At 41.8% G+C, this 70205-nt stretch overlaps 5 protein-coding genes across 5 annotated transcripts in view; 3 read left to right on the forward strand and 2 right to left on the reverse strand.

Moving 5' to 3' along the window:
* The first annotated feature begins 1195 nt into the window (after positions 1–1195).
* Positions 1196–14414, forward strand: scaf1 (SR-related CTD-associated factor 1). Its single transcript, XM_067616434.1, has 6 exons — positions 1196–1391; positions 3243–6843; positions 7798–7880; positions 8959–9267; positions 12516–12644; positions 13453–14414. Exons 2-6 carry the CDS (start codon positions 3342–3344, stop codon positions 13609–13611), a joined length of 4182 nt encoding a protein of 1393 aa, XP_067472535.1. The 5' UTR covers positions 1196–1391; positions 3243–3341; the 3' UTR covers positions 13612–14414.
* Positions 14415–14982: 568 nt separating this feature from the next.
* On the forward strand, positions 14983–28709 carry snrnp70 (small nuclear ribonucleoprotein 70 (U1)). The gene is made up of 10 exons (XM_067616435.1): positions 14983–15185; positions 15525–15678; positions 15778–15840; positions 19315–19369; positions 19465–19529; positions 19655–19717; positions 20563–20644; positions 25554–25655; positions 27202–27301; positions 27389–28709. The coding sequence occupies exons 2-10, from the start codon at positions 15532–15534 to the stop codon at positions 28131–28133; spliced, it is 1422 nt and encodes a 473-aa protein (XP_067472536.1). The 5' UTR covers positions 14983–15185; positions 15525–15531; the 3' UTR covers positions 28134–28709.
* Positions 28710–31483: 2774 nt separating this feature from the next.
* lin7b (lin-7 homolog B (C. elegans)) lies at positions 31484–40384 on the forward strand. Its single transcript, XM_067570505.1, has 6 exons — positions 31484–31760; positions 34635–34753; positions 35002–35073; positions 37005–37214; positions 39060–39223; positions 39733–40384. Exons 1-6 carry the CDS (start codon positions 31685–31687, stop codon positions 39752–39754), a joined length of 663 nt encoding a protein of 220 aa, XP_067426606.1. The 5' UTR covers positions 31484–31684; the 3' UTR covers positions 39755–40384.
* A 726-nt stretch (positions 40385–41110) lies between these two features.
* On the reverse strand, positions 41111–47730 carry hao1 (hydroxyacid oxidase (glycolate oxidase) 1). Its single transcript, XM_067570504.1, has 8 exons — positions 47520–47730; positions 46121–46272; positions 43915–44185; positions 43593–43765; positions 43319–43410; positions 42240–42398; positions 41850–41919; positions 41111–41525 (listed from the first exon to the last, which is right to left on the reverse strand). The coding sequence occupies exons 1-8, from the start codon at positions 47654–47656 to the stop codon at positions 41458–41460; spliced, it is 1122 nt and encodes a 373-aa protein (XP_067426605.1). The 5' UTR covers positions 47657–47730; the 3' UTR covers positions 41111–41457.
* A 1143-nt stretch (positions 47731–48873) lies between these two features.
* The window catches only part of smg1 (SMG1 nonsense mediated mRNA decay associated PI3K related kinase), a 57774-nt gene continuing 36442 nt past the window's right edge, over positions 48874–70205 (reverse strand). The window contains exons 34-64 of the mRNA XM_067570502.1: positions 69572–69790; positions 69248–69428; positions 68712–68873; positions 68169–68386; positions 67516–67670; positions 67023–67245; positions 66543–66789; positions 65271–65500; positions 64586–64831; positions 64236–64374; positions 64001–64110; positions 62656–62874; positions 61989–62182; positions 61648–61820; positions 60891–61170; positions 60241–60513; positions 59883–60117; positions 58809–59020; positions 58528–58684; positions 57862–58051; positions 57423–57703; positions 56587–56796; positions 55520–55657; positions 55086–55238; positions 54767–54946; positions 54282–54509; positions 53812–54023; positions 53614–53714; positions 52648–52821; positions 52232–52338; positions 48874–50153 (exon numbers count right to left, since the gene is read on the reverse strand). Of these exons, the coding sequence (XP_067426603.1) occupies positions 50076–50153; positions 52232–52338; positions 52648–52821; positions 53614–53714; positions 53812–54023; positions 54282–54509; positions 54767–54946; positions 55086–55238; positions 55520–55657; positions 56587–56796; positions 57423–57703; positions 57862–58051; positions 58528–58684; positions 58809–59020; positions 59883–60117; positions 60241–60513; positions 60891–61170; positions 61648–61820; positions 61989–62182; positions 62656–62874; positions 64001–64110; positions 64236–64374; positions 64586–64831; positions 65271–65500; positions 66543–66789; positions 67023–67245; positions 67516–67670; positions 68169–68386; positions 68712–68873; positions 69248–69428; positions 69572–69790 (5925 nt within the window). The 3' untranslated portion in view covers positions 48874–50075. The remainder of the gene's footprint in view (positions 50154–52231; positions 52339–52647; positions 52822–53613; positions 53715–53811; positions 54024–54281; positions 54510–54766; positions 54947–55085; positions 55239–55519; positions 55658–56586; positions 56797–57422; positions 57704–57861; positions 58052–58527; positions 58685–58808; positions 59021–59882; positions 60118–60240; positions 60514–60890; positions 61171–61647; positions 61821–61988; positions 62183–62655; positions 62875–64000; positions 64111–64235; positions 64375–64585; positions 64832–65270; positions 65501–66542; positions 66790–67022; positions 67246–67515; positions 67671–68168; positions 68387–68711; positions 68874–69247; positions 69429–69571; positions 69791–70205) is intronic.

Consider the following 70205-nt stretch of genomic DNA (forward strand, 5'->3'; position numbering starts at 1 on the left):
GATCATTTTATTTTTTTAACCTGTCACTTGTGAGTCCCCTGGCTATGGAAATGCAAGACTAATTCACTAGAGTACCCCTTAAATGAACCTATTTGATCAGAGAATTTAAATTAATAGGTTCACATTTGTCATCACTTTTTAGGGTCATATACAAAAAACTGCCCTTTCCAACATTCTGGTTCAACTTTATTGACATACAAAGCTATGTTTATAGCCCAAGAAAATAAAAATATTAACACAAAAGCCAAAGAAAAGTGCTTCTTACATTCATTGACCATAGTTCTAAAATACAAAAGCACATTTGATCATCTTCAAAACATTAAAAAAACTTTTCCTGTACATTGGCGTTCAGTCCATGTTTTCAGCTTTGTCCTGTGGACTGTTGTCTGTTCAATTAAATATATATAAATACAATTAAATGATCAATTATTAAAATTAAATTAATTCAAATATAATCTGTTTCTTTAACTGGATACAATAACTTCTTCCTTCAATGTCAATAGCTTGTTTATATGTAGTAAAACATGCTGGATTTCATCCTTCATCAAAAATATTTATGCATTTAGCTGGCAAGTGTTCACTCCTTATCCTAAGTGCAGGTGTGCATTTCACTAAAAGCATTGTTTAATTTCTCTTCTTCTCAATTAAATCATTTGCACCTTCAAAAACATCCTTTTAACTCTCTAGAATCAACATTTTTGTAAAATCATTGTTCACATTCACATTCATCTTATTACAGAAATGATGTAAACATCTTATGAACAATATTTTCCTGAAGCATATGACACTTTATCTTGAGTGATGACAGAAGAAGGCATGAAAAAAATGTGCTTTTTTCAAAGGATCGTAGTTCATTCGTTCATGTCCAATGAGGATGACACTCAACTACATATTGGGTTCTGAAGTGCTCACTGCATAGTCTACTGTAGGCTATCTCTTCTCAAAAGAAATAAAGGTATGATTTATTGTCAACAAGTCACTTTGCATTATTTCTGTCAATTGACAAATATACAAAAATACATTTCTTGTCTTACTTAAACAGCTGCTTTCGAAGTGTACCATCTTATATCCGCAATATTGGGCTAAAAGGGGTGTAAAAACGGAGAATCTGCCGTTAAATATCATCGTTTTTACAGTCTTTGGTCAGAAGCTGCGAGTCTAAAGTCAATTTCAGCATCATCCAATAAACTACGTTTCCCATCATCCTTTGTCGTCCGGCTAGAGGGGGATGGAAATGGCGGCGATTGATGGAATGGGGCTGTTGTTGCGCTTTTAAAACGGCAAAAAACAGTTTCTGCTGTATTTTAACAGGCGATTTCATGTCTTAAAAAGAGATACCAGTAAATCAAGACGGAGGCTTCGGTCTGAGACTGCACATTACTGGACTGAAGGTAACTCATTAGCACACAGCTCCTCCTGCTGCATTTAGCCAGCGAGCTACAGTGAGCTAAATTAGCTCGCTAGCTAGCAGAATACCTGCTGCCGACACATCCTTACAGAGTGAATGTCTCTTAAAAGTCCTGTGTACTTTATGAGCAATGACAAAACAGGATTACAAGCAATGTAATCAACAAATATGTTCAGATGGGCTGCCAGTGGCGTTAGTCTTAAAGCTAAGTTATACAATGAAGGCTAACAGTGGCTAAGAGTGAGTGCAGTGTTTAACATGTTAACATAACGCTTAATGTTGTTTTTTTCTTTTCCATCAACAAGAGTTAGAAATCATACAGGCAAATAATGACTTTATACAGAAAACAGGAAAAAAAACATGAAGTTCAACAAAAGAAAATGCAAGACGAGCAAAATAACAACAGAGAAAAACAAAGGGTTGTAGATACCTAACGATACATAACGTTACACTAATACTCAATAACGCAGTTAATGTATTCGACCAGACTGGACTCTCTGCAAGCAGTAATGAGCAGCTAGGAGAAAGCATGTCTTGCTCGTGTCAGTTGACATTCGCTACTAAGCTAGTTAAAGACTGACCTGCTGCAGTCTGGTCCTGCTCACTGATGGACTGGGAGGTTGACAGATACTTGTCTGTGTCATGCTGCTGGGCTCATTGACAGACTGATCTATCCCTCACCCCACACACTCTGTCAGCTATGAATCAGCAAAGCCAGAGAACCTTGATGAGAATGCAACAGTGATAACTCAAACTTTTGCCCTTGAGTAATTGTTAATGCTCAGTCATACAATCTCCACCCTTTTCTCTTCATCCAGAAATGGGCTCTGACTCACACATTCTCTGGTTCTGGTAGTTATTGAATTTGTATTGTTTGTCCTCTTTCTTGTAAATGACTCAGTTTACTTGGTAAAGCTAATACTAAGTGCATTTCTGGACCATAGCCTTGCTGATACTGGATTTTTGATTGGTTTTTGTTAGTAAACTATGACCAAGATTTGTCCTGAGTGGAACATTTTACTATTTTCACTTAATATCTAAACGACCTCACTCAGGCTTCCCCCAACTCAGGATCAGTCCACTCAGAGTCAGCATATCAGTCCATCCAGGTTATGTATTTAGCTCATTTAGAGACAAGAATCTGTAAAAGTTGACAGCCTGTCCTGCTGTTACCCTGTGTTACTCTTTGTATGACGTGGCTAAAAAAAAGGAATGATTCGACTGACAAAAAGCGAGTCAGCTCTGATGCATCAACTCACCAACTTAAGGGGGCAGCCTCAGACCTCACACATATCTTTTGCATTGCTCTGCCGACATTTCTTTTTACCCATCGGCTGATCAATACAGTGATATCAAAATGTCATGTCTGTTGATAACATCGGTCATGCTGTTGTATCCGTTTAGACTCTAAGATGTACAAACACAACTTCAGTCATTATCTAAAAAAGCACTTGAAGTCTTCAGTCAAGCTCTATTCTGCCCTTTATTTCCTCCTTCAGACTAACAGGGAGTAGGATGAAGAGGAAGGATGCTAGAGTGAAGTTGGGGGGGGGGATCGCTCTGACAGACAGACAGACAGGGGCCTGGCATGGACATCAATAAGATGCTGTGTTGAATGTGGGAAACTTATCTGATAATGTAGTTAGGTTCTCTATGATAAAGAGCAGTACATCTTTCAAATTAACCAACTTCTATCCCCAAAAATGATTCTCACACTCTCACACAAATTTCCACAAATGATGCCACCGGCTTCTTTTGCCTCAGTGGTCTCAACATTTTCAGATATATTTTTATTATAAGATAAAGATGGCATGTCTCCTGTCCTTTCCACTAGGTTGATTGCTGGATTCCATTCTTTCGGTGTGGCCTCGCCCTTTGCTTCCAACCTCCAGGTTCCACTGTCTGACCTCTGCATGACCAGTCCTCCTGGCCCATGGACTTGACTCCAGCATCAGGCTTCAAAAGGAGACCTGCTGCCTCCTCTTCCCCTGCTGGAGTGAGAGAGATTGCCAGGAGCCCTCCTTCCCGCTCACCTTCCTTGTCTCCGTCATCTCCTTCATCTGATCCATCTTCACCGTTGTCTACATCCTCCTCCGTCTGCGCCAACTCGTCAGTTTATCAGAACCATGTAAAAGGTCAGACTCGGGGGACGGAGGTGGCCAGGGTGTCCTCCACTTCTGCCTCTCCAGCAACGTCATCTCTCTCCACACCTATACCCAACACCACCTCAGATTCCTTCCCTCACACCTCAGTGCATCAAGGTGTTGATTGTGAAGAAGAGGGCAGGAAGAAGGAAATGTATGATCCCTTCCATCCAACTGAGGGAGACAAGGAGGGAAGGGTGGAGGGAGAGGAGGGGGAGGAGGGAGAGGGGGAAAAATATGACCCCTTTGACCCCACTGGTTCCCCAGCATCAGACACCGATGACGGGAGTGGCAAAATGAGGGGAGAGACAAAAAACGCTGAAAGAGAAAATGATGATGAGAAAGAGGAAGAGCCTCCAGATTCCACTGATACCTTCACTGATCTGCCAAGCCCCTCTCTGGCCACCAAACTCCCTCTGAGGAGGAGAGTGGACTGTAGCATCACCAAAGCTGGAGAGCAGAGGGAGAGTGCAGACTCTGACCACTCTGAGATAGAGGAGGGGGAGATAGTCGGGGCTGCTGACAGAGATGGAAGCAACAAGAGAGCAGCTGGTGGAAATCTCCCCTTGAATTCAACCAACGTCTCCTTCTTCGGTTCAAAGCCAGAGCGCATCCTCCGAGTGCTGGATGGGGACGGCTTTGTGTCCGTGTGTGCAGAGGGCAACTGGGATGTGGATAGGGAGCCTGAGGATGAACCTATGGTAGGAGTAGAGGATCTGAGAACGAAGCTGGTCAGCAGGCGGAAGGAAAGATATCTCTCCTTTCCTGCTTCTTCGCCCCTCTCTCCTCAACCACCACCCCCTCCCTCCCATCCTGAAGCTTCTCCACCCTCCTCCCCTCTCGCGCCTCCTGTCGAGCAAGCAAGCAAGAACCGTAAGTCCACCAAGAGTTCCAAGGACCAGGACAGACAGAAAAGCAAGGACAGGAAGGCTGGGGAGAAGGAGGAGAGAAGAAAAAAGAGAAGGAAGGACAAAGAGGGAGGTCGAGAGAGGAGCAAAGAAAGGGAGCAAGGGCACAAGAGTGGTAAGGAGATGAAAAGTCGGAGGAGCAGCAGGAGCAGTAGCCGGAAGAGGAAGAAAAGACGGCACAGCAGCCCAGAGGCCTCAGGATCCCACAACTCTTCAGGGAGAGGGGGCCACACCAGGCGCTCCTTTTCAAGCCTATCCGAGGAACGACACAGAGAGAGGGAAAGAGATAAAGACAGAGCGAGGGACAGAACTGGAGAGAGGGACAATGACAGAGAGAGGGATAGAGACAGAGGAAGAGAGCGAGACAGGGATAGAGAGAGAGACCAAAACCGCACCAGTAGCCGCAGAAGAGATGAAAGAGACTCTAGAGATTCTAGCTCTAGAAGGGAGGAGAGGGAAAGGAAGGGAAGACAACATTCAAGCAGCAGAGAGCGGGACATTTCAAAGGGGTCCAAAAGAAGCAGGGAAAAGAGGGAAGGTGAAAGAGACAGGCAGCGCGAGAGGGAACGGCGCCGGGATGGTCGTCCTGTGGTCCCGCCATCTATTCAAGACCTCAATGGTTCTGACCTCTTTGCCATCAAGCGAACCATCACCGTCACCACAACAACCACCACCACCACTGTACCTGGCTCTCCAAGACTGGCCCCGGCCTCTCCTTGTCGGCCCACACAGGACTCAGACAAGCCCCACAAGAGGAAGAAGAAGAGAAAATGGCGCTCGGCTGGAGAGGAAGAGGATCAGGCAAGTTGTCACAGCCGATCCCAGTCACTGTCACCACCGAGATATCACAGCTATGAGTCAGACCGCTATTCAGACAAACTGGAGATAGATGTGTTGTCCTTGGATGGCGAAGCTTTGGACTCTGACTACCCATCTTTGGAGGATACACCTCCTGCTGCCCTGCCTCCAGAACCACCTGCCCCTAGCCCCAAAACTAAAACAGCCCCCAAGACTGGACGACATCACCCGAAAAAGAAATCTCGCACATTAAAGAAAATAGGCCAATCGGAATCCTCTTCCTCCTCTTCAAATAGAACCAAAAGCAAATGCCTTTCCTCGTTGTCGGTCACTTCAGGCCCCGCCCCTGTCTTATCAGGTCTCCCCTCAGTGAAGCGAGCCAGGAAGATGGGAAAGGACAAAGAGAGACAAAGTAGTAGAAAGGATTTGGGTCGCTCTGGAAAATCCAAGAAAGAGAGCAGCGGCAGTCGGAAAGGCAAGCTTCAATCCAAAGTGTCTGTGCTGGTGCGTGACGGTGTGAGCAGCACCACGGGGGCTTCGGTCGGCTCTGGAAAGCTGGGCATGGATCTCCTGGGGCCAGGAGGTACAGGAGGGGGTGGTGGGGGCTCTGTGGTGGGTGGCTCAATCGCAGTAGTCTTCTGCCGAGACAATGAGAGCAGGTCTCCATTCCTCAAACCTTGCTCAGAACCGCTGTCACTGGGCAGCCGCGGTAAAGATCTGGCCAGTATGGGCAAGCGGAGCAGCCTGGCTGCACCTCCATCCTCCTTAACTAGTCCTACGGGACTGAAATCGAAGAAGACTAAGCCCAGCTCTATCACATCCACCTCCTCTTCTGCCTCCTCCCCATCATCATCTCTGGCAACAAAGCGCCGCCGTCGCCTGGCCAAGAAGACCAGGGAGAAAGGTGGAGCGACAGGCTTGACTGCTGGAGACAGCAGCCAAACAAAAGCCACATCTGATGGCTGGGCTGGAGCCTCCTTAGACATTCAGTCAGCTGTTGGCGATGGGACCAAGTCAATCAGTCCACACTCTGGCCAAGCTGGCCCTGCTCCCTGTTCTTCCTCCTCTTCTTCCTCTTCCTCATCCTCCTTCACCAGTGTGCTCCCACCCTCCTCCTCGCCACCCCACTCACCTCCACCCTCTATGGCTCCTTTGCGGGACACCAGGGAGTCCTCACCGGACTCTCAGACGGTGGACAGCAGCTGTAAGACTCCAGAGCCTTCTTTCCTAGCTGAGGACTGTCCAACTCAGACCAGCCCCACACTCCCACCGTCCAGCCCATCCAGCCTGTCTACCTCCCAGGGAGCTGGCCTCAGCAATGCCTTGTCTACATCCACCGCCAAGCCCCCTCCTCCAGATGATGCACCCAAATCTCTGGCCTCACCTCCTTGCTCATCCTCTTCGGCAGGGTGCGGTCTCACTTCCCTTTCTCTGCCTCTGTCTTCGTCAGACCCATCCTCCTCCTCGGTGTCCTCCTCGTCTGCTAGTAAGCCTCCTCCTCCTCCTCCCCCACCTCCAGCAGCTCCTGCCCTCCCTTGGAGTCTGCAGACCGGGGTGGACTGCACAACTGGAGGAGTCTTAGCATGTGAGTTCCCTCCATAGATGTCAAGTCTGCCATGTTGTTAGGAGAAAGAGCCACACAAAGGAGTTCGCTACAAAGTGAAAAACCTTATTTCACAGAATAACACTAGTTTCTTTATTATAAAGGTCAGCTTTTAGAAACTTCAAACATAAGATTTTTACTTTGCTTGTGACAGGAAATCCATCAGAGTCAACATTTAGTTCACTTTCATCTTTGTAAAAGTTATTTTATTGTTCTGTGGGAACACGCTGCAGACGTTTCAGACTGACATGCACTTTGAACTGTATCCCCACACGACTGTTGCTGCATTTTGTCTTCTATCAAATGAGACATTTTGAGTTAGTAAATTATATGTATAGTCTTATTATTATTATTATTATACTATCAATTGATTCTAGTCCTGGTTTATAGTGTTCATTGCAAAGTAGTACAAGGAAACGTTATGTTCACTTTGTTTAGGCCACGTCCTTCTATCAAGACATTTCAAACTGAAATAAAGTGTGGGCAGTGTGGAGAGTTGTATAGCAGCAGACAGTGGAAATCCAGCTATTACATACATATCATCTCTGGTGGTCACCTATAATTCATAGAACTATAGTTCCATATATAACTCTGGTTTGGAGTTGTAATCTTAACAACACTCTGCCATTGTTTCAGCTTAAAAGGGAAGTCGGTCTACAACAAACTGCACTACAGTTCAGACCTGCATCAGTAGATCTCAGCATGTTCAGTCTGTCCATCTGCATTCAAAGGCAGTGTTCTCAACTGAGAACTGAAGGAGTCAATGTCACCAACAGTGCTTGTTGTCAACTTATGTTAAAATAGACTTCTGGAATATGTTGAATATTCTGTGTATTTGAATACATGTCATGTATGTTATGTTCATCAGTTCATGTATAAACCTATAGATGCATGTTCTTTTCCTGAAATAACGGTGTCTAACGTTCTTCCTCTCAGTGACTGCTTTGCTCTTCAAAATGGAGGAGGCAAATATTGCCAGCAGAGCCAAAGCACAAGAGTTCATCCAAGCAACCAGTCAGGTCAGAAAGTGAGACTGAGTGACTGCCCCTCTGTCTCTGACTGTCATTCTCCTCAGTGGTTTTTTAATATGTTATTAAGGGCATTGTAAACACAGTCCATACTGTTAAAGCACTTACACTGTTCACTGTTGCCTGGGGTTTGTTCCCACAATATACACACTGCCTGAATGTAGGTACCTGATTTATTCTGTTAAGTAAATGCTTTGTTTAGCTGTGCTATCTATCTAATACTATCTTGAAAACCTATTTTCCATCTGGATTTTGTATTATTTTTTTCAATCTAATTTTCACCAGTTTTTTAAAATTCAAAATAAATACACAGATTTCTTAATTAAAAAACAAAACAATAACAATGAGCCTTGCCCCTAGAGTCACAGTTCAAAGTTAAAAACTTCAAAATAAATGAAAGGAACCTATGACCAAAAAAAATCAAATTACGTATCCTGCTAGATTTTGTGTACCATTGCACGACTATTAAATTCACTCCTGCTATCACCAGGGCTTGGCTCACATCAGAATGTGATTCTGGCAGGAATGTGAGTAAGGTAATATCCATGGAAACACCATGTTGATGCTCATAGTAGTCAGTCAGATATATGGAGTACCTCAATTTCAGTCTGGTTATGGAAGATTATTTATGCCTATAAACACTTGTTGTCATTGACACACAATATATAATGCCTAATGGAGCATTTAGGATATCCTGCTCGTAGGGCACTCTGCTTTTTCCTCTGTGCTGTAGATGTCTGTTGTTGTCCAAAACGTATTAAAAACAGGACAACGAGCGACTGTGCATGTGCAGTAGCGTGGTTCTGTTTACAGCTTCGGTAGCTTGTTGTGGTACATATCACAACTTCTTGACTTTGTACTACATTGTGCATTGTAAAGAACTTTATTACAGCACAGAGGATTAGATATGTAAGGCTTTTGATACACACACAATACTTGTAAGTAGATCAGTTTGTCTCAGCTGCTTTGATCAGGTTTAGCTCCAATCATGAGATTTGTTGACAATAAGAGTATCCACACGTTCATTTTCACACTAATCTTTTCACTTTGTTGTATGTCTCTCATGCAGATCCTCTCTCAGGCTAATCAGAGCCAGTCCCAGCAGCATGCTCCTCCTTCCTCAGCATCCTCCTCCTCCTCACAGATCCCTCCCCCTCCGTCTCTCCCTCCGCCTCCCGGACTGAGCCCAGCCCAGTTTATCCTACACAGCTCCCTCCCGTTAGTTGGTTGCACCAAAACTCCACCCTCTCACCTGCACCCCTCCATAGGTGGTGGATGCGCACAGACCCCACCCCCCATCATGCCTGTGGGGCTGTCGGGAGTGACGGGGAGCTCTGGGGACACTGGATGGGACAATGAGAGCAAAGACCCTGATAAGGTAAAGTTGAAGTTCATGAACAGATCAGGGCAGTGTTGACAGAAGCGGTAATTTTTTTCACAAAGCGTTAAGAGACTGAATAACTTCCACATCCACACAGAATTCCTTCATCTGTTGGATGGGGCGACTTCCAACCATGATTATTCCAAACATCTCTGCTTTCACTGTCAGTGTAAATGTGTTAACAGTTCCACGCTGACACTGCAGTAATGGTGACGGCGAGAGCCTCCAGATCCGTCTATTAACCTAGGGTGCTTTTCATTATGTTAACGTGTCTCCTTGCTTCCTCTTCCTCACATCTCAGCTCCTCCCAGCGAGGATGTGAGAGACGTGTGAGTAAGAGATGAAGGACTTCATCAATGGGATGTCCTCGCTCACCCAGCGTCATTTTGAGGAGACAGCAACCACTCATGATACACAGCACTTTAAATGTCAAATATAAGTCTGAAATTATGAAGTAACAGTTTAAAGTTTCAACTTCAAATTCATGTATAATTAATGAAGACTTTACACTGTTACTTAATCATTTCTACATATTGATAACTGCTCCAGTGTTTTATCATTTGATTATAGATCTATAGCAGCGTCTGGCTGTCACACAATAACACAAATAGACCATTTAAAGCTGTTAATTACTGAAAGAACAGATCTGATGAAAAGGAGCAATAAAAAGAGCTGTAGCCTGCAGAATATGTTTAATAAATAAAATATAGCTTATTTAGTTAAAGTCTGACGTCCTTTTCAAGCTCAGGATGATTTTATAGGAAACACAGCTGTGCAGCGACATCTTCTCCTGAAGGAGCTGAGACGTAGTTGAAACAGAAAAGAAGAAGAGGAAAAGAAGCCTTTTGGCTTATGAAGAAAATAATAAAGTTAACAAGAGTTTTGTGTTTCATGAATAAATATGAAAAGCGGCTGTTGGTGCCGTCCTTCTTGTTGAACAGGTAGTTTTTCTGCTATATTACAACAACAGCCCGACTGTCTACTGCCCCGTCAGATCAGCTGACCAATCAATAAACACGTTGGATGGAAGGAGTGCTGCTGTCCAGTAAAAAACTTAAGTGTAGGATACACCTGTGGTTCCTCGCTCTAAGCTCCTCCAGGGGCCTCCTCTCTCCTCACTACTACCTTGAAGGTGTTGGAAGATCCTCCATGATGGCAGAAGGGGAAGGATATCCGGGTCACAGGAGGAGAGAGGAAGAGAGGAAACATAAATTAGCTTAATGAAAAGCACTCCTAGTGTCAGTACCCGATCTGTACCTGCTGCTTGATCCCTTCTGTACATGCACGGGCATTTGCAGGTGGGTCCGCCATCTTTGACAGCTAGGTAAAGCAACACTACTTGGACAAAATTGATACTCCATGTTTAATACATTTTTTTAATTTAATAGGACATGCCAGCTTTTTTCCCAAAACTTTATTTATTTACAACAAATAGGTATAACAGTTGTCATACAAAAACAATAAAAAGGACAGGACCTGCTGGCTACCTGGTGAGTGGGTCCGCCATCTTGGACAGCTTATTTTATAATTGCATACCAGTAGGAAGGGGAGTCCTCTAATTTGATCAAAAACAAATTTGGGAATGAAGTTTCACATGGAGGAGTCATTTTTGAAAACATGCTTTAACCAGTTAATCTTAAATATACATTATTCAAGGTAGAGAAGTCCAAAAAGTCAAGACCACCATTTTTGTAGTCTCAGGTACCAGACAATCCTCTGAGAACTGTGCTTACCGAAGTCTATGGATTTCTAAATGCACAGTAGCTGCTTGAATGGCCACTAACAACCCTACGCCCCTTACATTTTGTCAAGGACATGCTTTACCGGAAATGATGCCCCCCCCCCCCATATTGTCCTCTGTAGTGAACTGCATGTCACTGCCCCAATATGAAAGGCCTCCCTAAAGACTTTGGATTGGTTCTGCAATAACTCTCTAATTGTTTCCACCAAGTTGTTACTATGAAACCTGGGAGATTGCCCTCAGTCTCTATGAATGAAGTGTATAGAGATTGACCAAGAATTGATAACTAATCATTCCCAGGTGACTTATTATTTTTTAGATGATTTATGTCATCTGTAACTTCTTTTCCTCCTGGTTAACTGAATTTACATTGTCCAAATAATTAGAAATTGCTGAAATAGCATCCCCATTGAACTTAGTTTTGTATAAAGTAGAATAATATTTATAACAAAACTTGGAGGTATTCTTCCTATTATCAGTAACATTTCCCTCGATATTGAACTGCAGGACAGAATTGTACTTGGCTTGTGATTTTTTTTCTAGTTTAAAGAAACAAACAGAGAGAGGCAGATAAGATAAAGTAGAGTGAATTTAAATTTTTCCATGGCTTGTCCAAGTGGTGTTGCCGTACCTAGCTGTCTAAGATGGTGGACCCGCTTGTGCATGTGCAGAATGGATCGGGCAGCTTGTACAGAGAGAAGGGTTTAGCTGTAGTGTTGCAGATTTACCCTACCCCCTACATGACACTCCCCTCCACACGGCCCCCCTGACCCCTAATCCCAACCATCCCCCTCCTCATGCCTATACCTAACCAAGCGGGTGCATCATGTAGTAAAGTGGGTGTGTCATGTAGGTACTGCATGTTGGTGCTGCAGCTGCAGCTGGATATACATGGGTAGTCTAGTCTTGAGTCAAAATGACCTGTCAACCCAACTATAAAGAATGCTAGCGAAAACGACCAAACCTCTCTCATGTCAAGTGACCGTTATCAATTTAAAATAGTTTTGAAGTTTCAAACGGAAACTTTGGTGGTACTTTATGTATTCATACTTCATACATAATCATACTTTTATTTCTGTCTTGATTTACTATTTTTTATCTTGTATACTGTAAATTCACAACTGCAAGAATCAAAATAATATCTGAATAATGATATAATGTCTGGCATGTTACATCAATCATACTAATTGTAAGAAACAGCACAGAGGATAACAGGACTCTGTGTTTGTATGATGGAATTAGTGTTGTGGAAATGTGCAGAGACAACAGGTAAACATGGAGGAAGTGTTGAGTTTGCATTAACTAGGGAGCAGGGTTATAAATGAAGGCCTGGCTGTTTCTGCAATGTAGGTAAATACATTAACAGAATGTATTTTCAGTGTTTTACTTTGTTATCCTGTGTAGCTCTTTCACTGTGTTTGTAAAAGCACTGTACAGGTACAAGTTTGTATTATTATTATTATTGTATTGTTAATTTAACATGTCTCTTCCTTGAATTGCCCAGTACCTGAAAAAGCTGCACACCCAGGAGCGAGCAGTGGAGGAAGTGAAGCTCGCCATCAAACCTTACTATCAGCGCAAAGACATCAACAAGGACGAATACAAAGACATCCTCAGGAAAGCTGTGCATAAGGTTAGCCTCAGCACACATATCCAGTAGGCCTGTGCAATATAACCATCCTTTCATATCATGCTCTATTCTTTATTCTCGTTGTGTCGCAAATATCTTTCATCATTTGGAGTCTGTCCATCTTTTGCGTGGATTACATGAATAAATTACTCTTCTGGCTTTTTACTCACAAAGCCTTAATTGCACTCAGAGTAATGTAACGAGTGTTGTCATCAACTCAAAAGGCAGTAAAGACTATGTTTATTTGTGTTATTTACCTAATTTATGTGCACTTGTTTCATTTGAGCTCAGTGTGAGAGTTTCTACTGTCATGCTACTCTCCTCTGCTCTCTGTGCTTTGCTGCGGGTGGGGCTGAGCTCCACACGTGTGCACTGTACACACAGCGCAGAGGAGAGACAGTGAACCAGCTGAAATACTGGAGTTGACGACAACAACACTTATATCATGATATGTATCATTATCAGGATATAAAATGACCTATATTGGGATATGAGATTTTGGTCATATTGCATATATCCAGTGACACACATAGCATAAGACTGATTATTTAAATCAGTGTGTGTCCCTCACTGCACATCTTACTTAATGTAGTTGACAATAGGGCTCGGTATTATTATTATTATGAAAAACTACCACAAACACACTCTACGTTTAGTGAGTAATACTAACACAAATGAATCTGGCTGATATACATTTATAATAAATAGATAGACTGTATAATATAATGAATACATGAAACCACATGAACAGAATATAAACTAATGTCCTTGAATTGAACCAGGATATTTAATCACACTGTCTTTGTCTCAGATCTGCCACAGCCGTACCGGGGAAATCAACCCGGTCAAAGTCAGCAACCTTGTAAAGCTGTACGTCCAGCGCTACAAATACTTCCGGAAACATGGACGCAAAATGGACGAGGAAGAGAGGGATGACAGGGAGCCGGGAGCGCTGCATTCCTCTGCCTGATGGGAGGGCTTTTTAAAAAAATGTTCCCTTACACCGCCATCTGTTCATGATCTGGAACATTCACTGATTGTTTTTGTTTAATGTTTTTATTATTTTCATAGCCCACCATGTCTATGCTTTATGTGATCTTATAGAAGTCTCTCACCTTACCTCTGCAATCTCAATGTAAATATGTCTCACATAGAAAATGTGTCATGTATACAAGGTTCAGGAGGTGGATGCCATCATCATCACCTGTGTGATCTAATATAGTCCAATACAACAACCCTGCAATAAATATTACCTTTGTAAAGCTTCTAATTTATAGTTTTTGTTGACTGTGCCCATTAGAGGCTTCACAATGGTGGTACAAATTGCTGTGCTATTTTTTTCAATAGCATTGGATTAGGTGTTCATGCTATTTTGTCTACCCCATGTATATCAAATCCAAGCTGAGGGGAGATGTGATACCCGGTTGTACACACCAAAATATGTTGTACAAACTGTAAGGACACTACATCACATCACATATCCCCTCTCTCCCTGTGTCTCTGTTTTTTTGTTTTGTTTTTTTTTTGTTTGTTTGTTGTTTGTTTTTTGTTTGTTTTTTTGCAGACAGTATGCAAGCTGAAGCTGTCAGTGCGTTGGACAGCTGATTGATGATGGTTTAAATACATTTGACACTTGGCTTCTAAGGTCTTGGAATCTGCTGTCTGTGTTTTGTGTGCATGTGTTAGTGAGGTTGAGAAAGTTGCTAAATCTCTTTATAAAATGACTTAACCAACAAAATATAAATGTTGCTTGGAAACCAGTACACAATAGAATGAGCCTATTTATTCGGTCTATTTTCTCTATTTGCATTACATGTCCTCCAGTACTACTAGGTTAATAACCAACATAGATTATGCCACATAGTGTCAGTGACAGCCAAAACATCTGAGTGGTTGGATAGTTATTTCCTTAGTTTATTTATAAATGCATAAAAAGCCTGAAATGCCTAAAAGAATTACTGGGGTTGAGTTCTATTTGAGCTAAATTACATGTTATACATTAAATATATATGATGCAGGAAAAAAATCATATTATCCACACTGTATTTGAACATTGGTTGAAATCAGCACTGTGGTGATGCTTTGTGCTGGTGGGGTTTACGTTATTTTTTCCCCACCCGCGTTCCGCGAAGACCCGCCCTACTCTGCCTCTGATTGGCTAGTACTCGTTGCCTTCGTTGGTAAGGTTGGTTAGATTTAGGCGTGAGGCGTGAGACATGGCTCTGGGGTTCAGAGTCAGAGCCAATCAGAGGCAGAGAAGGGGCGGGTCTTCGCAGAATGCGGGTGGGAAAGAAACGCGTGAGGTTTGCGTTTACGTCGGGTGTCGCCGATTTACGGTAACCCGCCATTTTATTTTTTGAGAACATAAGCTTGCACACATTGAACTTCTTGTCGACACACGGTCTGGTTGGCAGAAGTGGTCCGTGTTTTTAGTTGTTGTTGGTCTACTTTAGTTAGAGTAAGTTGGTCCAGGAGACCGGCATATACCGCCCGCGTCTCCCCGTAGTCCATGGTCTAACCTCTGTCCGGACAGGAGGAGTGAAGGTGAGAAAGATAACGAGGCTCTGTGTTAGCACAGTTAGCATGTTGGCTAAGTGGAGCTAAGGGCTCCACTAAAGTCTCAAAGCTAATTGCTGGAGTGAAAACGATTACTGCACAACTTCTATCCATAGTGTAACTGTACTTTGTGTATGACGAATAATGTTTTCTCAACCGATGAGACGTGTTCAAACGGCACATGCTAAAGACAACAACTAGCACATCATGCTAACGTTACCTTACGTGCCAGCTTCCGTTATTGGTTTTGGCCTGTCGCCTACTGGTTGAGTATTGCAGCGTGTCAGCTGATAGTCCTATAAATTATGTACTGATTTGTCTATTTAGGTGAAAGATGACGCAGTTTTTACCTCCGAACCTGCTGGCCCTTTTTGCACCGCGGGACCCCATCCCTTTCCTGCCTCAGCTGGAGAAGCTGCCCCATGAGAAACATCACAACCAGCCTTACAGTGGCATTGCGCCGTTCATCAGGCACTTCGAGGTGAATATTGAGTCTTCTGTAATATGTGTATTTTATTTCATCTACATTTTCTTCCTCAGTACATTCACCCTGTGTTGACATATTCTCTTTTGTGATCAGGACCCTAGAGATGCCCCTCCACCAACAAGGGCTGAGACTCGTGAGGAGCGGCTGGAGAGGAAGGTGAGAAAATAAAGAGCATGGATGTTTATACCTACCATACACTAGAAGACTGACAGCCTCTCACATCTAAAGACAGTGTGTCATAAGTCACTGAGTTTTTAGTCACAGACTATAAGATTTTGCAAAGACTGGAGATCTTGCAGGGTCACTATTTAAAAGACTATAACTAGATTCCTTTTGAGATTATTTCCAATCCTGCTCCTGGTGGAAATTTACAAGAAGAAAAACTGCTGAACAATGGAACATAAACAGAAGCTGGTTTTGGTCACAGCTGCCCTTGTGTGTGTGTGTGCAGTGGTTTGTTCCGAAAAACCAGTCAAAAAGAAAATGTAAATGAATTAATTAATTCAGTTAAAACTGAACGACTGTGAAGAGGCACTCTTAATAACACAACGAAGCACATCATGTTTAATTAGGAAAGTTTAAAAACACACACACAAAGGGCAACCATTTACTACATACTGCCATTAGAAACTGAGTACAATTAACTGATAATATGCCTGATCAGCCACCATCTGTAATCAATACAAACACACATTAATAGACTGTAATCCATTAATCAAACCACTAACTAACAGCAGTCAATGTCGGACAACCTTATCATACTTTAACAGTTACCTAACGTTAGTGGTGACAAAACATAAGAAAATATTCATATTAGCAGTTTGAATTAAAATGAAGATCCCTGTGCTCTCTGGGGAAAATATTATGCCAAACTCCCTTTAAGAAATAATACATTATCAGTTCCTTACATCACCTTAAAATCACATAACTCTAGAAACAAGTAGGGCTGTAGTCTCCAGGTCGACTGCTGGATTAGTTGGTCGATATGCTCGCCTCCGACCAAATTCTCATTGGTCGAATAATCTCAGTGTTATTTTCATAAGGAGAAAAGTGCTACATCAATAGCTTTCCAGGACTAATCCATTATTTCCTGCGGTGGGAGGGACAGACTAACAAGTTACCTGTGAAAACGGGGGTGTTGTTTTCACAACTTTGAACTCGCCCAACCTAATGGAGACTGCTGGGTCTAACTGTACTCAACGTTTACTGAATGTACTGAACATTTTACTGAACCAGTGTTTCTCTTATAATTAAAACAACAAGAGGCCAAAAATGTTTTTTAATGCCAAAATAATGCCAAATATCCATTCATTTGGAAATCAATAGTGTTTGGGAGCCTCTTTGCAGTGCTGTTCTGAAACGTGAGTCAACCTCTGTGTCGTTACCTAGGACACTATTGGTAGCATAACTTTGTTTAGGAACAGGGAATTGCTTAATATGTTTGCTCAGCGGGTGGGAAAGAGAGATGGGCAGGAAAATGACAGTGGATCTGAGCGGAGCAGAGGAAAAGGTTAGTGGTAATTTGTCAGTCTGGCAGTAAATGTACAGTACAGACTACAGTGTAACAGTTAATAAATGCTCAAAAGTCACGTCTTTTGTTTCCCCAAGTGCTGGAAAAGTGAAGGCGGTTAGCTCCAAAGTTGGCAACAATGGGTTAGCCTAACCTGAAGATGCAAAACAGTGAAACAGAGAACGGAGAAATGTGTGGCTGCTGAGCTCACTGTGCACTCTGTCCCGACTAATCGATTAGTTGAAGATTATGTACCATTTCAGTTGACCAAGATTTTCTTTGGTTGACAACAGTCCTAGAAACAAGATAAAAGGTGTTATATGTCAACAGTCTTCTTGTCAATTTGGCATCAATATAATTTGTAAAGAAGCTGTACTTGCATACAAACTTCACATTTTGGGTCTTTTTCGCCTCAACCTGCTACCAGCCTCCATTGGTGAGCTGAGAAAGTTTAGCGGGAGAACACTGTGGGAATGAGAGGCAAACCAATTCAAAAATTAAGATTTCTCACTAAAATAATGGCTGGTTAGTGGATGAGATACACACTGAATTAAACAGCGACTCATAACATTGTTAATTCTCTGTCTACCCCGTGTGTGATGGTACAGTGTTTTAGGCTGTTAAAGTAACTACCCAGATGCTGCTTCCTGTTTGCTGCTGAAGAGGGCGCACTTATTGGTTGTTGAGAATATTCACAGGAATGTCAACAGTTAACTGCTGAGATTAATTTTGACCGGTTACACATGTTGGTCAATAGGTTAATTTGCAGACACACTCGGCTAACGGCTGGACAGTTACATGTTCACAACATCAGATCTTTTTTTTGAATGGATAAAGTAGTGGTGTAAAACTGAAATCTACACACAGTGTTGCATTATGAGTTGTTTGTAGCATTAATGTTGCTAGGCTAGTGAGTGTTTTAAGTCTGTTTATAGTGAGTGTGTTAGCATTAGTTAGCACTAAAAGTGTTTGGTTAGTCCAGTTTAACCTGCAGGAGTTTCTGAGGGATTGTGTAACATGTTTTTCTGCCACAGAGGAAATAAATTCATGACAAGCTCTCACTAACGAAAACTACGTCACAATTTTTCTTGAAAACGAAACAGCTAATTATCGGTTAATGGGTGTTGGTCTGTCAAAAGCAAAATTAACCAAAACTGACATCCTAGTTCACGTCATTGAACTTCACTATTTGCATGAGAGAGAAAGAGGCTAGAGACTTAAGACTTACAATAATATTAAACATGTTTGATTTTGTTGGAACATGAAGACGAGAAAAAGACTGACTTAAGACAGCTCAGACTGAGTTGATCACCTTACACCAAACAATCAAGATGACGGGAGCGCACCACAACTATAGCAAAACTGTCATGATTTTACTCTGACACTGGAAATTTGTCTGTGACAGTGAGGTCATTTGAAAAGTCATTTGGTGTAAGGCCAGCAAGGCTTTCTGCCTTGGAATGCTATGCGCGTTTGTGTCTGTGTGTGCGTGCGTGTATGTACGAAGCATCATTGGCTTGCTATCTATAAGATTGCATATCTATTGTCATAAACACAGCACCAGTCACTTAACAGAATAATTCACCAGCTTTTTTTTAACACCCATTATTTTCATGGTTTATTTGATCATGTGGCCAGTTTTAGATTTCAGCTGGACTGATCCCATGCCAAGTTATCCCCAAGCACATGACTTGTCTATGATCATTAGTCTTTGCTTTGTAAACAAGTGAAATGCATAATCAGACACTCAAACAGTTCAAGAGAAGTCTTGGAATTAGCAAATCTATGCAGAGTATGGTTTCACACACAGCATCAAGATTTTATGGAAGTGAAATCCATAAAGACAGCATTTTGTGGATTTTGCACCAGATTATTATGTTACTATTGGTGAGTTTTTCCTCTTGGTAACTCAGTTTATATCATTTTACAGCAGGTACACATGAAAAGTTTGACTTGGGTGCATTCCCCTTTATTTTGGTCATAGCACAAGGGGCCGCACACAGACTGGGGCAGCGACTCTAAGCCAGCACTAGCATTTTTATGAGCATTGTTATCCACAGAGAGCCTTCCCTGAGTGATTGTTGCAGATTTACCATTTACTGAGTCTTTTGCTTTTGCAGAGACGAGAGAAGATTGAGAGGAGGCAAGCAGTGGTGGAGACAGAACTCAAGCTTTGTAAGTTTTCACAGTGACATACAGTACAAGCTCTTTTCACTGTATATGATTTCATGGTTTGAACTAATCCTGCTTTCCTATTTGCGTTATGTCAGGGGATCCCCATAATGACCCCAATGCGCAAGGTGATGCCTTCAAGACATTGTTTGTTGCACGAGTGGTGAGTACATTAAAATCACATCCATTTTTTTCAAGTATACTTACAGCAGGTCTGTGAATTCAGCAGTTGTAATTCTTTTGTCATCACTGCTCATGTCTAATGGTATTTTTGTCTTTTTGTTGTAGAACTATGATACGACAGAGTCCAAGCTTCGCCGTGAGTTTGAGGTCTATGGCCCCATCAAACGGGTATGCTCAGCTGCTGTTGCTCACTTGTCTAGACCTGTTCACATGTTTGCAATAAGTTTACTAACTACACTGATATTAAATTCACTGTGATTGTATATTCTCAAAAAAGCCTAGGGGTGGAAATTTTCCTCCATACACTACAATTTTCAAATGTTCAAAACTTAACCTGCAACCTGAATGACACTTGAGCAGCAGACGATATGAAACGTTAAGAGCTACACAGTCAAGCTCCCAGCATAGTCTGTGTGCAATCTTCTGTGCAACTGGCTGCAACAATTAACATGCATACTGGCATGAGCTGCACTCTTGTATGTGCAGGAGTTGCCACTGCTCTCTGGCACTGTAGTGGGTGCTGTGTGCTAAGAAAGCAGGAAAAGCTGAATGTGACAGGTCTTAGTTAAAACTTTTACAAATAGAATTTTGTTATGCTATGTCAGTGTAATGTAAATTCTAAATAGTTGTAATTGAAGTTACATGTACTGTATGTATATGTTGTAGACAAAACTCAGCTAATTGCACCCTAATAAACATAAATGCAAATACTGAGGGATATATAAAATGAAAACAAAAAATAATGAAAGGAATATGCTCAGTCACTGGAAACATGGAACTACTACCTGATCTGCAATAAATGGTACATTTAGGAGACCTATATAATATTCTATATTTGTTGACACTGTTAGAAAGGCATTGATTCACCTGTGGTTGTTTTTGGTTGAAGTTTGTGGTTCTGGATTGCGTGTCACTGATATATTCATACACACATCTGACGTGGCGTGTTTGGGTATTCTTGTCTTATGATGCATTCCAAAGCCAACCAACATCTCCATGCCTGTTTCTTCCAGATCTACATAGTCTACAACAAGAGGACGGGGAAGCCTCGGGGCTATGCATTCATTGAGTATGAGCATGAACGAGACATGCACTGTGAGTACCAATGAAGAGTGCTGAGCTCAAACCATTCTGTATATTACATGTTCGTAAAGACTGACCTCTGATATGCAGGGTGGTTCTTCAGTCGGACCCCCTTCCCTTTATTCTATCATGGCTATTTTTGTTATGGTAATGGGGAGGCAGCTTTCTTTAACACCTTGGGAAGGTGACAACTACTAGTAAAGCAAATTGATGTTTATGGCATCAAAGGAATCAGAACTTCTTATAGACATATGTTTTACAATTTGCATGTTGAAATTGGAGTCTGGTGGTTGTGTGATGTGTGTGTCTGTGTTTGTTGCGTGTTATCAGTTGACTAATAGTTTTGTTGAGGATGAGAACTGCTTCATTCAGTGGGGCATCATGGGAAAAGTGGGAGGACCAAGAGGTAGAAGTGTCTTTCATTTGTGAACCTCAACATCTTTGCCTGTCAAGGGCACATTGTCTTAACTGTTAGGCGTTGTAGCTCTGTGGAAGAGCAGCTCTCCTGGTTGGACTGTAATGGTAAGCACAAGGTCAGACTGGTCACCAAGCATTGAATGGGATTTTTTTTTTTTTTTACCAGAAATGTGTCAAGGACTGTATGGAAACCCATCTTTTGTATGACTAGGTATTGAGCTTGTTTGTTTGACAAAGTTTTATTGGTGGTCTTCAACCCTGGTCATGGTGAGATTAGTTCAACTTCACCACACTAGTGACAGATTTTAATCTGGTGGTGATGCCACAGTGAAAAATGCAGTGTTGTCTAATTAGACAAGTGAATGGTGCCATCTAACACAATGACATCATTCTGGGATATAACAGTTGAAATACACCAGGCACGGACGCAACGCAGCACGTAGGCGGGGCGGAGCAGGTTTTTTTTTTACCTGATACACCAACTGCGTCTTGTAGCATGTGGTTGCGTGCCAACCGTGTTTTCTGAGTAGATTTCAAGTAGGGCACTTTGGAAAGTTAAAGCATTTGCCACTTAAACTATTACAAAAATAAGACCTGTCTACATGTGTTCTATAAATTTATTTTCATATGTACTTTTAGTTGTGAGTTATCAAATTCATATTGCCTATTAATGTTATGTAAACAAGTTGATGGAGTGTTGCAAAAGACAAAGTACGTTCCAGATTACCTGTGTTATGTTCATTCATGGACAGATAAATAGAAGGAAGGATGATGATCAGCTTCGCTGCATGCGTATTGAGTGATAATGCAGTTAGTTATGCAGAGTTTTGAAGCGTTGTTTTTGGTTGAAGTTTGTGGTTTTGGATTGCATGTCACTGATATATTCATACACACATCTGATGCGGCGTGTTTGGGTATTCTTGTCTTATGATGCATTCCAAAGCCAACCAACGTCTCCATGCCTGTTTCTTCCAGATCTACATAGTCTACAACAAGAGGACGGGGAAGCCTCGGGGCTATGCTAACTTCAATTAGCATAGCCAACTGAAGTTAGTTCACCAAATTCAGTACCAGGTCATATTAACTGGTACTGAATTTATTAACCAGATCATTTAAACTACAGGATCATGGATACACATTGATTTGATTTATTTTAACGTGCAATGTAAAAAAAAATCCACAAGGTTGCACTGCTGCGTCACATTGCCTCTGGTACGATGAGGTTACAGTTTCATGTAATTTTTACCTGTTGGAGGGCCGTGTAGCTGTGCAAAAAAAAAACTAGACCAGCTGTGTTTTAAAACTAGAGATAAGGAGTGTGACACCTGCGCGGCTTCTATGATGGATCTAGCAGCTTCATTTGATTGTAATGGAGGTGCATTGATGTGGCCATGCTGTGGTAGACGTGTCGCACCACGTCCGTGCCTGGTGTATTTTGGCCGTTAGTGCTATCAGCTCTTCAAGACCAGAGTTGCTGAATCACAGCTATGATGTAGTCACAACAGGGGGTGAACTGAGGGGGGATGTGGGGCTAAACAGTATATTAACTGTGTGTTGTTCTCATTGCCACTGCAGCCGCCAATCTGTGATGGCTATTGGCCAGAGCTGGCTGGCAGATGATGATGGTTATGATTCATCTACACCCTACTACCACAGCTCAGTATATGGTTGGTATAATGGGTTTGTATGATGGGTAAGATTTCTTTCCACCCTCCATCTCCTACATAGGGAAGAGGAGCTACGTTCAATGGGAAAAGCATCTTTCTTTTGCAAGCCCTGAAGAGCTTTCAGTGCAACTGCTATTACTTGGATCTTAGGCTTTGACCATTGAACGCACCCCTGACCACTAGCGTATTAAATATTGCCCAATGATTCTGCCCTTTATGTTAAAGCCACCTCAGGTTGCTCAGGGCTCATACATAGCAATGACATAGCTGTATGGAGGTACTGGAAGTCAGTGAGCAAGTAAGAGAAATCAAAAAGCTACATTACACAGCTGTCAGTCCCACCAGGTTCTTATGGAGTTTGTTGTGATTAATGCTGTGCAGATTGACTGAATTTGTAGGAGCTTCTCAGAACAATAGTGACACAATTTTCAGTCGTTCTTGGTGTGTAGCAGTAATGTGTAAATGTAGGTCCGCAGGGAAAGGTGCTTGTTTAAAGAAGTGAACGACTATATTTTCAATAAGAGTAACAATTGTACTAACTTTTTTTAGTTTTAGTACAGTTTCATTTTTATCTGCAAATTTAGAAACATGTAGGTTCATGACTGTTCTCTAAATGTGTGTGTAGATGGATGGGTGGCATTCACTGTCAACTGGCAAAGTTGACATCAATCAAATTCTATCATCATTATCACCTCAACGTGTCTGCTAGGCTCAAGTGTTCTGCTAAATATTAGTGCCAATTAAAAAGGCAGTGAAAGATGTAAATAATGGAAGCTGGGCAGTGGACATTAACTCAGCTGTTCAGATGACACTTTCCTGTGACTCCATTCCCCAAACTGTTTCTCTCAGTCAAACTTTGGGAGCCCAATTAGCTTGACATTATTCACAACCCCGTTTGATCTAGAAAATGTTCAAATCTCATCTGAGAAGTTGATATATATAATATATATGTCTGAGCTGGCTTTAATAGAAAAGGCAAATGAGGGGAATTTTCTTGGTAATTTTGCTAAATGGGCTATTCATACATTATTTATTCACTACATAACTAAATGTAGACACTAGTTAAGTTGGCCTTACAGATTCCTTCAAAACAATAGTAAATTCAAGAAAAAAAAAATAGATCCTACAGTTTCATCATATGACATGTCAGTAATGAAGTTAAGACACTGGATGCCCTAGATCATTTCTACTAGACATGTCTCAAGCCTCATTAGTTGTTTGGGGTTGTGATAAGGCAACTCCTGTAAGGAAGCAGCCCCGTTTTTTTTTTTTTTTTGTTTTTTTTTGTTTTGTTTTTTTGTTTTGTTTTTTTTGTGCTTTTTTTCAGTTGGTCAGTTTGGTAGGACTGGTGGGGGTTTGGTAAGGCCCTATCATTGGATGGGATGTTGTCATCCTTAGTGAACACAGACGTTGGAGGGGTTCTGGTAAGGCCCCTGGTGGAGGTGCTGGGACAGTATTTGTATTTTGGTGCTGAAGGATTGTAGTAAGGCCCTAAGACTGGGGCAGAGACTTTCATAAGGCCCAAGAGTGAGGTATTATGGTAAGACCATCAACTGCATAGTCTGAGTGAGGGAGTTTGGTAAGGCCCTCAGACTGTATACTATTGTATGTGAGGATTTGGTAAGGCCCTCAAGACTGTATGCTATAACTGATGGGTTTTGGTAAGGCCCTGTTCTTGGACATAAAAGTTGTACCCTCAGTGATCATCACCACATCAGACCAGTGTAGCAGCCAGGAGCCACCTGGATCTCGCAGAGTCCTTTCATTATACAAGATGGATCAAAAGACTGTTGTGTGGTATAATGGGATGAGGTGTGGGACAAAGTCTGATTGTACACAAGGTTGTAAATATGCCAAATGCTGGAGACTCCTTGTTAATGACAGCTCCTTACTGTTGGTTGCGTCCATCATGTTGCTGTATTAAGAGGATGGTAAGCTGGTAAAAGGTTTCAGCAGATTAAAGCCAATACAGTAGAACAGACCATTGCCATATCATAATACTGTTAATGTACACACATTTTCAGTTTTTCATAATTTCCTTTGGGACATCAACAAATCTGTGAGAAATGTTTTCCCAAGCATTTGTAAAATAAAAGTCAAAATCAAGTGTCCAAAGTGTCGGGACTAAAACAAACAATAGATTGTTAATCAGAATACTGAAGCGATACAAATTGTGCCAGGATGATAAAACATGATTTAAAAAAAAAAAAAAAGACATTTCACCTGTAAGCTAACTGGAAAATCTGATGAATACAGTACATATGATAATGATAACAGCAGTGCTTTCATTGTATACAACTACAATGTCAACTGCCCCAACATGTTTGGTTAAATTTAGCAAATGCACTGAAGATTGAATGTCACTTTGCGGTTTGTTTGACAGTTCTAGTTTGTCACAGTCAAATCTGTGTGAGAGATTGAGTATTTATTAAAATCTGAAGAGTAACTTGCCACCGTGCCTTTACAGTAGTAATGAATCATTAGGTAGTAAACTATATATTTAAAGAGATGGCACATCAAGAAAATTGGAAATTAAATCCTCACAAGTATCCTTAAGAAACCCGGACAACATAAAGCACTCTAATTTAATGTAGATAGTGAAAGAAGTGAAAGCTGGGTATTCAAATGATGCAGTTAAAAGTGTAACGTATCGATCACTCATCTGGTGGAAGGAAGTCTACTCCCATTATCCTTCGGCTTTTACCCAGAGAGCAGCCATCTCGGCCTCGCCTGCTCCTGGTCAGTATAATAATGCACTGTTTGTTTCCTTGGCCACATTGATGCAGTCCTACTCCTATCTCACCTCTGTCTTCCCTCTCCCAATTCCTCTTCTCCAGCTGCCTACAAGCATGCAGATGGGAAGAAGATTGACGGCAGGAGAGTGCTGGTGGACGTGGAACGAGGACGCACTGTCAAAGGATGGCATCCTCGAAGGCTAGGTCAGCTGCCTTTCTTATATTACGCTTTCATTTCATACCAAAGAAGAATAAACTGAACTCAACCCAAACTAATACTAGAGTTCTTGGCGACAGTACCAAGACCTCTACATGAACTCTTTTGAGAGGAGCATTGCAGGTTCTGTAGCAGCTATACTTGACACTGTGAGGCTACTCAGCTCAATGCTGATGTTTAGAAAGTATGTTTTACCATCTTAGTTAAGTGTGTTAACATGCTGACATTTAATGACAACTAAACACAAAGTACAGCTTAGACTGATGGGAATATCATCAATGTTGTAGGAATCTGTTCATAAACACATTTCAATGTGTTTATTATTGCAGTACTGATGTTTGTATGGCTTGTGTTCTGTCTTGAGAATACTTGTCATGTTGCTATCTTTTATATCATCTTCTTGTCTTTGTTCTGTAAATTTGATCATTTTAAATTTTGTTTCAAAACATCTCTCCAAAGACTGCAGTTGAAAATTAGCCAGCTGGCTAACACTGGCACACGTTGTCCTTTTATAAATGAAATGAAATGAAATTTTGACCTGATGATGGCAGTAAGTTATAATTAAAATTCATCCTCCAGGGACAATGAATGTCTCAAATTACATCACAAACCATCTGATAGTTAGTCTGAACCAAAGCGAATAGCCAACAGTACTATAGCTGAGAAACATTAGTGCCTATTAAAGCTATAATATGTAACTATTTCACATTAAAGTGTCTCAAAAAAGCTAGACCTATGTTATATATTTTGAGTTGTGTATTTGCATTATCCCAAATGTTTCCAACAATTTTCAAACTTAGAGAAATCAGTCATTTTAATCAAGGCCTGACAGTTTAGTTGTTTGTTGTAGTGGAATAGAGGGTTGATGGAAGGAGAGCAGTGCAAGCTTTCTGTTGCTTGAATGCAGCCTAGTCAACTACTTGAGAACACTGGCTGATACTGGTTCAACCTCCTACTGTTGTTCAGTGTGATGTCAGCAGCCATGCAGGAGGGAGTGTGTTTTGTTTTTTGAACTGAACTATGACCAGAATCCACTCTTATTATTTCTTTGCCTGTGCTGACATCAGATATTTTGACATCACAGATGATTAACGAAGGCATTAAACATGAAACTCATGTTGCCTTTTATTGGACGTTAGTGTGGGTGGCCGCTTTACAGGTGCACTGAACTGTATTGTATTGAGGAAAAGGCCGTGAATAATATATTCCTAATAATTGGAGATGAGGTGCATTCAAGAAAAACCCTCAGTAATAAGTTTTTATAGAAATAAAAGTGTCTACAGATAAGAAAAAGCCACAAGCATGTGGCAAATGAAAGTACAGATCCAGCCATTATGGCTGAATGATGCAAGTTTGAGCTTTGGGGTAGTATTTTCTCTGTAGCGACACACCCACACCACAGCATCCTCGTGCCCTTTTAGACACAGTGCTGTCATCAGTCTGAACATGTCAACAGGTTTAGGGGTCTTAACTTAACACATATTTAACTTTCTCTTATGTTTTGCTTGTTGTTGGTGTTTTTTTCCCCTGTAGGTGGTGGATTGGGTGGCACTAGGAGAGGTGGAGCTGATGTCAACATCAAGCACTCTGGCCGAGATGATGCATCACGTTACGATGATCGCCCTCTGGGGGGGTGAGTACTTTTTAGTGAGGACCTGTCGTTTGGTGTTAGATTGAGTAGTGTATTTAACACTTTTCTCTTTGTCCTGACTACTCATAGTGATCGGGAGCGTGGGGAGCGGAGAGAGCGCAGTCGGGAGCGTGACCGGGATAAGGACAGAGAGCGGCGGCGATCCCGATCCCGGGAACGCCGCCGACGTACCCGTTCCCGGGAGCGAGAAAGGGAGAGAGAAAGACCAGTCGCAGGAGGGGAGGAGAACAGCAGTAGTAGCCGGCGTCGAGAGCGAGAGAAGGATCGTGGGGGGGCAGCGGGAGGAGACAGCAGAAGTAGGGAGAGGAGTCGAGACCGGAAGAGAAGGAGCAGGAGCCGGGATCGCAAGAGAGACAGGGAGAGAGGCAAGGGGCTGGATGGAGAGGAGGTCGGCCAGGGAGACGGTGCCCCTGAGGGCGGGGAGCGCATGCTGGAGGAAAATGAGGGTGAAGTGGGTGAGGGCATGGAGGAGCGTAGAGACAGAGACAGGGACAGAGAGAGGGACAGGGACCGCAGGCGCAGCCACAGGGACAGAGACAGGCGCAGGGGAGACAGGGACAGAGACAGGGAGCACAAAAGGGAACGGGGGGAGAGAGACAGGGGGGAGCGCAGAGAAGAGCGGCACGGCTCCCTACGAGACGACATGGGGCCTCAAGATGACATGGGCAATGAGGATGAGGGAGGAGAACCGCCTAACATGGAGGAGTACAGTCAGGATGGGATGATGATGGACCAGCAGTCAGTGCCATCGGCTGACGGCTACGGCTCCAGTGAGAATGGCTACAAGATGGAGGCACCAGGAGATGAGTACTAAGACGGCCCCTTTACCAACAGGCTCCCACACATAAATAAGTTGTTTCATACTGTACTTTAACTTGGCCCCTAATTTTCTGTCAAGGCACAGGAAGCCTAAATTATGTCAGGGCTTCTTCAGTACCGCATCTAGCTAGCTTTTCCTATCTGACCACGATCTGTTGAAATATTCCAATTGATATTGTTTCACACACAGCTGATGCATAGAACTGATTCGATCTCACTAAAGTGGCAGCTTTCCTGCTTTGCCCAATTAATCCGTGCCACTAAATGTTATCAGATTACCGTAGTGATTCAAGCCAATTTTTTTTTTTTTTTTTTTTCCTCATTGGTTCGGGGGGGGGAGGGGAGGGGGGTGCTGCGATGAATTATAAAACACAAACTCTATTCGTTTTGAGATGGTTAGATTGTGTTCTCTTTTCTTATCAGGCTCATAAAGCAGTTAGATTACATACTTGTTTGGACCCAGTCACCTATTTCTGCTCAATGTATGTGAAATTGAAGGAAATGTAGTATTGTGTGACAATTGAGGATTGTTCTGTTTATTCATTCTGGAATAAATTTTTTTTTTAAATTATGTGTGGTGTTGTGCTAATCACAGTTGATTTTCTCCTGCATCTATAATGTAGCCTGGACATGCATCTGTGTTGATGTGGTGGAATAATTATATCAAGTCTGATTTTTGTGTTGCATGAATAGAAACCAGAGACTGTCTAGGATGTACAAAAATATATCAAACACTGTATAATGAAAATAGAAGCAAGAGCATAGAGTGATTAAAAATAATGGTGAAATTCTAATCATCAAGGACTATATAGTAGATAATGAGTTCTAGAGAACAGACTGAGTGATTCTGTATTAATGAATCATTCCTCAGTAACTTTAAACTGCTACAGCACAAAACTAGTCATGACTCATTCATTGCTTATTAAAAGTTTCTTTTTTTTGTGCACCTCCATGTGAAGTGGTATCACACTGAGCCAAGATGAGAATAGTAATCCTACTGTCTCTGGTTTGTTATGAACTACTTGTGAATTCTCCAGTAAAGACTACTGGTTAGTTTTACAGGATGATGCTCTACTTTGGGGAGTATAAAAATAGTAAGTGAGGGTAATATAATCATGAAGTAATGAGGGACTGTATAACTTCTCAGTATGATGTATCACTGAGGTAGGCCTAAATATTGAGTAACTTTAGTAATACTTTCAAGATATTTTGACATTAGAAATTAATTAAATGTAACGGCTCAGCAAAAACAGATTTGGACCCAAAAGCACAACTACCAGAAGATCAGGTAAGATAAAAGACTCAGCATTATTCATAGTCAAAAACAGGCAGATGACTCAAAAAGTGAGTAGGCAGAAAAAATGGCTGGACTGCTAATGACTGTGAGTCAAAGACAGCAGAGAATGAATGGGTATGGGCTGGTATAAATAAAACTGGGCAGATTGGGGAAGTGGAAACAGGAGGGCAGGGAAGAGTTGGGCAGCAGGATCTGGACTGACAGGAGAGTTAGTTCATGGCAAGTGAGAAGATAAAAAGATGAGAAATGGATTAAGAAAAGGTTGGGCTTTATATCTTTGATCACCATTAGACTCAAGATGGATGCAAAAACAAAAGTGGTGATGACTTCCATCTCAAAAAATACCATCCAATATCTAAACATCCTTTCTTAGCAAAAATCCTAATCATTAGTCAATTTATAACTACATGCCTTTATTGATTCACTGAACTTACTACAGCCACAACAGTCAGCCACAGTTTCACTTATTAATAACATTGTCTTCTCCCTGGATAAAAAACAATTTTGTGCTGCACTCTTCAATGACCTCTCAAAAGCATTTGATACCATTGATCATAAAATCCTACTTCATAAATGACAGTCTATGTTTAGATGAAGCCATGCTTTACAGAGAGAGGTCAGACTGATGTTACTGATGGTGCTCAGTCCAGCCATCTTACCATCAGAAATGGCTTTCAACAAGGGTTTATCCTTGGTCCACTGCTGTTTACATTACACATAAATGTCCTTTTTTTCAGATGATACACCCCAGCCCAGGTCCTGACTTGTCTTCAGTCTGCTTTTGATGCGTTCCAATTAGCACTCCTTCATCACAGACTAGTTTGAAATGCAGAAAAGACCAAGTACATTGTGTTCTCCACTTCCACCAGTGATCATGACCATCCTGCCATTAAAACTTGAAATGGCACCCGTATTACTTTTGCTGAGTCATACAAATACTTAGGATGTTGGCTTGACAGCAGACTATCATTCGAGATTCATATTCGACATTGACTCAGAAATTAAAAATCGAAGTAGGCTTCTTGTATAGAATCAAAGGATGTTTGTCTTCTTCCAGCTGTAAAACTATTGTCCAGTCAATGTTCATGTCTGTCCTTGACTATGGAGATATTCTGTATTGTCATGCTGCCCTATCAACACTTCAGCAGTTAAACCTTGTGTATCACAGTGTGTGTATTACACGCTTTATCACAAATAAGAACTTTCATACTCATCATTGTTCTCAGTATCACATGGTTGGTTGGACTTCTTTATAGACAAGAAGAAAAAAAACATCATGTTATTCATCTATGAAGCTTCCAAACTACCTCACATCTCTTCTCTCATTTAAATCCAGTAACTACAGTACAGGATCCAGTGAGATATCCCTCATGTTCACATTCATGTTGGCAGAACTGGTTTCAGGTATTATTCATCTTTTAAATGAAATCAAACTTGAGTCTTGCATTCCTCCTGGAGATTTTAAAGCTTTATTATCTGATGTTTTTTTTATGATTCTTGTAACTGTTTTCATTAATATCCTTTATTGTGTAGTTGTGTTGTTTCTGTCTGCTGATTGTGTTCTTGTCTTATGAACGTTTTTGTTCTCAGGTCTCTCTTGGAAAAGATCTTAATCTCAATGAGGCTGCCTGACTAAAAGATTTTAATAATAATAATAATAATAATAATAATAATAATAATAATAATAATAATAATAATAATAATAATAAATATTTATAATCCACTGCACTGAACTGTATAGTTTCTCCCACGCAACAACGCACACACAATCATTTATTATCATTTACTAATAGCGTGTGTCTCAATATTAGATGGTTCAACTCCAGGACAGGCTACATCAAACAACAAACTAAATATTATTAATGTGTAGTTTTGTGTGTAATGTCCATCCATCTGTGTTTCATATACATATCATATACATTTCAATATACACATATACAATACAGATAACTTTGTACTTGGCTTTAGCAAAGGAATACTTAGTAAAAACCAAACAGTGCAAAAGGACCATTCAAAATTCTGCTCGGTCTGGCGTGACGAAAGAGTCGCTGTTCCTGATCCTTCTCCCGGTAATCCTGAAATTGGCACCATCCACACTCCATAGCAGCCCGCACTCACACTTCACACTCACTCACAGTCTGCTAATAATGTCATCATAAAAGATGGACCACGCATCGCGCTGAACCAGATTTTCTGCTCATCTACGCAGTGATAAACAGAGGATCCGCCTGGACGCTGAGGAGCTCACAATGATGTCCTCTTACTACCACCCTGCCAAGGAAGCAGACATGGCGGCCATGACAGAGCCGCTCTGCCTAGAAAGAGGTAACGCACTAACAATAATAATAATAACATTCATTACAACAAAAATCTAGCTACTGAATGATAATATAGACGTACTGACAGTAAACCCGTGTGTATTAAAGGATGACACTTATGCAGAGTCAGATATTCGTCTTAAATTACTCAAAGGTGGCAAAAATAATAGTGGTTTGTTGTATGTCGAATTTGAATAATGAATGAACAAGTGTAAAGGCCTGTTAATGATTGTGCGCCATCAAATGTCGGAACCCAGCATGTTTCTCTCTCGTAGTGACGTCATTATGTGTAGAATCCATTCAGATTGCCAGTTAGGCCTAATTAATTGTTGGCATCCTTACTGGCAATATGTGCTTCTGCTTATTAGCTGTATGTAGAATTATGGACGAAGTGTTAGCACGTCATCATTGAAGTATTTTGATGGTTTTAAGTTTTGAATTTTACGGAAGCATCAGGTAAATAAAGGCAGTCAAGCTTGGTGTGAAAAACCTCAATCCACGTTCATTTTGAATGAGGGTCACTGCATTCACTCTCTGCCGTGGGACTGTATATATACAGTCTATGTCTATATAAATATAATGACCATGCGTTTATTTAAGAGCTGATCTTGAGGCTTTGATATTTGACCACAGGGGAAGGTAACATGGGGGGAGAAGCCCCCCAGGACAAGAAGCCCACTCACATCAGCCTGCGCTCAACACATGCCGATAAAATGAATGTCTTGAATGAAATGAATGTAGTAAAAGTTTTTTTTAATATCCATCTTGCTTTCTTCTGTTTCGTAATTTTGAGGTAACTTCACATTTTTCCTCGTTGGTTTTTAAGGTTCTGTGTGTTTTAATGAAGCCAAACACAGAAAGCATTTTGGTAGATTCATGTAAGGAACCATTGATTCATCAGTTTGGAGCAAAATTTAAAATTGATTTTATGATAATTATACAAATGTAAAAACAACAACAACAAAAACACACTTCTTGGGCAAGATGCCCCCTGGTGGTTTGGGGCAAGATGCCAAAGGGACATCTACCCCCACCCCCATAGTTTTCTGTGCAGTCTGATTTTTGTTGATGTGTAAAAATTAATAAACAATAAGCAAGATCTAAGTAAATCTAACTAAGACATGACATCATGTTTCATTGAGAGAACTCTGATAACGCTACTAGCTTATTTTCAGTAAATACATAACGTTTTTAAGGGGGGGCTACCAGTTTGGCCAGCTATCATAATGGACTGACTTTTGCAAGTGTTAGCAGGGCCAGTTCTTATGGAGAAAAATGAGTGTTACATGATCTACAAATAAAAACAAGATTTACAAATGTGTAGTTAATTTATGGTGTTGAAAAAAGCATTATCAAACCCACAAACACATGCCAAATCATTTGAATAACTTTAAAACAATTGCACAAATAGATACATTTACATACTATGTATTTTATTCAGTTTGCTTTTGAAAAGCTTCCTGTGTATATAAATATCTACATGTATTAACAGATTGTAGGTCACTAGCCCACGTTATACACATCACTGCCTCAACCTGACTCCATCACCTTATGAAACAGAAAAAAACTACCATTATAAAAGGCTTTACAAGCAGTTTTACATGCAAAATTCAAAAGTTTAAATTAATAAAGCATAATCTTAATGCCAAAATGTTATCAATGTCATTTTGTTGCCTATCTGTCTGCACTGCATTACACTGTATATCACCTTGTTTAAATAAAATAGCTCTACAACCATTGCTGTTTAAAATATCATTTTTTGTTGAGATTGTGTCACAAACGTGTTTATACAAAGAAGATTATTAGATACATCTAACAGTTGAACTAAACAACTACCACAAGAAAGTAAAAGAAACTGCTCTTGAATCAGCACTTATCACACACAGAAGCGCACTGGTTCAGCTATCAGCTAAATGTGAGAAAATATATTTTTGTCACGCCCGCTTTGTTTTATGTACGAAAATACAAAGTATACATTTGTGGAGCTGAAAAGAGTCTCAAAACTCGACACAAATATCAGTGGATCTGTCAGGTGATCTGTGCACACGCACGTAACAGAACTTCATAAATATTTGTATTCACAGGAAGCTTTTCAAAAGCAAATATTATCAGAACTACTGTACAGTATGAACTTGAAATGTATTGTGTTTATGTAAAACACTGATATTAACTCAAGTTGCAATGTATGTATTTGTATACAACATCATTAATGCATTCACAATCTGGCATTTCTCTTCACATTACTAAACACAGGGCTCTAGTATGATTCAATACAAAACAATCTGTTAAACATTCAAACAGATACATGACTGATCAACCAAACAGAACATTGTAAGAGTGAAAAGTCCATATTGAAACTTGCATCAGTTCTTTCTTTGTCCCAGGCCTGAAGGGTGGAGTTATATCACTTTATGGGAGCATCTAGTCAGGACTGGTAATCTATGCAGTGAGGCAGGTGGGGTAGAGACTTGTTATTTATCGGTATTTATTTGTAAAATTGTTTTAAATTTGTTCAGATTGTTTGGTATTTGTGTATTGGACAATGCATTTGTGAACACCATAAATTACCCACAAACATCATACACATTTGTAAATCTTGTTTTTATTTGTAGACTAATTTCTCTCCATAGTTTCTGGACATATCGGTGTCCTAGTTGAGACGTCTAGACTAGATCTTGACATAGGGACCCATGACAAGAGAGGGCCTCCTGGTTAGGTAGGAGCCACATTAAGGCCCTTTACATGGTAGTTGTTATTACTGGATCTGCAATTAATCAAATTATCGCAAACTGATTTCTACACAGTGAAGCTGGGGCCTTTGGAGCCCTCTGAGACAGCTACCTTCTTTACTCTGTTGGTAATCCAGCTTTGTGTGTGTTAGATGTGTGCAGGGTGATCGAGCTGCTGGACCGGCTGCAGCGTAGCGGTGAGCTGCCTCCTCCCAAACTGCAGGCCCTGCAGAGAGTCCTACAGAGCAAATTCTGTGCTGCCATCAGAGAGGTAACTCTTTAACTGTGAACCTTGAAGCACTGCTAGCCCCATGTTTGTTTTGAAAACTCTCACATGAAATACAAATTATAAGACCTCCCATCATCTCAGATTTGTTTCAATCATAATTTAGTTACTTTAGTTCAACTTTGCTAACCCACTTTCTTGGGTGTTTGTAATGTTGTATATCACATGTGTATATATATACATATCACATGTGTGCATCTGACTCATGTGTGGTCTGCCCTGTTATCCCTCAGGTATATGAACAGCTGTATGACACTCTGGACATTGTTGGAGGACCTGAGGTGCGAGCACAGGCAACAGCAAAGGTATTACATGCAAACTAATAACAAGAGTACCTCAGCATTGCATAAGAGGAATTATTTAGAGACAATGGACCTCATGCAAGAACATTTTCGTATTTTTATCCTAAAACTCTGTTCCAAACTCTTGCCACACAAGGCAAACTGTTCTGCTCTGTTTGTGGACAAGTTTGATTCACAAAAATGCTGAAGAGTAAAAACAAGAATTTCACATCACAGAGCTTCAATTACTGCTGTCAGAAATATCATCAGACAAAAACATAAACAATTAAGCAGTGTCAGTAGTAGAGGACATGAAACAATTAGAAAATATGAATCCCAGCCACCAATGACATGTCATCAGAGCTGTGTGAGGGAAATAAAGAGGGAATGCTTTGACATAAAGTAAGATGCTAAAAAAATGTCTTTCTATAGCAAAGCACTGGTGGGAGACTGTCAAGAGATGAGATAGAGATATCAGAGGAGAGGATATTATAGCCTAAAGTAGGGACTTAAGAAATAGTAGTTACCTGGATGTAACTCCCGTTCTATGTGTACGTGCATAGCCCTCTAACAGGCTTTGCTATTGTGGTTTACCCCATTGAGGCTCTGCCTTGGCACCCTGAGACAGATCTTTGCACTCACCAACCAATCAGATGGTGGCAACCACACACTATAAACCACCAGTACACGTGTTGTTTGTCTCCCTTTTGAGCTCAGCAGCAGGAATAAAACAGGGGACAGCTGGGCCTTTGTATGTACTTCTAGAACTGGAATTACATCCAGGCAACTACCTGTTCCACTCATATGTGCAACAGGCTTCGCTGTTGGTAACTACAGGAGGCAAAGGCCGTTAGAGATGTGTACTCTCAACTGGGCCCGAATTTGTGCACACAGCAACGAAATAGAACAAATCTGTTTGTACAAGTTGTTCTTGCATGAGGTCAATTGGGCTCTATTTTTAATCATGCAAGTGCAAAGTGGTAGGTCTTGGGTGCATGGACTGTGCAGGCATCTCTAACACACCTACTGTTTTAGTTCATGCATGTACAGCAGCACAAAGTGCAAAGGGGCTGAGTGAAGGTGAATATAGATGGGAGGAGGGTGTGGTGATCAATAAATACACTGTCATTTTATATTTTGATGCTGATTCAAACACATCTATGAAACAACTCTGAACACAGTAACGTGGACTCAAAAGCAAGACTCCAGAATAGAGCAGTTAATAGCAAAAGTTCTTTTCTTAGTTCAGAAGCAGCGTTGGGCAACAGGTCATTAGTCAGCGAGGGCAAACAAAGCAGACAGTAAGCCAGCTGGCAAAAACATGACTTTACTGTCATTATACAGAACAGTATTGCACAATGAAATGCAGTGCTTTCCCCCTCTATGCTACATACACAGACAACATATTAACAAAAATGAGATTGTTTAAATGGGGTCAAAAACAGGACAGAATGCTGAACACTAAGACTAAGTAGTACATTAGATGATCTGGCAAACTGGGGAAAGAGGGCCAGTGTATATACAGGGGAGATAATGAGGGAACAGGGAACAGGTGCAATGGTGAGTGGGTAAGTCAGATGATGGCAGGAATGGGGGGAAAACAGGGGTAACTGCAGGGCAGGTAGAAGTGGCAGGATGTGGAATGACAGGTAGAAAGGCATGGCAATAAAAATGAATGAGGTGACTGTGGTGACAATGTACGGGATTGAGAGTGTTTAATTAAAATAAATGATGTAGATTTTAAGTGTTATTTCATTATTGTTGTGCATTTAATGCAAGTGCTTACTTTGCTCTTTGTGCTCCATTATGTCCAAACCTTTTAACAGTCCACAGCCCAGCTTCATCTGACAGCTTTCTGTGATCAATTCAGGGATTTAACTGGAAATTAAAGGCACCATTTTTTTAAAATGTAGAATAGAATTTTTTTGCTGATGTTATGTTTCCTTTCTGACCAGGCCACAGTGGCAGCCTTTGCAGCCAGCGAGGGCCACGCCCACCCACGGGTGGTGGAGTTGCCCAAGACAGAAGAGGGTTTAGGCTTCAACATCATGGGAGGCAAAGAGCAGAACTCCCCCATCTACATCTCCAGAGTGATTCCTGGAGGGGTGGCCGACCGCCAGGGAGGGCTGAAGAGAGGAGACCAGCTGTTGTCTGTTAATGGAGTGGTATGAAGCTCAGCTGCACTCAGAGCAGTTTACTGAAACACCAGTTTTAAAACACATTTAGACAATGAGCTGACATATTCTGATACAGATGAGTATCCACACCAAATACTTCAAGTTCTACATGATGATCATTGAAGAATACATGTTGGGCTGCATGTGAATAGTCCATGCAGGCCCTCATGGAGAATAGTTCATTCTACATCATGCAGAGTCTTGTGAAAGTGAAAACTATAAAATAAACTTTACTTTAAATACAGGCACTGGTAATTCTGTGTTGTCAGCAACTGAACATGGAACAGCTGACAATTAACAAGCAATTCAGTAATTATAAGAAATTGTATGTGACAGAAATAAGCAAAAAGAATTTCCGTCTTGCATTTCATTTTTATCCAAACAGGTCAACAGAGGTTACAAAAAGCCCTCCTCTGATTTACCTCTGCACTTCAGTACTTATAGGCACACTTATTATTACACAAAGAACAAATAATACCATTGAATAATGATGCAATCTACTTATCTAGTATTCAAGTTAGGGCTGTTATTAATTATTGTTCAATAATATTGTTTAATACAGAGAGCACTGTGAAGTAGTAGTAGTGGTTCATAAATGTGATAAAACTGTTCATGTTGTAATCATGACTGTACATGTTCTTCCTCTACTGGTGTTTTTGGCAGTAACCACAGAGTTTAATGTGGATTACTGGATTACTCTAGCCCAGAAAAACCAAGATGGATGCAATCAGATTCGAAAAACATCTGGATTTAATCTGGAGACAAGATTCTTGAAATGACAAGTGTAAATAGCCTAAATCATAAGAACATCTAATAGAGTTAATACAAAAAATATACTAGGTCAGATTGATTGAATTACGGAAAACAAAATCAAAGCAATCACCAGGTTGGAGAAGGAGATACATTTAATATAATTGTAAATATGGAAGGATAAGAGCAGAAATACATGGAAAACTCTTGGAACATTCATGTTTTTTTAAACAGCTATTATCCAAGCAAAGCAGCTAACCACACATATATTCTTCTCCTGTCCGGTTTTGCAGCAGTACTGGACTGAAACAAGTCCAGCTATGGACACGTTTCAGTGCACAATTATTACTCAGAAGAACAGCACAGTTGCTCTCCCAACAAATTGACAGGAAACTCATTGGAGTTTTGAGAGTAGCAGCACCACTGCTAAGCAACTGGAAGGACCATTAACAAAATCTATACAATGGAGATGATCAAATTGTAGGATCATGAACTTAGCTAATTTGATCTGTGTGAGATAGAAAATGATACAAAAAACAAATATCATACAATAAAATTGTATACTTCAAGATATTCCCTAAGACAAATCTGCTTTTTCTTTATTTATTTGAACAAACCAGCATATTATTATAACTGTTGCAGTTGACTAACAGTTGATTACTTATATATTGTATTTTTTTTAACTTTTGGTTGCAGGAATTGGAGGGATGGATATAGTTATTGTAAATTAGTTTGATTTCTTGAGGAGTAATTATTGTGAGGGATTAAAATGATCATATAAATAATATTAAAAAAAGACAAGTCTTGCCCACTTGTCCCGCCAAAGCAAAGGTCTGTGGTTGATCATGTGGAGTGTCAATCAAAAGATGTTTTCCCATCAAAAATGCAGTCCAGACTTGAAGTTAAAAAGCTTTGATGTAAATTTGTAGAGTTGTGTTGTCCAGAGTCTGCTGCAGCTGAGTTCACTGATTCATGTCTCCTCTAATGTTGTAGGTGTTCATCAGTGAAATAGATCACTGTTGTGACCGGTTGGAATGGTACCCTGCAGACTGTTGTTCTGATTGTGTGTTGGTGTCCATGCAGAGTGTTGAGGGGGAGCACCATGAGAAGGCTGTGGAGCTGTTGAAGGCCGCGCAGGGTTCAGTCAAGCTGGTGGTCCGCTACACCCCGAAGGTCCTCGAGGAAATGGAGGCTCGCTTTGAGAAGATGAGGAGTGCCCGGAGACGACAGCAGCACACCAGCTACTCGTTAGTCTGCACCCAAACATGATTAATATATGTGCACACTGATCCCAAATCCATGCTGCATGCTGATTCTATACAGTATGTACTACATACTCAGTGTTACAGTATCCATTTGCACTAAATGACTGTGTGGACACACTGTGGATTTTGGCCTCCATCAAGCACATTTAAAGGGGATCTTTTAATATCCAGTATGAACAGGAGGAATGATTACAGCGAGGAAAACCTCTTTCACTGTTCATATGGACACCTGACTGATGTTTTAAGACACACTTGAAAAATTGTGAACCTGTCCTTTTAAGCTTGTGTTCAGTGAGTGAACAAGGGTCACCAAGAGACAAGTTTAAAAACAGGCAATACGTCCAACATGAAATGTTTCCTAATCTGACACAAATATAACTAATATTAAGGTCAGTATTATGAAAAATGGATACTGTTGTCGCCGTATGTCTTGGCAGTTTTTGTATTTAGTTTACCAGCATGCAACATAATTCTCATAATTCTTCCTGCAGATCTCTGGAGTCCAGGGGCTAGCCAATCCAATGCCTCCATCCACCTCATTGTTCAACCCTCCTGACTTTTCTGTTCCAGTGGGAGGCATGACCGTAGACGAGAAGCAAAAAACCAAAGTAGCCTACCAACACCTGTTACCTGAACTTCTTACTGAAGTCAAACGCTGCAGTTTAGGATTTTCTTCCCTCCCTCTCTCCGTTTCTTAGATAAAATCAGAATAAGCTTGTTGTCAGACCATGCCTGTAATTTCACCTTCCCAGTGTGAAATCATCCTCAGCATCCTATTGAATAAGAGCAACAGATTCTCTTTAGTCTGTGGCTCAACTGGAACCTAGTGTTTATATTCTCAAGTTGTTTTACTTTAACATTCTCATGTGGTGCACTGCATTCCTCAGCAGTGTCCACTGTCTGCAGTCAGACCTGAGTAGCAGAGGAAACTTGTGGAAACTGAAACCTACAGCCTTCACATCCATTTCTCCATCAGACGTCCCATCTAGGGGGCTAATCATTAGCATTATGAAGAAGTACACTGAAATCAGTGGCTGGCAAGTGTTACATTAGTCCGAGTTTTGAGACTTTTTAAAATTAATCAATTTGTTTATTCATTGACTTGTATAAGTTATTCATTAAATAAAGTCTGTGTAAGTTGAATGCCGTCTTCTTTTCTACTGCATATAGGTAACATTCTATAATCCTCCTCCAGTACACACAGCTGAAGTAGGCTTTCTCAGATAAAAGGGGAATGTGGGAATGTCTGGGAAATATCTTGTCTGATTCTCTGTTAACATTTTCAATCTCACATAGTAGACATGAGGTTAAGAACTGGATTACTTTTTGAAAACATGTTTCAGATTTGTGAAACTTATCTCTATATCTGGAAACAAACATCTGGATCTTCTTGTATTTTATTGTGTAGCAGAATAGCTGGGCAGGGCCAAATGAACCCACTTTGGGGCCTCTATTGACCCCCTGTTTCTCCAGCTCCTTGTGTATAGTGTGTATTACATTAATTAGTGTTTGGTCATTTGATTAATCACAAATTTATTTAGGAATATACATCATATAACCACAATATCAACTAAAATAATGGTCTCATAACTCAAATTTAGATACAAGACATGGCTTCAGGATTTGGTAATAATGCAAGTATCACATTGTGCTATCCTGATGCATACAGTGTTACCAAAAAGATTTGCAGTTTATCACAGAAGCACAAACATATTTCCACCCAGTGAACTTGGGCTAACTACCTCTCCCTTTGTTGGGGAGAGTTCTAACTTGTTAGAAAAAAAATTTGAGGTTTTTATATTAAGTGATACAAAATGACAGTGGATGAAAGCAATAAAATCAAATGCACTGCATTGCTCTTAAAGTTACTTTTAACTCTGTGAAGTGATGAAGATGATGACAGGTTAGTATGAAGCACAGGTGAAACTCCTACATGACATCACTCCAGGGATGTGGTGAATCTTATTCATATAGTTGAAGGCAAAAGTGAAAACTAATGTTATGTGATATGCAGGGAAATGAAGATATTAGCAGGTATCACACCTCAGTCATACATTAGATTTGATGATATGATATTTTCAATAGAACCAGTTGTAACATTACTTATTCAAACAAACAAATCTGAATACAAACATAGCAAATAAATTGGACAAATGAATGTATCCAGTGATCCATCAAGAATGTATTTTGTTGTGATTCCAGCAGCAGATCTGCTCTCACATCCTGGAGGTGAACTCCACTCTCCTGACCAGGGACCTGTTCACCTCCGATATAGAACAACAGCCTAGATACACACACACACACACACACACACACACACACACACACACACACACACACACACACACACACACACACACACACGCACAATTGTGTTTCCATCATTTCAGAGGATATTACATTGATTACATTCATTTCCTGGAGATTTAACCTAACCCTAACCTCGCCTTCACCTTAAACCAAGTCTTCACTCTTACATTACTTCACTCTTACTCTGACATTAACTGTGTAAACGGATGTAAGTCTCCACAACATGGGGAATACTTGGCATGTTAGCTATTTCCATAATGTAGATTCTGTGTGTGTGTTTGTGTGTGTGTATGCTTACCTGCCAGGGCCATAGCCAGTCGCAGCTCCTCTTTCAGAAGTTCCAGAAGCTCAATAACTCCTTGTTCCCCCTGGACACACACACATAGGTTTGTTTAATTGTGTAACCATTTTTCTTTTTCAACCCTCTTTTTAAAATGTTTTGTTACATGCTAATGATTTTGGTGATCAAAATTTGAAGTAAAAAAATCAAGATTGCTGTCATAAAACAATTCTGTTTAAAATCTACAGGGGAAAAAAGCAAATGGAATTTTTAAAAAATCGGAAGCATTCAGTTTCACTCATGTAAACACAAACACAAGACACACGATTCAAATAGTTTTATCTAGTGGTAGTCGACAAATGGAGTGATTGAGGTTAGGATGATGAAGGCTAATGAGATGTCCTTCACCTGACAGGCGAGGCCCCACAGCACTGGTCGGCCGATGAAGACAGCCTTTGCTCCCAGAGCTAATGCCTTCAGGACGTCTGTCCCTCGCCTCACCCCTCCATCCATGTAGACATCACAGCGACCCTGCACCGCCCCCACCACCTCCTCCAACACATCCAGCTACACACACACATATATACACACACTTGCTTTACAGGCATCTTCACAATATATAACCATATAAAGTGCATTTATGCAAATATGTCTTGTGATACTTTACATTTTTAAAATTGTCAACAATGCCCATGAAACAACGAAGTGTTGTGTGTATATCTTATGTCTCTGTGCCATAGAGCTCCATTGTTGTCCAAAAACTATTAAAAATGCTGAAAATAGTCCCCAACAAAAAATGAAACTATATACTGTAGCTGTACTGAAGCCAGAGGTATTTAGAGACAGACTAACACATTGTTGGTTTTGCTCTTTTCATGGGATTTTTTGACAATAAGAAAAATTAAAAAATAAGGCAATGAATTTCCTTTAAAGGGAGAGACCAGGGTGCAGCTATGAAAAAGATATGAGGCCTAGTTCAAATATTGTATTCAAGTCTACTGTAAGTCTAGAAAATGGCATCATTGTAGTGTAAACATTTCCAGAAGAGATGATTTCACCGTTGCAGAGTTATTAGAAGATCATGTTGGAGTGTTTTGGGAAAATATGCTACAATATCAGAGGTGGATGACACTGTTTGATACATACACACACACAAGAACACACAAGTTTGCACAGCTATCCTTGTTACACACATGCATGCACACACACACACACACACACACACACACACACACACACACACACACACTTACATTAATTTCCTGGAGACTTACCTTAACCCTAATCATAACCACTACTTGCCTAAACCTAAGCCTTACCCTGACCTTAACCACTGACCCAAAAATCAACATTTTATCAATTGGAGACATGACTGTTATCCCCAAATGGACAAGCCATCCCTAATTAACTGGTTTGAAGTTAGAAATTTGTCTGTAAAAGTAGCCTATGACAGGCCCACACACACACACACACACACACACACAGACCGTGGCAGGAACCCCATCTAGCTGTCGAGCTCCATGATTGGATACCAAGATGCCATCAACACCATAGTTCACAGCCTGGACGGCATCCTCACCTGAGTACACAAACACACACACATACACACACACACAGTCAGGCATATGCTATTAGGGAATGTAACTTAGATTCTAATAACATTTTCCAAAAAGTGTGTGTTAATAATTGGTGTAATAATAAAAGGTGTATGTACTGTATTTTTGTGTATGTATGTGTGTGTGTGTGTGTGTGTGTTTATACCACTTAGTATTCCTTTCACAATCACAGGTAGGTGTGTGTGTTTCTTCAGCCAGGTGATGTCATCCCAGCTGAGGGTGGGGTCTATTGCTTTTGCAACATAAACAGCCAAACCGCTGTCATTACCATAGTTTCCCTCAGAGAAAGCCAAAGAGGCTGTTGAGAAGTTAGACATGCTGGACACACACACACATACAAACACACACACACACACACACACACACACACACACACACACACACACACACACACACACAGGCAATTGTTAGAGTGGGATGCCTCCATACACTCTGTGGTCTAAGTGGTGGTTATGAATGGTTCCTACCTCAGGTGTGGGGGCAGTTTAAAGCGGTTGCGCATGTCATCCCATCTCCTACCCAAGTATGGCGTGTCCACGGTAACAAAGATAGCCTTATAACCTGCCTCCTCCGCTCGGCGGACCAATGACAGCGTGAGCTCTCGGTCTTTATAGATGTAGAGCTGCAGCCACAGAACACCCCCACCGCCCAGTGAGGCTGTCATTGCTGACATCACTTCCTCTATAGTGGAGGTAGCCCAGGAGCTCAGCATCATCCCTGTCCCCATTGCTTGGCATGCTGGGTAGAAACATAATTTTACTGGTGTTCTGAAATATTGACTCCTCTAGTGAGATAACTCTTCTTGTTGGAATGGGCCTCAGACCGATAAACTCAATTCTTATCAGTTAACATACAACAAAAAAATGTTTTTTTTCATCATTATCCCAAACAATTGCAGACTGGCCTTTAAAAAGACTGGCCAATAAATGTGAAGGTATAGGTTAGTAACTGTGTTGTGTGTGTATCATGTCAATATACCATGATGACATGGATAACTATGGATTGCAGGATGTTACACTTCAGAATGCTCTAAGCTACCAAACTAGGAGTAAAAAGGTTTTTCTCTGAGTGTGAGTAATATGACACTAAGTATCATGTGACTCCTACTTACAGTAAAGTGTAAAAGTGTAACTAAGTGATCACCTGATTGATCACATTTATGCTCATAGAAGGAATAGCCAGTCAAAGATATAAATTGACCCTACATCTGCAATATTGTGCATTTTTTATGACAAAAATCTGAATTCAGTTCAATGAAGTGGTAAGATATTCTGCAATGACATATACAGACATGGTCGAAAATATTGGTACCTTTTCACGTTTTTTAAAAAAAACTAACTCTTTATTAAGTTGATACTGACAGAAGTATATGGTATCCATCATTCTTTATCTCACACTGAATATAACGGAAACTTTGCTTTTGATTTACAACTTAACGTATTATTACATAATACAATAAAACAAATGAAAATGGCCAAAAATATTGGCAGTCAAGCTCTTTCTATAACTTTAAATAAGGTTTCTACACTTCTCCACTGGTAGCTCAGCCAACTCTTCTTGAGCAAACTGCTATAGTTCTCTCAGGTTTGATGGCTGCCGTCTCCCAACTGTAAGTTTCAGCTCTTTCCACAGATGGTCAATGGGATTCAGATCAGGACTCATAGCAGGCTTCAGAATGGTCCAACGTTTTCTTCTCATCCACTCTTGGGTGCTTTTTGATGTATGTTTGGGGTCATTATCCTGCTGGAAGACCCATGACCTGCGACTAAGACACAGCTTTCTGACACTGGGCTGTATGTTTCACTCCAAAATGCCTTGATAGTCTTCTGATTTCATTGTGCCCTGCACAGTGGCACCCAGTGCCTGAGGCAGCAAAGCAACCCCAAAATATCACTGAGCCTCCTCCATGTTTCACAGTGGGCATGATGTTCTTTTCTTTGAAGGCTTCATTTTTTCTTCTGTAAACATAAGGTTGGTGTGGTTTACCAAAAGGCTCTAATTTTGTTTTATCTGTCCAAAGCACATTCTCCCAGAAGGACTGTGGCTTGTCAACATGCATTTTGGAAAAGTCCAATCTGGCTACAGTTCCATGTGCTTTTAAACTTCTTAATAATATTGGCAGCAGTGGTCACAGGAACATCAAGCTCTTTGAAGATGGTCTTGTAACCTTTACGTTGTCCATGCTTGGCTATTACCTTTTTTCTAATGTCACTAATGTTTTTCTCAAGAGTTTTCTCCTTTTAAACTGGCTGCATGAGTGATTATAAGATTGAAAACAGCTGTGATACTAACTAAAACACAATAGTCTGCTTAAAGTATCACTACAAATCCATTATTTCTTTCAACTTCTAAAGGGTACCAATAATTTTGTCCAGGCTATTTTAGAATGTCTTTGTAGAATAAACATGAATTCAGTTATTTTCACAACTTTTTTTGTTTTATTCCACTGCAAACCAAACATAGACATGCATTTATAATAAAATATCTGTTAATTTCAACACTGTTCAGGGTGAACGGTGAATTATTTTAATAAAATGCAAGGGTTACAATAATTTCAGCCATGTCTGTAGAATTATTTATAGAGGGTATACATTTAAGTTCATTTTATTTATGTGTGTGTGTGTGTGTGTGTGTGTGTGTGTGTGTGTGTGTGTGTGTGTGTGTGTAGGCTACCTCTTGCTGTAGCTGTCTCTCCATCAGGGTGAGCCATTCTCTGCATTGCTGTGGCTGCAACACAGAGCGGCATGCTGAGCTTCTGACCCAGCACAGAGACACTCAGATCTACTGTGGACACATTCCTCAGTACCCGAGGAACAAGACACCACCTGTAGTGATGAGAAACGAAGAGCAATATGAAGAAACTGTATTAAAAATCAATCACTGTTACAAAGTATTTAACACAGTCAAAATGGCGACATCTGTTGGACAACTCTTGTTGTTACATTTGTATAGATGAGATTGGACAGTTGGTCCCGCTGCATTTTAAATCTTCAATCTTATTTTTAAATACTGTAGCAGATGGAGAGAAAAAATGAAATAAAAAGAATGACATCAAAAAGACAATGACAGTGAAAAGATAACACCACAAGAACCATTAAATATATGTAAAGGCTTTCTTATAAAAGAATGTTTTAAGAGGGGATTTGAAAGACAATCCAGTGTGCCATTAAAAAGGCCAAAGAGAATGACTTCTGATGTATTATTATTATATTTTAGGGAAGTTTCGGGACATTGAGCATTCAATATCAGTGAGGCAGGCAAGTAAATTGGTTAGGATGTTAGTGTTACTAGATTTAAGTGACATAGAACACCAAGAATTTGATGGTTCTGTACAGACTCTGAACCAGATATTGTAAATTTCTCACAGAACTTCAGTATAAAGTCAAGAGGTTGTGTTATGTAGCACAAAAAGCTAGCAAAGCTGTAAATAGAACAGTGTTACCGCACATGCTCAGTGGCGTTTGGCTTACACAGAACTACTCTCTGGAGACTGAAAACGTGATGCTGTTATTAGTCTTTGGAGACGTTTCTAAACAAACTAACGTGACCAAACTCTTCATGATGAAGGAACATGTCACCCAGTGCAGCGGTGTGACTCACTGACGTGTTCTTAATAGTGTTCGGACAACAGCAGAAGTCTACGGCACAGAGGAACAAGATATATCAGGCTTTGGATACACACACACAATACGTCTAACTAGGATGGTTCATTGTTGGTTTGTCTCTGCACATGACATTTGTTGACAATGAGAAAAACATAGAAATGATCATGAGATATTATCACTTAGATCAGTGCACACACAAACAATATGTTGAGCCAGCAGAAAAATAATGATTAAACAGTTAGAGCTCATTTACACACACACACACACACACACTAAACTCCTGCCACAGTGCCAAAGTAGGCCCTCTTTCAATATGATACGTCTTGGTAGAAGATATACACTAAAATTGTTTTTATAAAACACATTTCCCCAGAAAAACTTTCTTAAATAAGAATACATATCAATGTAGGTAAGCACATAAAGTTTCACACTCTCAATGTATATGTGTGTGTGTGTATTTGTTGTACCTGTTGAAGGCAGCAACATTATCAGCCAGTGTGTTTTGCTCATCGGCTCCTGAGCGGTAATAGTCATACACAGCTTTGGGAAGAACTTTCCTGGCTTCCTCCTCAAAGTCTGACACACACACACGCTGCCCCGACATTGCTGTCCACCCAAACACAAGAACACTGAGTGAACTGGATTCAGTCTGTAACCTGAAAGAGGGCGAACTGTGACCAGCAGAGCTGCTGTAATCATTAACCTGCAGGAGGCTTCATCAGGCCTAGGCCTCTTCTTAATCCTGACTTCTGAGAGCTTTCTGCTCCACTCTGCTCAGTTTACACAAGATAAACACATGTGACATGGAAAGGCATGAACAAACCCAGATAGTTGTGAGCATTGTGGTTACAAAACTGAACCTGAATATCCTGAGTGTGTTCAGACTGATACTACATAATGAGTGCTGGCTGCAAATGAACTTTGAATCCTCATGTTGAAGTGCATTCTGGTTGTATTTATTCAAGACAACAGACAACTTGTAAGTGCATTATGAAGAGATCTTCTAATGGTCAGTATGAACAGGAGGAATGATTACAGCATGAAAAACATGTTTCAATGTTCATTTGTGCTCCTGATTGTTGTTTTAAGACACACTTGAAAAATTGTGAACCATTCTTTAACATCAGAAAATGCTCCAGTGTGTATTTGTAGGTCTACATGTTGCAGGTACCATTATTTTATACTTTATTTCATGGAGTCATATCATATTGTGCCACTGAACTACATTAACTGTGCATGCATATATCAGATTCTATTTTGTACACCTGAATTGGCAGTTTGTTAGTCTTTTAGTCTAAAGTGACAATTTCCAACCGGGAGGTTGGGTCCAAGGGGACCCAAGCTTTTTGGCATGCGACCATATAACATGAGGGGACACAAGATGATTAAAGGTACAATAGAAGAAAGGCAAAAACATAGATTACACTAGATGGCTAGTCTGGTAAAATACTGGACACTTTCAATTCTTTGGGACCTCTAAAGATCTGAGAAGGAAACTATTTGTTTTAACTCGTCAACAGTCAGCAGTCACAAGACAATGTTGCTCCATTGATATGGTCACATGCCCGACAGCTTGGGATACACACTTTATCTTTAAGGTCTCCTTTGAAAGTTGAAGGTTTTAAATCTGCTCCCTCCTCAACACTTCAACTCTGAGTTTGGTAATAATACTGGCAAACTGGTAACAAAACGAGTACTTGTTGAACTTTATTGAAATAATATTATCAAGAAACTCGTACATGCCATTACTGCAGATTTATTCCTGTATATGGTTTTTCTGCTGTCCATGCAGTTTTGTCATCGTCAAATAAAACACAACACTTCCCAGTTCTATATTTATTTGGCATCCAAAGAAATCCAATAAAAGCTTTAAGAAAACATTTTTCACCATCACCAAAAAACACATCTCCCACTAAAAATGTAAAACTAGGTCAAGATTAATAAAATGCAAGCATTAGGGCTGGGGAGTGAATACATATGAGGGAAGCAACAGCTTCTAACAGGAAAGTCAAAAAAGGCAGAAATCTACTTCTACAGTTCTATCTAAAGAAAGACTAAAGATAGTTACAAAGCACAACACAGACTAAAGATGCACACCGAAGAAAAAGGATGAGACGGAGGTTCTCCCTCGTCTAAATGACTTCACCTTTATGCGTCCGTTCATAGCTAATAAATGTACCATCCAACACAATGTCTCATGACAGGACGTTTCAGCTCGATCCACAAAAGCACTATGAACCTTCCTGAGAAAACAACTCCACTTAATCTTTTATTCTGTGAAATCTGACAACACTTCAGAGACGTGTCAAAGTCTTAACTGTTTTGTCAAAGTACAGTTTGATTTTTGTTTTCCCTTTAAATTTCTTTTCATTTCAGGGTTCAGGTTAGAATCCTGTTGAACCTTCGCTCTCATCATTCGTGCCCAACTGTGTCACCCACTGGCCAATCAATATCACAACGCCATTGAGGAAAAGATTAGAGAAAACAAATGTGGGCCCCATCCATCTGAGCCTTCAGCCCTTGTGAAGTCCTGCCACAGTGCATCAGCTGTGTGCTTCAGAGGGAAACGGCTCACTGCCTGCTTCATCCTGCCTTCAGGTGGAGTTTGATTGGCTCAACAGGACGCAGTGATGTTTATGGGTACAACTTGATAGTGGGCTGTGCAGGTGAGGGGGGAAGGTATCTCCAAGTTGAGGGTGAGCAGGCGTTTGCCCTCCTTCCCCCCTCCCCCATCCGGCGCAGCTTTGCCCGGTCAAACACCAGAAAGGAAGGTGGGGTTCGCAGGCCCACTAAGCGTTGTGTTAGCCCGATCGCCGATGGTTGGGGGAGTGTGGTTGCAGCGGTGCTACGAGGTCGCTGCCTCAGTTTGGGTGCCCAGGAGTTTGGGAGGGCGGGCTAAGCATCCGCTTCCCATTTCCTCCCCCCAGTGTGGCCCGCTGCTGCTGTTCCGACACCCCAGACCCGCTGGACTCTGGTGGATCTCCAAGCCTTCACTGGACCAAAGACATGAAGCGGTGTAGCGTTCACACCCAGGCAGTCCAGCCCTCATACAGCTGGGCCAGGTTGTCCATGTTGGTGGCCTCCTTGATGACAAAGTCCACCTGCAATGACAACACAGGACACCAGCTCAGGACAACCTCAATCTCATTTCCTGCTCACTACATTGCAAACAAACCTGTTTTTCCCAGATGTTAAGTTTCAGACAGTTTCCTGCTGCAGTGGTTCGTCTGCAGTGACAGAAGTGGCTGTTTGTATGTATTATCATGACCTCCTCCATATTCTGTGCCTTGAAACAGGAATGTCTTATTATTTCTGTGCAAAACCTTGGTGTGACCTTTTAGTAAATAAAGAGAAAAGCTATTTTGCTGTTCAGCGTTTAAAAAGGGGCCGCAAATCCTTAGTGACTATCCCCCTTAGCCTGCTACGCTTTGCTTCACTGGCTTCCTCAAATGAGGCACCAGAGTAAAAGTTCAAATATTACACTAAGTTAGACTGTTTACTGTGAACACTTGTGCTGAAATGTTGATCTTCTCAATTAACCTGAAGCCTACACTTCATTTAAATAAAAGCATTTTTTAACAGTCCATTAAACATGTAGGAAATACCTGCTGAGTGGTCTTCAATTTAAAAAGTCACTCCTCTATCAGTTGATATGTGTTACATACTGTACTGGCTATTGCAGCTCTATCTGCCATCCAGATTAACACAAATATTTAGTGTATAGAGAAGTGTGTCATCCCTGAAAACCTGGCTAACTTCACTTTAGCATCATTGCTATGGTTTGGATTGCTGAATCATGTTACCTTCAGGCAAAGTTATGAGAGCAGGTGGCAGTCTGTGGAGAACCAGATCAAATATGCAATAAAATGGAGAAAATAAAGGAGGCGGTCGAGACCAAAGACAAATTTTAGATTTAAATAAGTAAATCCAATAGGTTGATATGATTTCTTATACATATGGCATTATCTCAAAGTTTAATGCCTATCATAAAATAAGACAAAGACTTTTTGTGACCTTACAGTGTTCTTACATATAATGTAAAAATACTGACACCGAGTCATAATCCCACTTACAGACTATAACTGTGAGGATATTTACCAATTTAATGCAGATTTTATTTTCAAAAGTATAAACAATAAACACAACATCAAACAACAACGTCACAGTTCAACATCTCAACAACATTGCTGATTGTGTGCGTGTTATGTAAGGCACTCTTTGCTTTAGAATAACATGCTATATGACAGCTCTGGCAGCTTTTTTTAGGCTCAGGACAGACCGGCAGATTCTCAGCCACTGTCCACATTTCTAACCTACTTTCATTTCCAACTGATTGTGACTCAGCTGGAAGTGTGACAGGTTTGGATTCAAAAACACTCCATGTTGGTGACGTTACCATTAGTAGTGAAGGAAGTGGGTGCAGGGGTTGTGCAGGTATGGAAGCAGAGCTGTCCCAGTGTTGCACTTTGAATACAGAGCAAAACCCGGACACGCTTTGCAAAACACATCAAGTCTTTAACTGTTTATTTTACATCCCAATATCAAGGGCAGTTTTACAGTTTTTCGGGGCATTTTACCTCCAGCTCCCGTTCATTTCTGACCCTTTTAAACAGAGGAACATTTCCATCCAACAAGGATCTTCATCAGGCAAAATCATTACATTGGCTGGCAGTATGTGGATCTATTATACAGTGCAATTACACAATCAAATCTAGCCCTGCCTTTCTATTTCATTTGTTTTTTATAGATCTAAATGTAGTTTTTTTTATAAACAGACATTTCAGGTGTGTTCACCATTTTCATTTTTAAATAAGCATGTCAGATTGTTCAGCTTCTTTAAAATCTTTTGGAGCTGTTGTTACTGTGTGTCTAACCATGTGCCATGACTCCTGATAAAAAAATACTACAGCCAACAGAAGTCCTGGTTCAAACTACTGAACTATGACAAGCAGGAGAAAAGGAGAGAATTTTTCTTGAATAGCAGCTGACATGGCACACTCTGGATAAAGCTAAATGTTATGGTTACATACACTGTAACTTTGTACAGCAGCAGTCTCATGATGCCAAGAGGCTTGTGTTGAGGTGAAAACTGAGGCCACCACAGAAGAAGAGTATTCTGAATAGGGGTGTAAATAATTCAGCGCCATGTTGATGCATCAGGGATGTTGCTGAGTGTTACCTGCTCTGTGACGCTCATCCTCCTGTTGGGATCGATGTCTCTGCCCTCCAGCTTGGCTTTTACTCTCTTCCACACACTGACAGCGTACGAGTTCCTCTCCTGGACAGCTGCAACACAGATAGCAGCAGGTTCAAAGCAGTGCGGAGGGATTGTACCACAGTTCCAACCCCAGCCATCTTTAACCTTACCATTCTGACTTGTGTCAGCATATTAACTGCTAGAAAACATCCAATCCAAGTGCAACATTACTATTAAAATGTATGTTTAGCATATGTTAAGGTGTTTTTAAAATGTATATAATTTTAAGGTCACTCCGGTACATCCTGAGGGTTACATACATATACTACTTTATAGTGTTTGTTACATTGCATATGTTTAGTAGGAAGGGTCATTGTGCAGTGGGTGCAGTGTGGTACCTCGTCCTGTTTTGGGGTCTCGTACAGCCCTCTTGGGGCTGGGGTTGAGGCCTTTGTTCATCAGCAGTGTGCTGGGTGGGGTGTCCGTGGGGGTTCCCAGGTTACGTGGCAGAGCCTTGCGTGCATTCTGGGACATTGAGTCCGGTTGGGTCTTCACCCCACTGCATCTAACAGCTAAAGTCAAACAACATTCAGCATGGTGGAAAAGAAAGCAGATGAATTGCATCTCCTCTATCTATATCTTATTATTAAAATATGTATTTATTTTATGTATGCTCTGTGCACTTGAAAGGTGGCTTGTTCGTGTCCTCCATGGTAGAGAATAGCAGCTGTGGTCAGCTTGAAATAGTTCCAGGAGCTAAATTAAGAACTCAAAGTGCCTTTTGTGTTTCACCTGAGGAAGCATGTGAAGCAGAGGCTGAAAACTCCAGAACACGTCTCCACATCAGACAACTACTGAGTGTTTGATGGTTATTTATTTCTGCTTTAGAGTGTAACCACCATGAAACAAACAAACAAAATTTTGGATTTCCAATTCAATCCCTTCGCTCTCTTTACTGCCGTTCCCCCTTTCTCTTTATCTCTGTCTTTTTAAAGTGGTTGTAACTTTGTTTTTATTGTTAATAAACATCCCTCCCTCATCCTACATGTAATATTCATTCTAGTGGCACTCACTGCGTGTTTGAAACTGTATAAGTTCAGTGTTTGACCAAGAGTTCCTTGATCATCAGGAAGCAGTTCCCTGGGACTTTTTTGGACAGCTGGAACCATGATTTATTTCCTGGCTCCTCTGGTTTTCACAATAGAGAACTGTCAAATGACTCCTGCAGTATAAACCATTTCTCCAGTGGTTTTAGATGTTTCTATGGATGTTCTAAGCTAAAGAGGAAGCTACAGTCTCTTTACAGCTACCTTTCAAGAGCACAGTAGCGAGGGGTTATACTGTGTATTCCTGGAAGAACATACCTGCTGCAAAGCTCGTCTGTGCTGTAGAAACAGGGCTGGCACATTCACTGTCTCTGTCTGTCACCAGTGGGGAGGCAAAGCCCACCAGGCCATTATACACACTGTAGTGACACACACACACACACACACATATGCAGAGGATTAATACATGATTTCAATAGAGACATTGAGAGTATAATTGTATATGAGTGTGAGTACCTCTGGCTCTGGGAGTGCAGCTCTTTCAGGGTAGCAGGGATCTCCTCCAGCAGTTCAAGCTGTTCCTGGTTGCGATGCTGCCCGCTGGCCTGGACCACAGTGAATAAGACCAGCTGGATGTTGTCCTGCCACGCCTTGTACTCCAACAGGAAGTGACGCACGCTGCCCTCATATGCCACCTCTTCACCGTCTGCCAATGCTGCCTCCTCATCCTGTATGCAGGACAAACACAGAGGACAACTGCTGGCTGAAACAGACTCATGGAACTTTACAGCACAAAAACTAAGGCATGTACTGAAACACACTTGTCTGAGCACTGAAGCCAACCACAATGTTTCTGGTGTCCACAGCAGCCCTTCACATTTTGCACACTTCAATGTGTTAAAGATTTTATTCTTAGATCTTTTAGAAATGTTTTGAAAATGTATAAAAACAAATCATGTACACATGTGAAGTAGCCTTGAGTGTACCTTGGCCATGGCTCTCAGCAGGTGCTTGACGTCAGCCAGTTGGCGGTTATGGTTGGACAGAATGGTCTTAATGGAGTCCACCAGGAGCTGCAGTGTCTCTCCACACGACTCCAGCTGCTGCTCCCGCTCCTCCTGAGTCCTCCGCTCAACGCTAAGCTCCTCCTCCAGCTGCCTCTGGGCACAGCTCAGCCAATCAGGGCTGCCTATGGGCAGGTCCAACACTGGACTCTGTGGTGATCAACAAAGAGCTTAAAAATAAGCCTGATTGGGAAACCTGGTGTTAATGTGCTCATGCATGCTTTTAATCTCTCTTGATGTTTGTGCTTTGTCCTTAAAAGCATCTCTATGAATAACCATCTAATTAGAACTAAAATGTTATTCCTATATAAACGTCTTAAAGAACTTCTAATACTGTTGCCAAGAAGTAACAGGTCATATTTTTGGAAAGGAGCATAGACTGTGTAGAGGTCAGCGGTCACACCCACCAGTCTGTGCAGTAGCTGGAGCTCCAGTGGAGACACTGTGCTACTAAACTGGGCAGCATATGAACAGGTCTGCTGGCAGCGCTTCAGCAGCTCAAACAGTGCTGCATCCATGTTGAGAGCCTCGGGGGATCGGGTCCGAAGGCCTTCGAAGTTTAGGATGGTGGAGCACAAAAAGGTGACCTGGAAAAAGACAGCAAGGACATTTGACATTTTCTTTAACATCAGTCATCTATCAAGTGCTCAGGCTGGTAAGAAAGAGTCCAGTCTTTCTCACGCTTTACAAATGAGTGGTTGATCATGAGCGTGGCAGTGGTATTACCTGGCTGGTGCGCTGGTTCTCTCTGGCCACCATGGCCCGTCTCTCCCTGATGGTCATCTCAAAGTCCTGCAGGACGGGGGCCAGTGCTGGGTTGGCTCCACCAGCCCACTTCAGACGCTGCTCGATGCTCGCCTCCAGTGATGCCAGCTTCTCCTGAGGACATCAGCAGTCAAACAACACAGAATACGGACATTTGTTTGAAGATTTCATTTGCAGTTTTTAAGTCAAATCACAACCACTTTTATGCAAACTAAATGAATACAAAAATAAAGGATTCGGTTTTCTCCATCAACATTTTGGTGACAGTGAGGTGAAAGTGTCAAACAGCATGTTATAACCTGGGTTCCAACATTCTCCATCTTTAAATTGTCTTAAAAATTGAAGTATTTAAGCTCTCAGTATTGGCTCTATGCTAAATTGCGGTTGACACTGACCTGAATGGTGACAATAGCTCCCTCATCCTGACTCAGCTTGTAGAGCTTCTTCTTCATGTTGCTGAGGATGACAGAGCGAGGAGGAATGCTGACACTTAAAGGCTGATTATTGGGGCCCAGAACATCCTCATGCTGCCACTGGAGGATGGACACACACAAAAACACACAGTGTTATACGTGGAGGAACATTCATTCTCTAGTCCCTACCCTCTATTACAGGCCTGACCTCTATACTAACCCAACTTGTCATGTAATATTTAGCATCAATATGAGCTGCTGACACACAAAATAAACAAATGAATAAAATCCTTAGCCTTTAAGTCATATACTCAATAGGCAGACTTCAGTCCACATCCCGACTGAATAATTCATAAAATATATGGTTATCTGTCTGCTGAAGTTGAAGACTCACTACTTCTTTCTTTCATGTGACATCAGACCAGCAGTGTAAACATGGTAAATCTATGATGAATCCACTAACTGCATTTCCTCTCTCATGTTCCAAATGATTCATATTTTTCCACACAAGCCACATTTTGCATGGTCTTCTCAAAGTTATGGTATTGATTGTCAAGGCGAGCTTGCAGTGGAGAATGGATGTCACCCCATGAGCTTACTGATGTGGCCTACTACATCTGTGATCATCATACCTGAGTGATCGTATGTCTGCTCTTAAGCATGATTTCAATAATATGCAGGTTATGTTTAAAACTTTTATTCACTGTGTTAAGAATTTTCGGTGACTTCTCCAAAACCTCTCGTGATTTCACATTTTTCTAAAACTTTTCCAGGCCTGGACAACAACATTTTAAAATTCCATTACTTTTCCAGGTTTTTATGACTGCATGAATCCCGATAAAAAGTTGGATTTTTTTGTGGTTGCTGCTTATCTACAGTATTATTTGAAACACTAATTTTGTATGGTGTGAGAATAGAAATTCCACCAATGCTGGTGTGCATGACAGCACAGTTTTTCGAGCAATCAAATTTTTCAATGCAATTGCTTTGAATATCATCTCATTTTTTGAGTAGGATATGAACACAGCTTCTCAGGCTCCTGTGTGTACCTGGAACATGGCGATGTGCAGCTGACTCCTCTGCAGGCTGGCCTTAACCGCCTCCAGGCTGCCATCCAACCTCCTCAGCAGGTCCACTTTCTTCCAGGCCGTGTCGTAGGAGGAGGCCAGCACCGTGGCTCTGTTCAGCAGCAGCTGGGAGACCCGGCCTGATGCCAGGCTCTGCTCCACTGTCTTCTTACAAAGCTCATCCAGAGACACCTTCAGAGCCACGACAGGCAACGGTTTAGAGTCAAGATAAGGTAGCAGTCAGATATTGAGTGAGAGGTGTGATTGTTTTGTACACTGAAAGAGTAAATGGTCTAATAATAAAAAGAAAAAGAATATTGGTTAGTTTATCATATTTTCAGTATGACTCAGGTACATTAGGTCTGGAGTGGGACTGCAGTAGATTGTTTCCTTTGTTTCACTGATCGACATGTTCTAATCTCTGTCAGTTGGGAAATTGAATGAGCACACAGAGGAACTTTAGGTAATATTATGGCACGATTCTCAATCCAACTGAGCAGGAATCATCAGGTTTCAAGAATAATACAGCTGAGTAAAGTCAATGAGGATTGAATTCACAACAAAATTAAACAAAAACAAAAAAAAAACAAAGCTGTTTGTCTGACGTCACAGCTATCTGTGATGTCAAATTAATTAAATAACATTTGAAAAATGATGAACTACACAGCACCATTCTTCATGTTACAAACTGATTTACAGTACAAAATAAAAATATGTGGGATTAAACTAAATATGTCCATATCCTCTGTGGAATTCATAATTACAAGATGTGAAATTAAAACACTGTCATTTCTTACACACACACAAAATTGTTGTACCTTGCTCTCTGCACCAAAGTCTTTGGCCTCCACCTGAGCAACAATGTCCAGGCCGAGGGCAGACAGGGTGCTGCAGAGGGCCAGACCGAGGGCTTGGCTGGGCAGACCCATGAGCATCTGCCGAACAAACTCAGCTGTGAAGGCCTTAATGGGGCGGGTCATCTGTTCCTCACTGACCACTGCCACACCTGACCCTGTCGCACTGGGCCGCCGGTACAGTGGCTTCCCCAGACCAACTGGTCCATTGGAAGGTAGCAGGTCCTCAGCTGGGGGACAAGTACCTGGACACACAAGGTTTGTCACACTCGTCACACAGCTGGCTGGAAATGATCAGAGAACTTGCAACACTGATGATAATGGACCATTAATATGACAGAAATGTAGTTTCTTAAAACAATCAAGCTCAGATATAACTGACTAGGTGGTGAAGAGCTCTTACCAGACAGAGTCTGAGCAAAGGAGGCACACAGTCTGAAGAAATCCCTGATGGTTTGCAGTCTCTTCAGGAAGAAGACCTCTTCCATCAGCTGCCGCTGAGTTAGGCTGTCAAAGAAGTGGAGCTGTGCAGCCCGAGCCTCCCTGAGAACATCCACCTTCCTCCAGGCTGACGGCACCTCCAGTGAACTCAGCTGAGGACAATGAGGAGTAGAGGAACTTTTATTCAGCAAGGATGACTGGTGGCTCAAGGAAAAATGGATCAGTGTGAAACCAGTCAGTGTTTACCACCAGGCAAGCCTACTGTCTCCACTCGTGCTAGAGGTCTGCCCTGCACCTGCAGTAGTTTTTGCCACACCTGCCCACTCCCACAATCCACTGTACCAAGCCCAGCTGCAGGCCCACAATCTGTAGTCTGTCCAAAGTCAGTGAAAAGCTCTACAGTATGATGTATGATATTAAAGGCTTTTTGAGTGTGACAAACACTGGCTTTAAAATGGTAATGTGATGCATGTGTGTGGTGTGAGGGTCTATGGCGACATGCAGGCTGACTGGCCTCATGCAGACTTCAAGCTTGTGGTTTTTACTTAGAATGAGGGCTTATATAAGTCAGAAGTCATTTACAGCCCATTATTACGTTTATTGCATCTGAAGGAAGATCGGGTGCTACCTTTTCAGTGAGCTGCCCAAAGGCAGTCTCTAGTTGGGTGAACATGCCATCAAAGGCCACCAGCAGCATTTGACCCGCAGACATCTTTGGTGTGTCCTGGCCTGGTCTATCCATGCTGCGAGGCTGGATCAGCTCAGAGTACTGAGCACGCAGCATCCTGACCACACAAACACAAGTCTTTCATACATCAGATATGCTTTGGGTTTTCAGTATTTTTAGTTTGCAATGAATTAAGCCAATGCTGTGTGTGATCAAATTCATGAGTAGAATTCAACACTTACCTGGTGATGTCCATGCAGTGATTGTGTCCATCATGGTCCAGACTTGTGGTGGCCTGCAGACCGTCAGCTAAACCCTGCAAGCCAAGACCATCAGAGCTCTGCTCCACCAGCTGCTCCAGCTCTGCCAACATAGACTCTAGGGTGGGCTCTCCTTTTACCATACAACGCAAGGCCTCGGGAAAGATGATCTGACGGAAGTTGGTGTTCAGTTCCTACAGTGAACAAAGAGATACATTAGTGTCAGAAATTCTTTTATCTTTTTTCCACTGCTGCTGTGACCACAACATCTACACACACATAAAAATAAAACCATTCTCTGAAATCATACAAAGATTCTCATTTTCATTCAGAGAATTGACTGCTTTGACTTGTAACTGGTTTATTTTACGCCGGGATCCCACCGGGCATGTGTGAGGCACGTTCCGGCTACAAAGCGGTTTCGCTCCGTCCTCTGCATGGTGCCCTTTCCCACCAGGAGCGTGTCAGAAGCAGAGCGTCTTGACTGCGGGGAAGTCATCCGCCTTTTAAATTCAGTTGCACTCCTACTACAGTAATTACTGCAGCCTTGTCAAAGCTGATAAAGTGCCTTAAGGCTACCATAATTACTGCAGTAGCAGGGCAACTAAACTGTCCAATTTTGTTAACTTGCTCAGTTTTCATTAATTTGGTCATTTTCCTTGGTTTTTGTGCTTCTGCTATGGTTAAGTAGGCTACTTAGTTAAATGGTTTTTCTGTATTCGTCTGTTTTAATTGCGTTTATTGTTGATATACGATCAGGAGTCTGCATGGGGTGTTTTATTGTGAAAATTGACCAGATGCTCAATGTTGTTTCTGTGTCTGACTTCCTGCCCAGCACGATATGCTCTGTGCTGGTTGACGTGGCCTCCGTCAAAAATAGGTGAGGCACCAAGCGGAGAGCCGCTTCTGGGATGCTTCTGAAACGCACCGTGGTGCGCCCGGTAGGATCACAAGCATTGACTAGAGTGGCCGTGATCAGCTGCGGTGGCCACATTGGAGCTGGAATGTGGCGCCCAGTGGGGTCCCGCCATTACTGCGTCTTGGGGGCGCACCTACCTGCAAGCAGGTGTACACAGCGTTGGCCAGGTACACAGCCTGGGTGGTAGCTGAGGGTGCTGGCAGCTCCAGATCATGGGGCAGGAGTGGGCAGCGTTGTAGCAGCGTTGTCAGGGAACTGACGTTTCCAATCATACTGCAAAGCTCCTCCAGGAACCACGCCCCATCCCGAGACGTCAGGTCTACCAGCTGCTCTCCAGCACTGGCTGCCGCCCCCTCCATCACCAGGTTCCGCCTGGACACAAAAAACACAACCAGTGACTTTGTTATGTTCACATGCGACAATGTAGATACGTATGGATATCTTATTACTATCTCTATTTCTATCAGTCTGAATGGACAAAGATCTGTGTTGTACCTGCAGAGTGAGCAGAGGGCAGAGGTGATGATTCCAGCTAGGCTGAGGGAGCCTGGCTCTCCGTTCTCCCGCAAGAACACTGCAATGCAGTGTTCAATTTCCTGCAACTGCTCCTCACAGGCTGCTGCAGTTGTGCCCTCAGCCTTCAGTCGCTCTGCTTGGTGCATCACACGCTCATTGGTGTCAGCCACTTGGTGCTGCAAAGTCAACTCCACACTGGACAGGAACTGGCAGGAGGCTGCAGGAGGCTGGGGGGCAAACAGCACCTCATATCTGTGGAGGGAGGGGGAAACAAAGCTCAACTGTGGCCATAAAAAGTTACAGGATAGAGTAACAACGTAACAAACATGGCAACCTTGATAGAAATGTTAACCCACATATGATAACTGGTCCGTGGATTATCCTGCATAATTAGGATGAAGCGACCTTTTAACAATGCCAAGGAGGAATATCTGTAACCTTATATAACATAAATATCTGTGATCTTAGTAACAGCTACAGACAATAGCCTTTCACCCATGACAGGCTATGGAGAACACTCTCAATCATCTAAAAATAAAGCAAACCGTCTGGCCAATCAGAAATTCTTCATGGCAATGGTTTAATGAGTGATTATATGTACAATACAAAGAAAGTAAAGCATTCCTTACTGTCTGTAAATGTGCTGGCAGTGCTCCACTGTCATGTCTCTCAGCAGTTCCTCCAACCAGGCCTTCCACTGGTGTGCCCGATGGCGCAGCAGGGTGGCCCGTGGGTACAGCAAAGCCACTGTGGCATAGCTGTGCAACTGCTCCAGGCAACCACGAAGGGCCCCACGGCGCTGCTGCAGTAGGGAGCTCACCTCTGCCTCTAGGCTCTCGCACTGGCTGATCAGGTGGGCCTGGCCCGCGTTCTGTAGGAAGGCTGTAGCTGGCACATAACTGGGAGGACCTGGAAGGGGTGGAAAACAAAGAACAACATATAACACAGTCCAAGGAAACTAAAATAAATGCTCCATGTAGCATTTTAACAATATATCACTACCACACTAATTTATAGGCATTAACTCAGAAAAACTGAAAAATTAGCTGCCTTTCCATCACACTCTACACTACATGCTGGCAGCTTGATCTTGGAGGGAATATGCTTGATTGTTTTTCTGGCAGAAAACAGGACTACTTTTTGACAAACAGTATGGCAGTGTTGTTTTCAATTAAAATGTATCTTTAACCTAACCTAAATAACCAGAATAAAGACTCCATGGTAAAAAGCATATTAAATACATCATATCTAGAAACTTTGCTTATGAATTGGGGAGAGTATTTTTCATAAAACCCTGAAAACGCTACAAAATGTATTTTCTGAAATTGCTGATTTTTAACCATTTCATTCATTCATCCTGCCTGTGTAATTTCCAGTGGGACTAACCAAGATCTATGGGGCTGCTGATGTCCTGCAGTAGACTGGCCAGCTGGGTGGCCTCCAAGTTGGAGAATGCTGCCTGGTACTGGGAGATCCACTGGTCCAGGTCGGCCAGCTTGCTCTGAATAGCCTCCTGCACAGTCCGCTGCCGCGACTGCAGCTGGGTATGTTCAGAGTACCTGTGAAAAGGGAAGAATAAGCTTTCAGAATATTTGTCCACTTCTGCTGGATTAGTGACTATCTCAAGTGACATTAAAATACACTTGTGTAGCGCAGTGACATTAATATGATAATATATTCATAGTTTCTATTTCATGGTGACTCATGGGCATTGTGCTATCTCTGACCTTTGTTCCAGGGTGAGGATGAGGTGGTCCGGGTGGTTCTCTGCTCCCTCCAGGAAGGCCATCTCCTCCTGCAGCTTGGCTTGTAGCTTCTCCCCCTGGCAAAGCAGATCCTGCAGGACCAGGTACTCCTCCATGGCTTCTTCCACTTGTGGCAGCACTGCCAGCATTTCTTCACGATTCTTAAACCAGTTCACCTGTACACAGTCCACATCACATTCAGAATCCTCAAATGCCTAGTTTCTGGATCATCTGTGTGCAGCACTTAATGCATCTTGGGTTTCCTGATGTTAAAGTAGTTGAAAGTTTCATTTGCCAGGCTTTAATCATAAGCTTCCCTAACCTGGACCCAGCAGTCTACTCCCTGCTGTCTTCTTTCCTCCACTAATGCTGTTTAAATAAAAAGGGGGCATCCGTTGTAGTCTCCTGATTTTAATCAAACTGAAACCTCTGATTATCATTTAGACCATTAAAGGAAACTAAGTCTCTGAAACATGTTCACCGATTTAATGAAATGAAATGTTCAAACAAATAAACAAGATTAGATGTTGAAAACCTCAGCATGGAACGTCCATCACAGCAGAGCTGAACAACACTGGCTGATAGTCTTTATTTACTAACAGACTGACATGTGCCCACATGTAGCAGTCTACTTCTGTCATGACCTCACCTTAATCTCAGCCACCCTGGAGGAGAAGAGAGAGCGTGTGATGTCTCTCTCCATCTCCCTCTTGCTCTGCTTGCTGTCAGCCTGTTGGCCTCCTCCTCCATACACTGCACCGGCAAAGCCCACCTCCCCCCCAGCAGTCCAGTCTACCAGGGGATCATAGACGAAGGCCTCCAGCAGGGTCAGTAGGGTTTCTCTGCCGCGACGCATCATCTGAACCACCTGAAATGACACATTTGACGTCAGCATTTATTCATCAGCGTAACAACTATCCACAAGACACAGTAAACATTTTTATTGGAGATAAAGACTGGGTTCTGCACACTAGTGGCTTAAAGTTTAGGTGTACAAATGGTTTTACAATCCAGTCATCAGACCCCCTAATAATAATAATAATAATAGACCGATCCATAAGTGAAGAATTTTAGCATTATTGGCTTCAAACTGTGATAACCTTCTCTTAATTTTTCTCAAGCAAATTTCTCCAAATACTGGAAGTCCTGATTCAAACTATGAAGCAGATAACCTTAAATTATTAATCTGAAAGGAATGACAGTTAAACTAGAGAGTGTTCCTCCTGAAATTGTGGCGTGATCAGGTGATTGTTTTACTAGAGAAGACAGTGGAGCGCTGCTTCACTCAGTGTTATCAGAGTGAAGTGTCTTTCCTAACAAATAATCTTTGGCTTGCATTGCAGAGAGCACACAAACACAGAATTAACGTTAATTAGTGACAGGTAGCTGAGATGATCTGCCATCGGGATGTTTGGTTATATATAAATACGTTAGCTTTAAGCTAGCACAAACCCTCTGTGTGAGTATTTGTGTTCAGCTCAGCCTCTGACTGAACTCAGAACTCATCAGAAACTGCAGTTCTGTTATTTCTCTCCAGTCTTTCTCTTGTTCCCTCTCAACTCTGTCCGTTTACAAAGCAGTTTCATAAAGCCCTAGGATAGTGCAAATTTTTCACTAAAGCTGAAACATTTTCAACTTTTCAACATCGTTGCGCCAATTTGAGCCATTGCAATCGAATACGCATCTTCCATTTACTGTGTCATCATCCCTATTCGCTTGTCACTGAGGGACAGGGTGAAGACCCATTGAAGGTGGCATCATGTTAAGTTTGCCTCCATTCATTTTCTATGGGACACGAGTGAATCACTCACACGCACACTAATTTTCTCTTGCACTGTAGAGCCCTGCAACAGTACTCCCCAACACCTGGAAACACACTTTGATGCGCAACATCAACGGAGTTACCCTTGAAACATATATGGGAATGTTCAGTGTGAATGACATGGGGTCCAGCAGAGTGAGATGGACCCAGCAGTGTGTGACATGACAGTAACCTGTTCACAGGACAGCCTGAAGATGCCCTCCACCCCAGTGACTCCCAGAGCAGTCTCGATGTTGTGGGTCATCCTGAACGGTACCTTCTCTGGCACTCGCAGGCTCTTTCCTACAGAAAGAAATGAAACGTTCTGGTTAAACTGATTCCACACTGTCATGCAAACAGCTTGAAACTGTCACTCACACTGACTGTGGCAAATTAAGAAATTAAGTGAGTTGGCTCCACAGCTTTACCTTTTTCAAAGCATACATTGTAGTCAATGTGCACCACCTCTCCAGTGGTCATGTCAATCAGAACATTGTCAAGATGACGGTCGCCAAGGCCAATGATGTATCCCACCATCGACATGACAGCAGTAGATCTGGCGTAGGACTGCAGAGTAACAGAAAGGAATATGAACCAAACAGAACGTTGATAATGGCCAATGGTGCAAAAAAAATCTGGTGCCACTGTTAGAAAACTACAACAACAACAACAACAACAGAAGGTTAGAGAGAACACCAGTTACATGGTTTGAAAAACAGTTAAAAAAAAATGTTTTCGTGACAAATGTCATTTTAAAAATGGTAATAACCATGGTTACCTGAGTCACCCTCCACCACTCGCTGGGTGTGGTGCAGGAACACCACAGCTCCTTGGCCAGCAGGTTGGAGGGGGTAGCCTCCATTAACTCTTTCAGCACCTCCTTCATGACTCCGAGAGGCCAGTCTCGTCTCGTCATGTCTAGGCTGAGCCCCACTGCCTTCAGAGCAGGCCCGATGCGGCTGTAGTAGAGTTCACTGGGGCGGGGTACTGGAGGCACTGGCTGCTGCTGGAATGAGTCTTGGGCCTGGTTAGGACAGAAATGTGTCAATTTAGCTCAGAGGAAAAACAATTACTCTTTGGGAACTTTTTGTGAATGAAACTCTCCCACAAACGGAGAGGAACATGGAGCCTTATATGGACATTTTAGGGGCATTGATTATACTAATGATCACATCTCACTAACGAGCACCTCCTCATGAACAGGTGACATTCATCAGACTGACAGTCGTGACTTACAACAAGTTTGGGCAGTTAAGACAGTTTGTAGAATCCCACTTGGAACACTTGTATAAGCAAACCTCACAGAAAAAAGTAAGTTGAGCATGCATACGGCCTATTGATTGATTGATTGGTCAGAAAATGGCCTGGTGCTGTTTTGATGGACAAATTCTTGCCGATCACATGATCCAGTGTATGTCTGCTTACTCATTTACAGTGTAGCATAGAACAGAAGAAAATGTTACCTTCTGAGCCTGCAGCACAGCCTCCCGCTGCTGCCAGCGCTTATAGAGGCCAAAGAGGGGTGTGGCTCCGTCCACCCACTGGATGAGCCCTGATCGGGTTCCCAGGGGGGTGACAGAGTAGTGGCGGGCGTGGAAGTGTGGCTGCTCCTGCTGGTTGATCTTAGTGAACATGGTGTTGACAATTGACAAGAACTGCATGATGCGCTCATCCAAGTGCAAATCCTCCAGACCTGAGAGAGACAAGATGTTAATCACTACTTCAGTACTACTGACACTCATGTGATTTAGTGTCAGTAGTACTTTTTATTGAAACCACTCTATGCTTCCTGTGAAAACTGTTGACAGTCAGGTCTGTGGATTACCTAGAGTAACAGGAACACTTTTTGGAAAGAAGCAATGATGTTGAATTTTCAATGTCTAAAAAAACCACAAACTAAATTCAATTCACCTCCGTTGAATGAGGGTGGAGGCAGAATTTTAATATCTCAAAATATTTCAAAACCTGAACAAATAAAACCAAAATTGTATGCATGGACAGATACCTATGGAGACAAGAAAAACTAAAACCATACTGAATTATGAAATCATACATGCATCGTGCATGATTTAGTTTTCTTTTCTCTGTGACACCTCCCAGGCTCTGTAGATATCAATAGAGGAGATTTAGAAAACATGTTTTTTTTTTCTTTAAAAAGGAAAACAAACTATTACGAACTTATTTTCATACTGTAGTTTCAGCCATTATTCTCTCTCATTCATTCACACAGTGTCTCTGCTAGACAGTCTTACAACAGAGTGCAGTGTTTCCCTCAGGATGTTTTTCAGGGGGATGCTGGTTCGGGGACTGTATTTATGACAAAAATCCTCCCCCTCCAGCTTCAATTATAGTCCTCACAGTAACTGTTTACATCCTCTCATTTGTGATATGAGCAACAGTGAGAAGGCCCACCCTCTTCCATTACTGAATATGAGACTATTCTGTGTGGACCCCATACATACATATTTATTGTTCCATTCACTGTAATAGAGAACTTTAATCAGGGCAAGAAGATGATTTGGAGTGAAAATGCCTTTGCTAGATGTGTGTAACTGAAAAGGAGAACATAAGTGAGCATTTTTTTCAACCTGTTTCATGTTGTCTTAACTCTGAACAATCTCTACCAGTAGCCTTATGTTGCATCTCCATGGCTTTTTGAGGAGGTGCACGTTAGCTATGCCTAGCTTCAGAGCCTATGCACATTGCTGAAGTAGATACGGGGTGTTAATGTTTACCTTTAAAAAGGTAAGGGTAGTTGTGTCCATCTGAGCCTAGGAAGAAGAGCTTCTTTGGCTTGGTCTTGGTGGGCAGGATGGTGATTGAGTTGCCTACGTTCTGTATGGTGACAGTGTCTGATGCCGACACCTCGCCTGGCAGGGCCATCTCTGTTGTAGACATCGATGCCAGACGAGGACTGATCTCATCCAAATGAAGCAGATAGCTGGCTCGCTTCTGAGCACGCTGCTGCAGGCTTATCATGATCTGACCAACACACACACAATTTGGGTCAAACTTTTCATTATGTACAATTTATAACCATTGTTTTAATGAGGTATAGAAATTATACACGTACACAACTATTAATAAGCCTGCATCCATGCAAATGAGTCTCTGAGTAACTGCTGTGATGATATGATGGTTACTGTCTGTGATCGAACACCATTTGACTCGGTGTTCTGAAAAGCACCATGAATCCTTGGTGCATACAAACACACCTGTTTGAAGGGAAGCCAGCTGCTGGCAGGGTTGGCAGGGTTGTGGGGATTTCTCAGTCGCTCCAGGGCAGAGTTGATGGCATCACCGTAGGTCTGCTGGAACCAGGTCTCGTGTGGTGTCTCTGCTGGAGCAGCTGTGATGCTGCAGACGTGATCCAAGGCGAAAACAACGGGACGCATCAGAGCAGAGTGCTTCTCACGCATTATGGCAATCTTTTCTTCCCTGCAGCACAACAGAGAGCGTAATGATTGAGAACTACTTACAGGGTTGATTTGCTGTTCAACACCTGTGGTTTAAAGATGCAAACAGAGTCAAAATGGAGATGAAATCAAAACGCACTGAGAGGCTGAAAAGAACAGAAACTATTGATGATTTTGCTTGTTAGCTTTTATCCAGGTCCTGTTAATGTATTTATCAGAACAGAAGACTTCTAGGTTAAACGCAGCTGTTGGGAAAGAGTAGGCTGGAAGGAGCTCAGTAGGCCGTTCTCACCTGCGCAGTGTATTGTTGTTCTGCACCCTCTTGACCTCGTCCTCCAGCTGTTGTATCCTACGCAGCACGTGCATGTGTTGCTGCTGTAACACGCCCAGCCACAGTTCATCCCACAGTAACGTCACCCTGCGCAGCTCACCCACCAGCTGCTGGACCTGTGGTCAGCACACAGGATTGATTAGCAGCTTCTTAAGAATACAGCATCTATCTGACTTACACAGAGGTGTACATATTAATCTTGAGTAGACCTCTTCCCAGGACTGTGTGGGTGTGTACACATAGTGCTCGATTGACATCTTCCTCACTCTGTAAGTTTTAGCATTTCCAGACAACTTACACATTTATGTGGCCGGCTAGTTAAGACACATTTTTGGGAAGCATTTCCACTGCAAGACCTTGATCTTTCATTTCTTTGGGGAAGTTTAAGCTTGATTCTTAGTTATATTTGGGAACCGTCCTGTAATATGGGTCTTTTTCAGATGCAGCTAATATCCTAATAAACATTAACAAAAAAATGCTGGTTTTTTGCTCTGTCTGGTATTATGTGACATTTTTGACAGATACGGCTTCTGACAGGTTGTTTGCCAAAGCCTGCAGGAGACTAGTACAAATGGACCATGAAATAGCAGAGAAGTCTGTGTGCGGCCTCCTACCTGAAGCACCATGGTAGGATTAGCTAAAGACAGCTTCTCCACAATCTTGCTGTAACAGTCCTGCATCATGGCTTGGTCTTGACTGGAGCAGGTTGCCAGCTCCTCTGGAGCTCCTCCTTGTCCGCTGCTGTCCGGCTGCTCATCCTCATCTTCACCACCCAGACCATCTCCCTGCATGCTGCCCAAGAAGGTGGGCAGAGCTGACGGAAGTTTGTTCCCTGTCAACACATTTCATCATCAATTAACAGATCCACAATATTTAGATTTTTACTAGTGTTAGCAATCATTTCTATTCATTAAGGCCAATAAGCTGATATTTTTTTACTTCATTACAATAAAATCTAATTGAGTTTTGACATCTGTTATACTGTTAATAGTAGCTAAACTAATCACCATCATTTCTGAGTGTCTAGTCGCAGTGAAGATAATGAGAATAAATGACTTCTAATCAAATGAATGAGAAATGAAGTAGACATGAGATGAGACGTGGCTAAGACTCTTAAAAGAGCTGCAGATAGCCAGGTCAACAGAAGAAAAGAATACCTGCATTCTGAGCCTCCCCTCCCAAGGAGAGTGAGCCCACAATGGCGGGGTAGAGGATGAGATGTGGGGAGTCCTGGGCCACTCGACAAAGCAGGCTGCATATGCTCTGTCGGATGTATGCCTCTGGATGGTTGAGACGGGAAAAGAGCTGGGGGATGATACCTGAGGAGAACAGAAATGATCATTATGTAAAAGAGTTAGGTTTTGTTCAAAAAGACATCAGAAAGTTGAAAAAAAGAGTGAAAAACATCAGAGAGAGATTTCTCATACAGTGACCCTGCTGGCATGTACCTGTCTGACCACCACTCAATTCAATCAAAGCAAAAGTTAACATCAATTTCATCTAGATTATTAAATACATCACCATAGGTAACACCCAAAAAAGACCCACTGCATACATGACTGAGCAAGTTCAAATGAAAACTCTGAATCTAAACATATCCCTGTATTGCTGGTCACACAGGACCAGAAAAAAAATCACTAAGAATAAAACAAACTTTTGTGGATGCTCATTTTGCATATGACACATGACATACCCCTCCAGGGTGCTGTCGGGGTGGAGGCTAAGCCCAGCTCAAGCCCCTCCCTCAGTTCACCGGCATGCTTCACCAGCAGACGGAGGAGACGCAGGGTTGCCATGACGATCACATCGTCATTGCTCTGTTTGCTGTTGTGATAGGACAGCAGGAGTTTTGGGTCATCCTCATCTATTGGGACCTAAAACACACAACAGACACTTGGGATAAAGGACTGAACAGAAGGCTGCTCTAACTCCCAGGCGTGGTGTTCAGCAGTAACATACTTCTTCACAGTCATCAGCCTCTGTCAACCCTGCACAACATGCTGCCTCCAAGTCTCACCTGTCCAGCATTGAGCTTGAGGAAGGTGAAATAGGCCTGGCAGGAGATCCGGTAGAGGCCGAAGATGCGGTCCACCACACGTCTCCAAACACGGATCAGACCATCTGTGACGGGCTGGCCCGCCTCCCCCAGCCAGGGGCATGAGGCAGTGAGCTGCCGCCAGATCACGTCCACCATGTCGTCCTCATCGTCTTCCTGCTGTAGAGCCATGTCCTCATCCTGGCGCAACAGAAGGTAGGATCAGAACAATAAAAAAACTTTTATTTTATATATGTATTTTATATAACATTACACTTCATATTTAGCCTTCTGGGAAAGTCAAGGACCATACCCACTGAGGCCCGTTTTCTACTTGTTTTCTAAAAGTAGAAAAGTTTTCTACTTTTCCTACTTGCAACATTTGAGAGTCTGCCTCAGAACAGTAACCATTGTATTTAACCTTTATTTAACCATGAAAACAAGACAAGACTATCCTGGCAAAGATGGCAACAGTGATGCAGTGTTTCTCCTGTAATAGTACAACAAGAACCCCGCCAGGCCAAAAAACAGTTTTTTAAATGCCAAAAATAACACCAAATATCCATTCATTCAGAAATCAATAGTGTATGGGAGCCTATGAGCAGCGCTGTGTCGA

The sequence above is a fragment of the Thunnus thynnus genome, chromosome 17, assembly GCF_963924715.1.
Source record: "Thunnus thynnus chromosome 17, fThuThy2.1, whole genome shotgun sequence".
NCBI classification, from domain to species: Eukaryota; Metazoa; Chordata; class Actinopteri; order Scombriformes; family Scombridae; genus Thunnus; species Thunnus thynnus.

What these genes read in the sequence shown, in the direction of transcription:
- scaf1 (XM_067616434.1), top strand. Translation starts at nt 3,342, where the DNA reads ATGGACTTGACTCCAGCATCAGGCTTCAAAAGGAGACCTGCTGCCTCC. An exon ending in AACTGGAGGAGTCTTAGCAT is followed by an intron (nt 6,844 to 7,797) that starts GTGAGTTCCCTC and finishes TCTTCCTCTCAG; the next exon opens with TGACTGCTTTGCTCTTCAAA. An exon ending in TCAGGAAAGCTGTGCATAAG is followed by an intron (nt 12,645 to 13,452) that starts GTTAGCCTCAGC and finishes TCTTTGTCTCAG; the next exon opens with ATCTGCCACAGCCGTACCGG.
- snrnp70 (XM_067616435.1), top strand. Translation starts at nt 15,532, where the DNA reads ATGACGCAGTTTTTACCTCCGAACCTGCTGGCCCTTTTTGCACCGCGG. An exon ending in AGGAGCGGCTGGAGAGGAAG is followed by an intron (nt 15,841 to 19,314) that starts GTGAGAAAATAA and finishes TTGCTTTTGCAG; the next exon opens with AGACGAGAGAAGATTGAGAG. An exon ending in GATGATCGCCCTCTGGGGGG is followed by an intron (nt 27,302 to 27,388) that starts GTGAGTACTTTT and finishes GACTACTCATAG; the next exon opens with TGATCGGGAGCGTGGGGAGC.
- lin7b (XM_067570505.1), top strand. Translation starts at nt 31,685, where the DNA reads ATGATGTCCTCTTACTACCACCCTGCCAAGGAAGCAGACATGGCGGCC. An exon ending in GAGCACAGGCAACAGCAAAG is followed by an intron (nt 35,074 to 37,004) that starts GTATTACATGCA and finishes CTTTCTGACCAG; the next exon opens with GCCACAGTGGCAGCCTTTGC. An exon ending in TGTTGTCTGTTAATGGAGTG is followed by an intron (nt 37,215 to 39,059) that starts GTATGAAGCTCA and finishes GTGTCCATGCAG; the next exon opens with AGTGTTGAGGGGGAGCACCA.
- hao1 (XM_067570504.1), bottom strand. Translation starts at nt 47,656, where the DNA reads ATGTCGGGGCAGCGTGTGTGTGTGTCAGACTTTGAGGAGGAAGCCAGG. An exon ending in AATGTTGCTGCCTTCAACAG is followed by an intron (nt 46,273 to 47,519) that starts GTACAACAAATA and finishes TCATCACTACAG; the next exon opens with GTGGTGTCTTGTTCCTCGGG. An exon ending in ACTGGCTATGGCCCTGGCAG is followed by an intron (nt 41,526 to 41,849) that starts GTAAGCATACAC and finishes GTGTGTATCTAG; the next exon opens with GCTGTTGTTCTATATCGGAG.